The following is a 59633-nucleotide window of genomic DNA, read 5'->3' as shown; positions in this document are numbered from 1 at the left end:
CAAAATAAAGTCTGTCACTGTTTCCACCAGATGCCATGATCTTAGTTTTCTGAATGTTGAGTTTTAAGCCAACTTTTTCACTCTCCTGTTTCACTTTCATCAAGAGGCCCTTTAGTTCTTCTTTGCTTTCTGCCATAAGAGTGTCATCTGCCTATCTGAGGTTATTGATATTTCTCCTGGAAATCTTGATTCCAGCTTGTGCTTCATCCAGCCCAGCGTTTTTCATGATGTACTCTGCATAGAAGTTAAATAAGCCTTGACGTATTCCTTTCCTGATTTGGAACCAATCTGTTCCTTATCCAGTTCTAACTGTTGCTTCCTGACCTGCATACAGATTTCTTACTTTAGTCTACTATGAGCAAAACTTTGTTGCTATAGTTATAGCAGATAGATTTATCTAGATATATTAAATGAGAAATATTAAAGTGTTCAGTAAGTAGATAGGCAGATGCACATTTAATACATTATACAGCTGTGCTTTTCACGTTTTGATGATCTGCAACTAAAAACATGAAAATGTTAGCATTTTCAGCACGTGTGCTCTATTTACACGACCATCAGCTTAGACTGATCATTCAAAGACATAAAATGATTTCAGGACTCTTTTTCCCCCCAGAAATATCTGGTGTATTCTATTTTCATCTCCTAGAAGTCTCTGATTTCACACTATTACAACATTTTCCAGCTCTGAGACCATGTGAAATCCTACTTGGTTCTCTCATACTTCCTTTTACGTGTATGTGCTCAGTCGCTCAGGAGCCTGGCAGGCTCCTCTGTCTGTGAGATTCTGCAGGCAGGAATACTGGAGTGGGTTGCCCCTTCCTTCTCCAGGGGATCTTCCCAAACCAAGAAACAAACCCAGGTCTCCTGCACTGCAAGCAGACTCTTTACCAACTGAGCCACAAGTGAGCTACCATGAGCCATGAGTGAGCTACCATGGTGACCTAAATTATAAAGTTGTTTCACTGCAGTGCTGATTTAATTTAAAAACTAAGTAAGATTTGTTCATAATAGAGAGTCCATCCAAATCGACAAGTATAAGTCACTCTAGTGGCAAAATAATTTATCACTTCCCCTGAATGGGCAATCAGTTTGAAAAAATTTGATTCCTGAGGGGAACAAAGGTCCTCCTCCACCCAGCGGTGTGGGTCTCTTCCCCTTCTATGCTCCTACTGGGCGCTGTTCATACATCCATTGTGGCACTGTGCCTGCTTCTGCCTTATTTCCTATTCATATCTCTTTTTTGTTTAGAAATAGCTGAGGCAGGTGTTTAGGCAGAGAAGGCTTGAGGAGACCACCTACAGGGCGGCCCATGTCAACACGGGCGGGGTGACACCAGCACAGAGGAAATGGCTGCCCAGCCCCGAGGGTTGAAGGGCTCCAGAAGTACCTCCCTGCTCCCAGCGAGGATGTGGAGGGCGCAGGTGGGGCTGAGCGCTGTGTGGATGGCCCTGAGGGTAGCGGTTGTCACTCTATTGTATATCAGAATCACCCTGGAGGGCTTGTTAGCAAATTCAGCTCTTTACTCCGCTCAAGTACCATAGCACTTCAGATCATGGTGTTGATTCCATAAAGCTCATATACAAATAATGTTCCAGTTCAGGTCTTTGGAAGGCAATTTTTTTAAGTCTTAGAAAGATGTGTTTCTTATACAGCCCCCTCAATCTCTTGCCCCACTCCCTAGCAGGTGTTGTGACTTGTTTCAACAGTTTGTTTCTTTTTATAGCTAAGTAGTATTCCCTTGTATGGATATACCACATCCTTTCACCTGTTGATGGCCATTTGGGCTGTTTATCTGTTAGCAATCTCAGATAAAGTTGCTGTGAATATTTGTGTGTAAGTCTTTGTGTGGAAAGATGCTTTTATTTTTCCTGGATAGACTCCGAGTACGGCGTCCTGTGCCTAAAATGATCTCCACCTGGATGGCCATATGGCCTGCCCCCTCAACTGGATTTCACACAGGTTGGTTTCAGCTCAAATGTCACTTCCCAGACCATTCTTCTCATTTACTTTGTGCTGAAGGGCCCACCTGATCACATATCCCTTACCCTACTTTTTCCTCATTGCACTTCATTGCACCCAATATTATTTATTTGTATACTATCTGTCCCTGCCTTGTTCAGTACTGTACCTCCAGCGTCTAGCGTGTGTCTGGAACACAGAAGTTGCTCAGTAAGTATTTGTTGCACAAATAAATGATGAAATCAGAATGCCTTTTTCCAATATCCACACCAGGTATTAGACACCTGTATAATCTTTGCCTACTTAATATGTGGGAAACAACATCTCTGTAACTTGCATTTAATGAGTGACATTGACTACCCTGTTTTTAGCTTGGCCTTTGTATTTTGTTTTTTCAGAAAGCTAGCTTTTCATATCCCTTGTTCAGCTATCTTTTTCCTATTGCTTTGCAAGCACTATTGATATATTAAAGGACTTATCCCTTTGTTCATTGTACACTATAAAGATATTTTCCCAGCTTTTCAGTTGCCTTTGACTTTGTAGTCATATTATTAATCTTTTCCTTCTGCTTTCTGGTTTTGAGACTTCTTATAAAGTCCTTCCCCATTCCAAGATCATCACAGCATTCACAGTTGTTTTCTTCTAAGACTTTATACATGTATATATAAAAGATTATAATGTTTAGATCTTTGATCCATCTGGGATTTACTTTGGGGTGTAAAGAGTAAGTAAGTGATCTAGTTTAAAAAGAAAATTTAGCTTTAAAATACAATGAAGCAACTTCCCTGCTGGTCCAATGGTTAAGACTCTGAGCTTCCAATTCAGGGGCCCAGGTTCCATCCCTGGTTGGGGAACTAGATCCCACATGCCACAACTAAAGATCCCACATGCTGCAACTAAGACCCGGTGCCGCCAAATAAATAAGCAAATATTTTTTAAAAATACAAAGAATACAAATTCCTGGATACCATTTACTTAACATTTTAACAAGAACATTCATAATTTAAAAATAAATTCAAATAAATTTCACCTGTTTTCCAACATACATTTTTGTTTGATATAGGTATTTGTATGTATGTAGCTGTATGCAATAAAACTCTATTTTTCACCATTCTCTAGAATTTTATATTACAATGACATTACTTTCATTAGTAATATATTTTCCCCGGCAAGTTTCCACTTAATTTCTTTCAGCACTTTCTTGTTTTCCTGGATCTCGAAGATTTCTTGTTTGTTTTATTATATTTTGCTTTAAAAAGTCTCTTTTCTATTAAGCTCACTTCTTCATGGAGAAAGGAAGTCTTTATTCTCAGCAAGAAGGAGAAGAGATTTAGTATAAACTGGTAACTCAGAGAAAAATTGGATTCTTCGTAGGTTGTCACATGCTTACAATGGCTAGAAGGGGAAGAAAAAAGACACCATGTTTAAAGGGCCATTTAGAAAGGTATGCACTGGTCCCTTGAATATCCCCCAAATAACCTAAAAACTGTATATGGTTAGGCTTAAGATAGTACTCTGAGCTGGAAGGAAACGAACAATCTGGAAGGAATCCTACATTTTATAAAGGAAAAAAATGTTAGCACTGTCTGTGGCCATCAGGCGTGGGACACAGGTGGTCCATAGCCAGTTCTCACGGCTCCTCCTCCACTCCAGGTGGGCCCCCCCTCTTACCACGGTCAAGGCAAACAAAAGCACACAGGGAGAGATTCTGGACATACTGAAAACACACCAACAAAAGAATCCCCAGCTCCCAACCAAAACAGGTTACCAGGCTTAATACTGTATGCTGCAATTCTGTATGTATTATCGAAGGAAGACTTAACAAAGCAATTTTGCTTATTTTAAAGTAATAAGAACCTGAATCTGATCAAATCTCTAAAACACTAATGAAAACTGCTAAGTAACTCTGCCAATCTCTGCCTATACCAACATGGAAGCAGGGGGAAAGGGGAACACGTTAAAAGGTGTCATGGGCTGTAATCAGCAAAATCTAGACTACAGGAAATTGTACAGGACACATGACCTAGATTACTCAATAAGTAAACTGCAAGGGGGAAATAAAAGAGATAAAGGGGGAATTTATGAACTAAAGCATTTAAGGGCTATCTCTACCACCAGCAATGTAAGGACTTTTTGTGGATTCTGAGTTATTTAAAAATTTACTGTTGACAATCAGGAAAATCTAGATATTCACTGCATGTTTGATGAGATTAAGGAATTACTACTAGTTTTTAATGTCAGATTAATGGTATTCTGGCTTTGTTTAAGAAAATTATGAAGTTTGGGACTTGCTTCCAAATAATCTGGGAGTAGAGGGGTAAAGCGGTGAGCTGGCTAGGGTATGGGGAAAACAAGTCTAGCCATGTGGAAAGTTGTTAATTTGGGGGTGACTATGGGTAGGGGGCATTAATTATATTGTGCCCTCTACCTTTGAATATACTTGAAGTTTTCCATAATAAATAGTTTTAAAAACAAGTGAACGATAGATGGTATAAACATTTAGACAATGATTTATGTAACAAATATGGCCCTAAATTCCTGAAAGAATGTTTGCATTTGCACCATAGAGCTCAGACACCCATCAGTTGTAACTATGGATAACTACTTTTGGTTCTTTCATCTGCAAAACAGAAAAAAAATAACTACCTCATAAGATGGAAAAGAGGATTGAATGAGAATATATATTAAGCACTTATCCAATAGCTGGCACAAAGTAAGGGCTCAAAAATGTTCACTTTGCCCATACTCCTTTAAAACTGATTTTTAAATTTTCACTTAAAATCTTTTAAAGCCTATTTTAATAATATATGAAAAAGCCAATACCCTACTATGTTCACTAGTAGGAAATTTAAAAGCCTCAAATGCTTGTGCATTGATTGGTTTAATGGAAACAGAGTATAAGCCATTTATATGAATTCTCACAAATAAGGTGCCCTCTTTTCTTCTTTTCTAATTTTTAATTTAGGCTCTATGAAGAAAGATTCTTTCAAACAAAATATTATCACAAAAAGGGTAAAAATATTGTTTCCCTTGCCTAGGGACCATAAAGAAAGTTCTACTTCTACAACAAAAAGATAAGAAAAGGTGTACAGTAGGACTTTTATTTCTAAGTTGAATCAACAACAGTATCTTTTAAGGAGGACATGGCAACCCGCTCCAGTACTCTTGCCTGGAGAATCCCATGGAGGGAAGAGCCTGGTAGGCTACAGTCCACAGGGTTGCAAAGAGTCGGACACGACTGAGCTACTTCACTTCACTCACTTCCCTTATCATAAACTTGGAAAACTTTAATTTTCCTAAAGTCTTAAGTGATAAAACCAAATAAAACATATAATCATTTAAATTCATCCAGATTGTTAGCTCCGCCTCAGACAAGAAGGATAAACACCCCATGATCTGAAGGGTTCTCACAGTCTCTCTGCTTAGTTCTCAAGACCTGAGTGTTCTCAAAATTATTTCCCAGTACAATGCTTGTCTCTTCTGAACCCTCAAAACTGAGTCCTCCTGTGTAATAAAATTCTCCATATAGCTGAAGATCTGCTCTCTTAAGCATCAAAAGATTCCATTTTAACCATTTTGGATAGACATCTTTTAAAACTGAGTTATACATTATTTGGTTATTATTAATCAGAGGACATTCAGCCTATTTTCAAAAGCCTTTACAATTATATGGTGACAAGTTGTCCACTTTTATTGTGGAAATACTAGAAAATGCAGGTAGGAAAAACAAACCCAGAGAGAATGCACATTAATCTGGGGACATGCTAAAGCAGAGACATGGTCAAGTTTATTTAGTTCTGTGGAGCTATTGTGTGTCATGAATGAACTTCAGACCACTGTAATTTGACTTCTTTTGTCTGCTTCTGCAGCTGGTTCCTCTACTGTCTGTCAAACGAGTACCACTTATATTTGCTGTCAAGACATTCAGCAGCAGATACCTCTCAGTCTCCCGCCTACTCTGCATCTTCTGATGGCAAGGAATGTGGAAATCAGACAACTCAGCCTGATGGACACACATCTCCCGGCAGAGTGAAGGACTAAAGGGCCTCCTGAGAAGAGTGTATATACGTTAGTTATGGACTCAGTGGCCATTTTATTGGTTAGCTGGACCCTTTTTTGCTTACTATGTGGTTTTAGGCTATGGTCTAAATAGGCAAGGTAATTTGACAGACGATTTTGGTACATAAAACCATGGTGATAACCATACTTGATGCATAGAGTGTATTGCTTAGCCTTATAACTCATGCAGAGAAAAAAAATCTTGGTTGTTTCATCTCTGATTATACCAAGGTCTATTTGTAACTAACTGTCTTATGTTACAGGATTACAACCATTAAGAACATCCAAAAGTGCACTCATCATGCCACGTGAAGAGCACAAAGGTGTAGGTTCCCCACTAACCCCCGCGGACCGACTGCAGGCAGACAAGGCAGATGGTACTAACGAATCAGGTCCTAACTTCCTGTCCCATGTGTGGGTCTTGATTATAAGCTCACCATCTTCTAAAGTCCAACCAATAACCCATCTGCCTCTCATTATGACCAACTCCTTTAAATCATAGGTGGCCCCTTTTTATTTTTTCTAATGAGAAAAGACTACTGCTTCAGGCCAAACTAGAGGTTTCAGGGTGGTTTTTATCCCATGACTTCTAAGAGCATCGCATACCTTTTACAGAACTTCTGAGTACTCAGCCAGTAGAGGGAATTCTTGGTTGTCAGGGACTGGCCTTTCTGCTGCAGGACTCCTTGGAGGCTATGCCCATGGAAACAAGGCCTCTCGCTGTCCTCTTCAGTCCAGTTGAATTGAAAACTTGAAGGCTTTTTTTTTTCAATGTTTGGTGCTGAATCCACCAGCGTGCTAAACTGTTTCTGTAGACTCACCAGCATTTCTGGAAATGAAGGGAAAACAAATGAAATAAAAACACATTAAATGACAAAGTCTGTAGTTTACTTGATTGTAATGCACCAACGGTGGTTTTGTAGTTTTGACAAATGCTCCATGATATAAGGGCATAACTAGGGGAAACTGCCACTGGAAGAGGGACGGCGAGAAACAACTTGAAAAGGCTAAAAAGGTAAATTTTATGTCATGTATATTTTACCACACACAAAAAAACAACAAAAAACCTAAAAAAGCAGTTCTCCAAATAAAGAGTTCTGAGAGTATAGATATATATAGCATTTCAGATTTTGGCGAGAACTTAAGTTCTGTTTGAATATTGCAATGTTCCTGAAATAGATTTCTATGGACATTTCTTATAAAGAAGGACGTTTCTCTGGATGTGCAATGGGACACTTGTTAAACAACTGAGAAAAGGACTTATGCATTCACTTTTCAATTTAAAACACTTAGCTTTTCCACAGCTGGGCTGTTACTTGGTGTCAACGAGAAGAAACCCTACTCACCTCTTCTTTTATACACCACCGGCCTGTCAATGGCTGAGTAGTAGATTGGCTTTTCACCTTTCCACAGAAACCTGAAAAGATAAAGACGCATTTGGAGCAGGATGGAGATGAAATGGGCCTCAACACACTTCAGAGAAGTTTCTCAATAGCAGTATCTGAAATTCCCGATACTCATATAATAGTTCTGGCTTAGAATGACCTGCTGACATGCGTCTCTACAGCACTCATGACCTAGACGTAAGCGAGTGGCACTGCAGGAGGCAGGAAGTCAATGGAAGGATAAGTTCCACCTAAAACCTCCCAGATGCCATAAGAAATGATTGATCATACTGTCATCATAAAATTCCCATGCCTCTTGTTCACATAAAGTGAGGCCACCTAAGAAACAACTGTTCCTCCTTGTCTTTGGCCAAACACCCTTCTGCTGCAGATAAGGTAGTGGTACTTCTGACTCTGATAACTTGTACAAAGTGAACAGTAAGTGCCTGCCTTCTAATGCAGAGGTGTAATCACTGTGAATAGGTTATGGTCTTCCTGAAAATTATATGTGAACTAAATTATACCACATTTAAATATTCAGAGAGCTTGCCATTTGTGATTCTTTCAAATATCTTTTTGTTATTTATTTATCAAATAATAAAAGTGACAATATATTCAAGGTAAAAAATCTCTTAATAATAAAGAAGTCCCCTAAATAGTTTAATCCCACTCCCTAGATAAACCCACTATTAAAAACGCCTTGTGACTTCCTCATCTAGACAGATTTTCTTATGCATTTATAGTAAATGCCCATACAGGTGGCAATTATGTTGCAGTCAAGGAGGTGTTATTATTTCCTTGAGGACATATGCCCAGAAGATGGGAAAGGTGGGCCATCAAAAATAATTAACACTCGTCACACAGTCCTTCTTTAAGCATTTACTTTGCTTACTTCTTTTCAAAACTACAAAAAATAGAGGCCCAGCACGAAGTCTTAATATTTTCTCCAGGAAGCCACGAGGTCCCATATGCTCTGTCTGTCCAGTCTTCCCTCAAGATTTGGTTCTCCACTGCTGTATACTAAGGTATAATTTACATGTAGTAAAACCAATCCTGTTTAGTGCATAGCTGCACTACTTTAGATAAACACATACAGTTGTATAATCACCACCATGAATAGTTCCACACTCTCAAACCTCCCATGCCTCTTGAAGGTCAACTCCTCCCCTGACCCTCAGCTAAACTTGGTCTCAACCACCAATCTGTTTCTCTATTCTTACAGCTTAGCCTTTTCCAGAAAGTCATATAAATGAAATTAGACCATATGTACCCTTTTGAGTCTTTCATTAGCATAATGTATTTATGATTCATTCATATTTCTGGATGTATCAGAAGTTTGTTCCTTTCTAGTACTGAAGAGTGTTTCATTTTACAGATATGCTAGTTTGTTTATCCATTACCACCTGAAAGGCATCTGGGTTGTTGCCAGTTTTGCGCCACAAGATTTCATTCGTTTACTTGTGAATGAAGTATACAGATCTCTATATATTCATATATAGGTTTCTGTGTGAACTTACTCTTGGCCCATTTAAAAAACTGAGTTGTTTTCTTATTATATGAAAATAATTCTGGATACAAACCATATTTTGGATACAACTCATATATTCTGGATACAAACCATGTATCTGGATACAAATTATATATTCTGGATACAAACCTTCTATCAGATATGTGATTTAAACATATTTTCTCCTAGCCTGTAGCTTTTCTTAACAGTGTTTTTAGAAGAGAAGTTCTTTCTTTAAATGAAGTCTAATTTATCTTTTTTTTCTTTTTATGGATCATGGCTTTGGTATCATATCCGAGAAAATTTTTGCCTAACCTAAAAGGCTGCAAAGATCTGCACATGCTTTTAAATTTTCCTCCAGGAAAACTGGCAGTCAAAGCACTCTCTAAAGCTAGTTTTAGGTTTTCAACTATAGTTTACTAGTGTTTCTCACAATCCATGCATAGAGACCTATGCTGAGCTGTAGAAAATACTTTAACAACTTTTACCTGACAATATGGAAGATGATGTCTAGAAGAATAGAGAGAAAAATTAGAAATTTATGTCAATAACAGAGATGGGGAAGGGTAGAACAGGTGATGGGCATACATGGGAGCTCTGTGCCCACAGAGCAGTCAGCAGTGACTTAGAAGTCATCTCAGTCATCCCAAAGCACAGACTCTATGAAGGATCTTGGTAACAGATCCCTTGGACAAGCTCTTCCCAGAGGCCTGGTGTCCGTCTGGAAAATGCCACTTTGAAACTAGACATACATTCATTGGTCATTAAATTCTCCCTTAAAGTAGCTAAAAGTCAGTGAGCCTTTTCATGCACAGCTGACTGAGGCCCTGCAGGAAGAATCTGGGCTCTAACAGGTATGTCTGAAGCGTAAGCTGGTGCCTGGTTTGGGTTCATGAAAGGGCACCTGTCAACCCTGAGATGCCCAAGTGGCATGGCCTCTGAATACCTAGCCTTTCAGTACTGGTCGGGACCACCCCAGCAGCACCAGAAAATAAAGGTCCGATGTCTGGTTCTCCAAGATTACCTAAGAACTCAGGAGAGCCTTCTGTTCTCGCTGCTACTCTTGTGCCTGCTGAGAGCCAATGACTAAAGACATTCCTTCTCCAACAGAAAAGAGGAAGGCCTCCGTTCCCCGGGTGCCCACAGCTGTCAGAAGCTCACCCTCACTATCTGTCCAACCTGAACAGGAAGAAACTGCCCATCTCCTCCCTTCTTCAGCAAGGATCCTCTCTCCCACAGCGCTTTATGCATCCCTGGAAGTCTGTTTCTAGATTTAAAAGCTCTCTTAAATTCAGGGGAGAAATATTCTAATTCTATCTGCAAACACTGAAATTTAGTTCTTGATTAAGAATATCAAGGAGACATTATTAGCCTTACTTTATTGATGAAGAAACTGGAGTTATCATTTTAACTAATTTGGGGAATCTTGATTTTTCTCAGGGGATATAAAATGACTTTATCAAATGAGTACTGTTGCAAAATTACATAAACTACAGAAATGTTAACCTTTTCTTCAAAGTTTCACAGGGACTCAAAGTTCCAAGAACAGATATAAAATCCGTTCAAATCAGAAACCTAGGGCAAGGTACCCTCTACCACATAAGACAGTATCTCTGAAAATTTATGAGCTGACTACATTTCAGAGCACTGAGGCTAAGAAGTTAAGTAACTGGGTCGCAGTTAAACAGCTGGTTTTAAACAATCAGGATTTACCCCAGCACTGTCTCTAATGCTATGCTCTTTCCACTCCGCCACGGTGGACCTGGGTGGGCTTCCCTGTTGCTCGGTGGTAAAGAACCCACCTGCCAATTCAGGAGATGCGGATTTGATCCCTAGGTCGGGAAGATCCCCTGGAGAAGGAAACAGCAACCCACTCCAGTATTCTTGCCTGGGAAACCTATGGATAGAGGAATCTGGCGTGCTGCAGTCCATAGGGGTCACGAAGAGTTGGGCACAACTTAGCAACTAAACGACAACAATGGACCTACATGAGGAGGAGAGCTCAAGGTCAAACAGTGAGACTGCCTGAATTAAACATGCTACTCTCTTTCCGCTTTGCTTTGTTTGGATTTGTATCGGGAACTTTATTTTGGAGGAACAGTCCAGTTATAAATGACACAGGCTGACGTCTGCAGTCTTTTGTAACAGTGGGAAGCACAGATGGGAACTGATCCACTGTGGGAAACGAAAGAGGGAGGAATACCAGAAATGCAGAGAAGAGTCATGCAGATTACGAAAAGACGAGTACTGAGTACAATACAGCTCCCTGGACTGGATTCTGGATCAGGAGGACACTAATATTGCTATTTTTTAAATCTTCTGGCCACACAGTGTGGCATGTGGGATCTTAGTTCCCTGACCACGGATGGACCCCACCTCCCTTGCATTGGCAGTGTGGTGTCTTAACCACTGGACCACCAGGAACGCCCCTAAAAGGACATTATAGGGCTTCCCTGATAGCTCAGTTGGTAAAGAATCTGCCTGCAGTGAAGGAGACCCCGGTTTGATTCCTGGTTTGGGAAGATCCCCTGCAGAAGGGAAAGGTTACCCACTCCAGTATTCTGGCCTGGAGAATTCCATGGACTATAATGGCCCATGGGGTCGCAAAGAGTCGGACATGACTGAGCGACTTTCACTCACTCACTAATAGTTAATAGAAATATTTTAAAATGTCAGTTTAGACAGAGGGGTTAATTCTAGAAAAAAGGGTCATAATGCTGGTGAATCTGAACTGATGAAACTTGAGCTTTCAGACGTAAAGCAATAGACTTGAAAAATAAAGTAGGTGAATCTAAAGCTAGAAGAGGTAACATACTTTGCCCTGGCTTCCTCCCACTTTTGTTTCTTCTCATCAATAGCTTTCTTCATAACTTGGTACCATTTTCTGAAATCAAACCATGGTTTATCTGAAAGAAATGAAATCCATGATTATTAACCAAGTATGTCACATTATTATAACACATGTTGCTCATTTGAGTCTTTACTCACTGATCTGACTGAACATTTATATGCCAGCCCTTGGAAATTATGGAGGGACTGACTATCTTCATGCTCTAATATGACTCCTGAGCAATCTGCTGTCACTCCCTTCTGTTCTGAGCTCTCACCTATACTGTGGCCCTGTATTACACCAAAACTACCTTTAAAAAAAAAAAATGGAATATAGCTGCTTTATACTGTGGTGTCAGTTTCTGCTGTACAGTAAACTGAATCAGCCATACATACACATATATCCCCCTTTTTTGGACTTTCTTCCAATTAAGTCACCACAGAGCACTGAGCAGAGCTCCCGCAGCTCCACAGCAGGTTCTCCGCAGCAGGTTCTCATCAGTGATCTGTCTTATACATAGCAGTGTAGAGATGTCAATCCCCATCTCCCAATTCACCCCACGCCCCTGCCTTTTCCCCTCTGGTAATCATACGTTTCTTCTCCACAGCTCTGTTTCTATTTTTGCTTTGCAAATAAGATCTTTACTATTTTTCTAGATTCCACATATTGAAACCATCTTTTTACATGTCTGTTCTCCTAGATTTGACTATACCTCCTTGAGAATAGAAGATATACTAGATAACTACACATATAAACAGTCTGATACAAGGTACAATTTATATATTTCTCAGCTTCTTCTCTATATTTATTGCATCTTTTAATTCACCTTTTACAATCACTTGATTGATTAAAAAAAAAAGTACCTTCTTTGTTCTTTTCATTATATTTCTTGGCAATATTAGACAAAGACCTGGAGACACAAATAAACAAATCAATTTATTTGGAAATCATTCATTTGAAGACAGTTAAATTTTGAATTCTTCTGAAAGAGAAGGATAGAACAGTACTTGAAACTGATGCCAACTTTTAATGCAGAAGCAAGCACTGAAATAGGGAAGAAGACACTGCCACTCTTTGTTGGCATTTTAAGATTCTTTCACTTTCCAAAATAATCTTTGAAGACACATAGTGCCAGAAACCAAAAGGTACATGGATGAAGTGCTAGTGACTCTTTAGAATTTGTGTATGATTTAAAACTCAGGAGAATGAGACACATGTGCATCTTCCTAAAAATGGAAGAAAACATGATCCAAACAACTTACTAAAGGAGAATGAAATCTCTGACAAATACCTGAGCCAAAACATTAGGTAAGGAGTAACTGCTGCTACTAGTCAGTGTTCTGTAACAACTCAGAGTCTCTACTTTCTACTGAGACATAACATATGGAGCCCTTTACTCTGAATAATTAGGGGAAAATAATAAAATTTTTTTCTCCTAAGACTACATACACTTACCATTCTAAATTGTCATCCAATAAAAAGAGCAGTTTCAATGCCACTACAATGACAGCTACAGCTTGCACATCATATTTAACAGTTTTTGCCTTTTTAGCTATAGGATCAAATCTTAGAAAATCCACTTCTCCTATTCCAGTCGCTTTTACCACTAGGCAGGTTAAATTATGCATTTCATCTGTTGAAGAATAAAACAGAAAAATGTGAAATTAAATTCTTTGGTTAATGAGACCATACTAATGTATACATACATGAGATAAGCTTTATCTTAAAATATGATACTATGCCATAACTCTGAGACATACCATTTTGTGTATACATAAACCAAAAAATGAAATGCGTAGAGAAAAACATATGGTCGAATCCTGGCAAGGTCTATCTTCTCCTATTCTGACTTCCCAAAATGCCTGCTATCTATGGCACATATCTTGGCACCAAATATACAGGTACACATCCATCTTCTATTGCTTCATCCACGCCCCTTGTCTGTGTTTCTACAGCAATCTGCATTTACCTGAAACCAACTTTCCTGTAGGACCAAGGGCTTCTCTAAAAATGTGCACTCACTTGGGAAGCTAGGGAGCCTGGCTAGCAGTGTGCACCTCAGCTGCTGCCCTGCTTTCCCAAAGAAATTACATGCTCAGCACAGACTCATCTATTATTCAAGGCTGAGTAACTTGGGACTTGGAGCCAGAACACCTACAGCCTATATATTTAGGCTTTCTGATCATGAGCTTTGTGACTCCGGACTAGAGCCACTCAACCTCAGTTTCTTCACTTGTAAAATGGGTTATGGTGAGGATAAACACAGGACATAAAAGATAGGACAAGTGAATTATACTTTGAAAACTCTGAATTACTAAGCAAATTTCTTTACTTACTAACTGAAGTACCTATATTGTGATTAAATTCAAGTAGAACAGTTGTTATTTACAAGAGCATAATAAGTTGTATTGCATTTCCTATATACTGTCAGTCATTATGTTCTGTTGATTCTATTCTCTTAATGTAGTATACCATACTTTTATAACAGTCCAAATAACATTACATACAGTATATACATGTCTCTATATAAAGTATTATATACAGAATTTTATTACTATAAAAATGGTATTTCTTGAAGAATGTCTCCCCTATTTATTTAAAATTAATACCTTGAATTGCTTCTCTTATACTAAAAGTACATAGTAATAAAAAGCAAATGAAAAAAATTATGAGGAAGGAAGCCAGGACAGGAGAGAAAAACTAAGATTCTGACCTGGAGTATTATGTGACCTGGAGTATTATATGACGCCTCGGCCATCCGGCAGCCAGGCGTCACTCAACCTGCCTACGTCTCATCTGAGATGAGCACACCCACCTGTCCTCCCTTTCCACCTTCACGATGAGGTAATACAGATGAAGGCACTTTGGAAACTCTACAGGGTTCCCCACAAATTAAACAGACATGATTATGAAAGCTGCCAGGAATTCTCTCTGGCCAGCTCCTCAGTCCCAGGATGAGGGATAAAACTAAGGGATGTATTTGGAATTCAGTCAGAGCCACCAAGGAGGCAGTGCTTACTCAGCAAGGGTGTGTGTGTGTGACATGCTTGCTGGAAGCTGCTTTCTGCCCAGTTCCAAAGACGACACTGTCATACATAAAGGCACTGAGGAGGGGCATTCGTTGCCCTAGCATGCTTAAAACCACCTTTAGCTTTCTGGGAACCCGAAAACCTCTCTTTGAAAAAGGGCCAAGTACACAGATCTCTTCTTTTTGATCAACAGCACAAGAGAACTATAGAGTGCAAACTTTCAGCTTTGAAAATGGCAATATTCTAGAAGCCTTCTTATAATTTCATGGGTAGGAGGCCAATCAATGTCACATTTTAGAATGCAATTTCTAAGGTGAAGGGACCACCACATCTTAGTTAGTAGATCTATTTTGTTTACTCTTTCCTCCCACTATTATGTAATATAAACTCAGTATAGGACATTTATAAGATACATAAAGTGGGAAGAAAGAAAAAATGCATTACTATAACTTAGAAATAGCACTTCAATATTGGGGTAAATTTATTCCCAATATTTTCATGAATATTTTAATTTTATATAGCTATGATTATATTATATATAATTTATAATTTGGCCTATTTCCTTTTCTATTATGACATAAACATTTCCCATGCTTTTATATACTCTTCACAAACATAATTTTAAAAGATGCACATGGTTCTACTGAATATACAAAATATTTACTTAAACATTACCTTTCCATTGGATATTTATTTCTGATTTCTCAGTATTATAAATAGGGTCAATAACATTTGTGTATAGTTTTTTATCTATATTCCAAATTATTTCTATTGAACACTTTGTGAGAAGTAAAATTTTTCTATCCTGGCTCTTTTTAATATGGTCTCTAAAATAGCACTTTACAACATCAGATGATAGCAGTATCTCTCTGTATATTATAGTGGTTTTAATTCTACTTCTTACTCTCAGGAAGAGTTAGGTGAGAAATACTATTAAGTTATACACACTGGTCAGAAAACACTACCACCATCGTTTCTGTCCAATAGCAACTATGTGAGCTAGATATTTGCCATAACCCAGCCCAAGCCAGTTATATTTTGGTAATTCCTTGCATTCTTTCCATATCTTAGTGTTCTTCATTATGAGCTTACGATTTTGGAGTATATAATAGAACAGAGGAACCCGCCATATTTTGAAAGAACCACTCCAAAAGTAACTCAAAAAACCAAAATCCAAAACAATAAACTGATATATGTAACATGCCAAAGTGCAGAAATCAGACTTCCCAAATTCTGGAATCTTAATCAAAGAGCCAGTGACTTCTAAAGTTACAGCAACATTCCTTAGCTTAATAAATGATACCTTTGAGAAGCTTATTTTTTCCTCTTTAAAAAATATTTTATAAGACTTAGATTTATATTTGTATACATATGTTACTCCAATTTATGTTTATTTTTATAGCTAAAATTATATCATACATGCAGTTTTATATATATTTTTTTCATATAACATGTCTTTTCCTTTCCTATTAAAAATATATTCAATCACATTTTTTTATACTGCATAAGCAATAATATAGTCATGCCATGTTTGTATTTTCTGTTAAGAATAGAAACCCTGCAGTTCTCACATTTCTAGTTTAGCAAGAAATTCAGGAGTAGATTCCATCGGCGAATTCCGCTGGGGTGACCTGTGTCTTGGTGTATTGTGAAGAAGGGTAGTGAGGCTGCCTTTGCATCCTACCAGACCTTCATCTCCATTTGTTTCAGGGACTGGAAATAGCAATGTTACTAAATAATAAAAATATCACTGTAGATTAACTTCTGGGATTTTAAAAATTGGAATTCTTTATTTAATAATCATGCTTCATGCAAATGAAGGAGTGCTGCCCTTTTTTGGTAGAGGTTCCTAAGTAATTAATAATACATACTGAATCATGTGTTACTTGTATTCAGCAAAAATTTACTGTAAAAACCAAACATTATCTTTCAAGCTTATCCCTCCCATCCAAAACAGAACTCATTACTTCTGAAAGTGTCCTTTTAACCATTTTAAATGGTCCAAAACATTTTAAGAAAGAATTTTGAAGTTAAGCTTCATGTTACTGTAGACCCTGTCAGGTGACTCTAATAGTCTCTGATTGAGAGGATTCAATACATTTTTCATAATAATTCAATAAGTCAAGGCTTACTCATAATATATACCTCACACTTACCAGGGAGATTGACCTCCATCAAGTATTTCATACACAAGATGTTTGGATGAAGATAGCAGTTTTCAGTTATGTCTGGAAAACGCGGCAAATCTAAGAATGTGGCAACTTCAATTATTTTTTTAAAGATAACTTCATAGTTAGGCCAAGACTGGAATGAAAGAGATAGTCAAAGTAGCAATTTCTGCAACATAAATTATTTTAAAAACTACTTCCTGATTTTAAAAATAACATGTATTCACTGAATAAAACTTGGAGTATAGATTAAAAACATTAAGGAGAAACACCCATAAACCCCAAATATCCTCACTGAGCTGTTTTAAACAGTAATAGTGATAAATTAAAAAGCCACTAAAATTCTATCTGGCTCTAACAATTCTTACTGGCCTTAATGATATAGTGAAGCCATTACTTCTTGCCAATCATGGAAGAATCTGGGATAAAGCTGCAATCCTACTGGAATTATGATGTCATCATAATCCCGGCAAAGCAGGACTTTCTGCTTGCCTTCCCTAACCAGCACCCTCTTGCCAACCTTCAAATTCACAGCTAACAGATTCAGTTCAGTGTTACATAATATTCACATGCTTCTATGTTGGAGATGACACCAGGGCTTAAGTCTAATAGTTAAAAATGTGGGATTCAGCTTTCTATTTTCTCACATTAGCCTCTAAGAAAGAGTATCTTACAGAATTCAGGAAAATGTATGAGCCAATATTAATAAATTAATTCTGTTCATTTTACAGGCACCCTTGTAGTTAATTTGGTATGCTATTTATATTTTTGCAATTTCCAAACATTCTTCTCATTGATACTACATATAATTTTTCCTCATTTACTTATCCATTCACATAAAAATATTAAATTTAGAGTCTATTCTATGTAAGATACTTCAGGAAATATAAAGATGAATAAAGTGATCTCTTCAAGGAATATATACTCTAGAAAAGGAGGTCAGTATTCAAAAATAACTATAGGATAAGATAGCTGTTAAGTGCTACAACCAAGATTTTTTTTTTAAGATCTATGGAATTTCAGAAAGACTAACATTCTGACATGGTTGGACCTCATTAAAATTAGGCTAGAATACAAACATTCTGGAAACCTGTTTGGCAATATTTATTACAGTTGACTGGAGGTATAGAGTTAGATTACTCTCAGGGTGCAGGTGATCATGACTGGAAGTTGGGACTGGATGGAGCTTCTGGGGTACAGAGATCATTGTTTCTTGATCTAGAGGGCTGGTTCAGGTAATGAAAGTTCATCAGGTTGGGTACATTTGTGATATGTTCACTTTTCTGTATGCATGTCTAGCTTAAAAAAACATGGTAAGAGAGAAACTTCAGTAAACTATTTTGTGTAACAATCACTTCATACATCACGCTACAGGAGAAATCATCCAACCAGCAAATTCAGAGTTGGCAAGACCTTTAAAGGTATCTGGTCTAAATTTGCAAAACCCCTAGCAGGTGTATGTCTAGCTCTTTTAAATCCCCAGTGATGGGAACTCAATACCTTTCCTGAAGGTAGTCTATTCAATTTGTAATGCATTTAATCATTACAAAGTTTTTCCTTATTCTAAGTAAAAATCTGTTTCCCAACAATTTGTACCAATAATATTGCTCTGTCATGTCTTGCCCATTTTCTATATGTGTGAAGGTGTGTGGGAACCAAGTGAAGGGACAAATATGTCTCTGTTCAATGTTACTTTGGTACATTCAGCTTACATGCAATTATAAAGCACAAGGGAATACATTATAATGGTACTGGCTCAGATGGTACAGCATCTGCCTGCAATGCTGGAGACCTGGGTTCGATCCATCCTTGGGAGAAGGAAATGGCAACTCACTCCAGTACTCTTGCCTGGAAAATCCCATGAACAGAAGAGCCTGGTGAGCCATAGTCCACAGGGTCGCAAAGAGTCGGACATGACTGAGCGACTTACTTACAGAAAACAAACTGTAAATTTCCAGAATTTATAACTATGTCCAATTTTACTTTGCTTGAGGTTACAACCTTCTTTGTATTGTATTTATTTTGATACTGGTATTTCAGATCTAAACTTTTCATTCCTTATGATTATACAGTGGAAGTGAGAAATAGATTTAAGGGACTAGATCTGATAGATAGAGTGCCTGATGAACTATGGACAGAGGTTCGTGACACTGTACAGGAGACAGGGATCAAGACCATCCCTATGGAAAAGAAATGCAAAAAAGCAAAATGGCTGTCTAGGGAGGCCTTACAAATAGCTGTGAAAAGAAGAGAAGTGAAAAGCAAAGGAGAAAAGGAAAGATATACCCATTTGAATGTAGAATTCTAAAGAATAGCAAGGAGAGATAAGAAAGCCTTCCTCAGCAACCAATGCAAAGAAATAGAGGAAAACAACAGAATGGGAAAGACTAGAGATCTCTTCAAGAAAATTAGGGATACCAAGGGAACATTTCATGCAAAGACGGGCTCGATAAAGGACAGAAATGGTATGGACCTAACAGAAGCAGAAGGTATTAAGAAGAGGTGGCAAGAATACACAGAAGAACTGTACAAAAAAGATCTTCACGACCAAGGTAATTACAATGGTGTGATCACTCACCTAGAGCCAGACATCCTGGAATGTGAAGTCAAGTGGGCCTTAGAAAGCGTCACAATGAACAAAGCTAGTGGACGTGATGGAATTCCAGTTGAGCTATTTCACATCCTGGAAGATGATGCTATGAAAGTGCTGCACTCAGTATGCCAGCAAATTTGGAAAACTGGGCAGTGGCCATAGGACTGGAAAAGGTCCATTTTCATTCCAATCCCGAAGAAAGGCAATGCCAAAGAATGCTCAAACTACCGCACAATTGCACTCATCTCACATGCTAGTAAAGTAATGCTCAAAATTCTCCAAGCCAGGCTTCAGCAATACGTGAAGCATGAACTTCCTGATGTTCAAGCTGGTTTTAGAAAAGGTAGAGAAACCAGAGATCAAACTGCCAACATCCGCTGGATCATCGAAAATGCAAGAGGGTTCCAGAAAAACATCTATTTCTGCTTAATTGACTATGCCAAAGCCTTTGACTGTGTGGATCACAATAAACTGTGGAAAATTCTTCAAGAGATGGGAATACCAGACCACCTAACCTGCCTCTTGAGAAACCTATATGCAGGTCAGGAAGCAACAGTTAGAACTGGGCATGGAACAATAGACTGGTTCCAAATAGGAAAAGCAGTACATCAAGGCTATATATTGTCACCCTGCTTATTTAACTTATATGCAGAGTACATCATGAGAAACGCTGGGCTGGAAGAAGCACAAGCTGGAATCAAGATTGCTGGGAGAAATACTAATAACCTCAGATATGCAGATGACACCATCCTTATGGCAGAAAGTGAAGAGGAACTAAAAAGCCTCTTGATGAAAGTGAAAAAGGAGAGTGAAAAAGTTGGCTCAAAGCTCAACATTCAGAAAACGAAGATCATGGCATCTGGTCCCATTACTTCATGGCAAGTAGATGGGGAAACAGTGGAAACAGTGTCAGACTTCATTTTGGGGGGCTCCAAAATCTCTGCAGATGGTGACTGCAGCCATGAAATTAGAAGACGCTTACTCCTTGGAAGGAAAGTTATGACCAACCTAGATAGCACATTCAAAAGCAGAGACATTACTTTGCCAACAAAGGTCCATCTAGTCAAGGCTATGGTTTTATGTGAAAGTTGGACTGTGAAGAAAGCTGAGCACCGAAGAATTGATGCTTTTGAACTGTGGTGTTGGAGAAGACTCTTGAGAATCCCTTGGACTGCAAGGAGATCCAACCAGTCTATCCTAAAGGAGACCAGTCCTGGGTGTTCATTGGAAGGACTGATGCTGAAGCTGAAACTCTAATACTTTGGCCACCTCATGCGAAGAGTTGACTCATTGGAAAAGCCTCTGATGCTGGGAGGGATTGGGGGCAGGAGGAGAAGGGGACGACAGAGGGTGAGATGGCTGGATGGCATCACCGACTCGGAGTTTGGGTGAATTCCGGGAGTTGGTGATGGATAGGGAGGCCTGGCGTGCTGCGATTCGTAGGGTCGCAAAGAGTCAGACATGATTGAGCGACTGAACTGAACTGAAACTTTTGAGTTTTATTAGGGAAAAAAGACTTTCAGTTTATGCTATATTATTAACATATGATCAACATGTAGCTGAAGAATACAAAGTAAATTTCTGTCTAACAAAATAGCAATGTGGCCTTTTAAGGCTGTTTCTAAATGCTTAGGTACAGTAATTCTACTTGTATATGAAAATACTAGTAACAATTGTATTTTAATCTGTAAATTTAAAAAGGAAAAAATGATCCAGTCACTGAGCTGCCGCCAGGGACTCAGTGCCCCCCCCCCCGCAGCCCCCCCACCCTCTGCCTCCCGATGGAGGCTCTGTCCCCCTGCCCGCTTTCTCTCGCCACCACCTTCCGCAGGCCATTTCCATTGAGGAAAAGGAATCATATTGTCTGTCCCCTATCCAGAACCTCCACTCTTTCGATCCTTTGTTGATGTAAGTGAGGGTGATGATCTGCTTCCTGCTGGCGCTGAGGATTATATCCATGTAAGAATTCAACAGAGAAATGGCAGAAAGACCCTTACTACTGTCCAAGAGATCAATGATGATTACGATAAAAAGAAACTAGTGAAGACATTTAAGAAGAAATTTGCCTGCAATGGTACTGTAATTGAGCATCCAGAATATGGAGAAGGAATTAAGCTACAGGGTGACCAGCACAAGAACATATGCCAGTTCCCGGTGGAGACTGGACTGGCTAAGGACGACCAGCTGCAGGTTCACAGGTTTTAAGTGCTTTTGGCTTACTGAAGCTTTAAGTGAGGATTTCCTTGCAATGAGTAAATTTCCCTTCTGTCCTTAGTCACAAGTTTAAAAACCTCACAGCCTGTGTAATATAACCATAATTTGGGGTTTGCTTTTAACTTGGGACTAGTGTAACTCCTACATGCAATAAACTGAAAAGAGCCCCCCCCCCAAAAAAAAAAAGTTAAAAATGAAAACATATACTCTCAGTGACCTTTTGGAAAAGCTGTCTTTTTATCTTTATAAAATCAACTCATTTAGACATCTGCTCCATTTTGCCCAGAATTTGAAGTATCTTCTCAAGTTAACAATTAACGTTACTGACAAGATTTACGGTAACCCTAATCCTGCTTCCCTGATGGCTTAAGCTGCAATGCAGGAGACTGGGGTTCAATCCCTGGATCGGGAAGATCCCCTGGAGAAGGAAATGGCAACCCACTCCAGTATTCTTGCCTGGAGAATTCCATGGACACAGGAATTCTAGTCATGGAGCTACAAAGAGTAGGACATGACTAAAGCTTCTTAGCACACAATCCTTTTAAATAATGCAGGTAGGAGATGAAATTAAGTACTTTAATCTGCAAACAAACACTAGAGCAGTGAATGTTCCTCTTTGAAAAATAATCATCTCAGAAAACCAACTTAATGGATAATAAGTTTATGACAAGTAATTGTAAGATCATTAATGAAAAGGAATCTAATAAGCAAAAAAGAATTGATGCTTTCAAACTGTGGTGTTGGATAAGACTCTTGAGAGTCCCTTGGACTGCAAGGAGATCCAACCAGCCCATCCTAAAGGAAATCAGTCCTGAATATTCCTTGGAAGGACTGATGTTGATGCTGAAGCTCCAATACTTTGGCCACCTGATGCAAAGACCTGACTCATTGGAAAAGACCCTGATGTTGGCAAAGACTGAAGGCAAAAGGAGAAGAGGGCAGCAGAGGATGAGATGGTTAGATGGCATCACTGACTCAATGGAAATGAATTTGAGCAAACTCCAGGAAATAGTGAAGGACAGAGGAGCCTGGTGTGCTGCAGTCCATGGGGTTGCAAAGAGTCGGACATGACTTAGCGACTGAACACACACACAAAATATCCACACTGACATCTGCTACCTTCTGCCTCCAACATCACGTGAAATGGTAGCCCAACTGGCTCTACAGGGCTTGCTACAGACTAACCTCCCCACACATCTGTTCCTATTCCAACCAAGCCAGGCCACTCTAGGGGGCTGCACCACCAGCTCAGCAAAGCATCCAACCTGGGGCAGGAGACCAGCAGGACTATGATACAGTGCTGTTGTAGAGAATGTGATCACAGGATCACATTTTTGTTTCCGTGCCATTGTCCTTAGCCTGGAGAGCGGAAGCAGGCTCTAATTTTGACAAGATTCCAAAACATGGATATAAAATAATTACAGTAAACATTTAATGACTGTGTTAGAATAGTCTTATTTTGACTTTCAGAAAAATGTACGCATGTATAGAACACACCTAAAGGAAGGATGTCATAAAAGTTGCTGGACATTTGTGTTATATTTCATTTGGAATCTATGATGTGTTAAGTAGAATAAGAGGACTACTAGAATACTATTTAAAACTTTGCAGGTTTCGGTTCAGTTCAGTTCAGTTCAGTTACTCAATCGTGTCCGACTCTTTGCAACCCCATGAATCGCAGGACGCCAGGCCTCCCTGTCCATCACCAACTCCCAGAATTCACCCAAACTCATGTGCAGAGAGTCAGTGATGCCATCCAGCCATCTCATCCTCTGTCGTCCTCTTCTCCTGCCCTCAACCCCTCCCGGCACCAGAGTCTTTTCCAATGAGTCAACTCTTCGCATGAGGTGGCCAAAGTACTGGAGTTTCAGCTTCAGCATCAGTCCCTCCAACGAACACCCAGGACTGGTCTCCTTTAGGATGGACTGGTTGGATCTCCTTGCAGTCCAAGGGACTCTCAAGAGTCTTCTCCAACACCACAGTTCAAAAGCATCAATTCTTCGGTGCTCAGCTTTCTTCACAGTCCAACTCTCACATCCATACATGACCACTGGAAAAACCATAGCCTTGACTAGATGGACCTTTGTTGGCAAAGTAATGTCTCTGCTTTTGAATATGCTATCTAGGTTGCTCATAACTTTCCTTCCAAGGAGTAAGTCTTCTAATTTCATGGCTGCAGTCACCATCTGCAGTGATTTTGGAGCCCAGGAAAACAAAGGAGTTTAGGTATAATAGTACTTTGTTTTATACTGGTCTTTGGTTATCCCCTAATTAGTCTACTTTACCTCTAATTTTTTTTTTTGTGGAACAAGATGCAATAACATAAGACAGACAGAGCCAGAGATGAAGACTAGTCCGTATTGCTCAGAGCACATTTCTATCAGAACCACTTACAAGACGCTGATTTAAAAGTCCTCAATCCCACACTAGACTTCATAAATCCATCCCTAACACTAGGTCTAAGAACCTATAGTTTAAACAAACTGTCCACAATATTCTTGTGCAAAATAATAATAAAATAAAATGAAGTGGCTCTCCACTCCTTCTTCCTGGAGCCTGGAAGAGACCCTCAGATGGTTTTAGTTCACAAGCCTGATGAGAGAAGTGCACCCACACATTCCAGCGATGGCTAAGATGCTGCAGAAAGCCAGGAACAAAAGAGCACGTCAGCTGGTTTCTATTCACGCTGCCTAGCAGTAGTAATCCTGGAAGGGAGTGGGAGTGAGGGAACCTGAGAACACCTGTTATCATTAAGCTCGTCTCAGTTTCCCTCAGGTACATTTCAAACCTGCTAGATGATTACTCTAACAGAGGTTGCACAAACAATCCCAAGAGCGACATGCTGCCTACAGAGGAAGATGGTGAAAAAAATCTGGAGTAAAGTTTGAAGACTCAGAGTGTATTAAAGCTTGATCCAGCGAGACAGTCATCTGGAGGGGCTCAGACAGTGACTGACGGCTCTGGAGGAGTCTTTTTCTTCCTTAAACCATCAGGGACCTAGTTTCACAAAGGGCGTAAGATTGCTCCGAGGCAAAATGAATCATCATGGCAAAGTGCCACTCAGTGGGTTTGGCTGAACCAGCATTGCATCTTTTCTTTTCACTCATTCAGAGAGGAGATCAGAATGTTGTTGATCAACATTCACAAAGCTGGAGATGTACTTCAGAATGGATTTCCAGGTTCCTCTTTATTGCTTCTTGATGAGTCTAGTGAGGGATGACGAAATGACTAATTCTTGAGAGGCCTTAGAATCACTGTTGAGGACCATGGTAGAATAATATGTATGTTACATACTAACTGTTTAGAAATTGGTCTGTGGGTTTAAAACACATAAAGATTAAAAAAAAAATGCTGAAAATATACAAGTATTTCCACTATCTGCTAAGTCATTGGCAGAATAAATTCTACCTGTAAGAGAAAAGTCTGTTTAGGCCCAACTTTGGCTTAAGCAGCAATTTGCTTATCTGGTACTCTATACAGAGATGGTGTCTCTGAAAAAAAAAAATAGATTTTTAGTTTATTCTACCAGATGAGCTGAAAGATTTTTGCTAGAAATAAATGAAGCTTCAGATTAGCACTACACTTCAGAAATTTGACTCAAAAAGAAAGCAACAGAAGAGAGACAGAGGGCAGAAAGAAAGAGGAGGAGGTTATCTTCAAATTAAAAAATAAAGAAAATGAAACAGTTTACCTCCCAGGAGTTGGGAATCACAACTTAGAAAAAGGAGATGGTTGGAAATTCTGAAACTTAATTTTCACACCTGTTTCCTCTTCTGAACTCAACACAAGTCAGAGTAATGGCAGAAAGACAAACCCATGGCCCGCCTGGAAGAAGAAACAAACCACATCAATACTCTCTATCTGGATTCCACTCCCCTATGTTGTAAAGTGAGTTTTGTCAGATTTGTTGTTATGGAGGCCCACTTGAATATTAACAGAACAACTTAATGGAAAGAAATAGTTCACACAGGATAAAGGTTCAAGGGTCTTTAAAGCCTTTTTTTCCCTCCTCCCTTTGGTTTCTTTTTTTTTAAGGTGTGCTCAACTTTCTGGAATAACAAAAACAAAACAAAACCAAACACAGAAGAAAAACAGTCCCAAGCAGCCCACACACACAAAACTCCACTGGCATTATCTTCATCACCATCTCCTAGAACAATCGCACCTTTTGTCATTTCTGGTGGAGGTACAGCTGCTGAAGAAGCCAAGACTTAGTAGAGAAAGCTAAGACATGAAGGGAGGGAAGAAAATGCTTCCTTTGTTAACGAAAAGCTGTTTCCATTTAAAAGTTTCAACATACTATGGAATAGTGAATGCACTTTTGTGAGCAAACACGAAGTGTACAATGAAGAAAAGCTGCCTGTCAACTAAGTAAACAGTCATCTGAAGGCATCCCAAACCTTCCCCACTTTTCTTGAAAAATGAAGGGGAGAGGGGGAGGGAGTATGTATTATTAGCAGCCACAGTGGAGGATGTGTCTAAAACGTATAGTAAATATGACACACAGGGCTTCTAGAGGGCTACCGATTCATTTAATTATAATATTAAGAAATCCCAAGGCAAATGTGTTTTTTAAAAGACCACAAGGCTATAATCAATTGTTCTAGCATGCATTAAAAATGGCGTGCTTGGGAAAGCATTTTATTGAATTTCACAAATATTCCACTGAGTTTATTTTCCTTCATGAAGCAATGCCTGAAGACAGGTAAGGACAAGCTAGAGTTTCTGTTACACAACAGCAGGCTCTTGTGATAAACCTGATTACAATACCCTGTCAGAGGTGAACTTCCTGCTTTGCTATTAAAAAAAAGCACAGTGCCGCACCCTTACTTATTGTTGTTTCAAAGCAAAAATTCAGCTGAGAAAAAGCTAATGCTACATGCACCTGTTAACCCAAACCTAAAATAAGACTTTCTATGGCAAAGGGAAATTAATAAAGAATAAAACTATGTCAGAAGAGATGACAAAGCACTGTAATATATTACTTATGGAGGAAGGATAAAATGAATTCCACATGCATTATGATTCATAAAACAGTTCAATTCGCATTTCTGGTCTGCTAGAATTAACTTAATTGTTGTAAATCTATTAGAAGTAACAAGAAATATACTTTTTATATTCAAAATCTAGTCTTCTGAAAGCCTATAGTGAATACATTACTTTATGTGAAATATAGTCTTAGTCCTGGGGATAAGACCATTTCAGACACATGCTGTCAACTTGCCCAGACCGAGATAAACCTTATGAACAAATACAAATTTATGAACCGATGACCAACTCAAAAGGAGACGGTCATTTGGTTTGGCCTCAGGATCAGAGTTGGGAAAAACCTACTGAAGTTCTCCTTCTTAAGATGCGTCTGTCCTCCAAACATTCTGCTTATTGCAGAATACCTACATTTAAATTCAGTTATCTGTACTGAAGCATATTAGAAGGTGGTATCCAGAAGAGCACACAATCCCCAAATAATTTCCACTTGATCTTGGCAGGGTTACATGATTATTTTTGCAGCAGGCTAACATTTGTCACGGCGTTTCCCCGGTGGTTCAGTTGGTAAAGAATCCACCTGCAATGCAGGAGAGCTGGGTTCGATCCCTGGGTTGGGAAGATCTCCTGGAGGAGGGCATGGCAACCCACTCCAGTGTTCTTGCCTGGAGAATCCCAGGGACAGAGGAGCCTGGCGGGCTGCAGCCCACAGGGTCGCAAAGAGTCAGGCACAACCGAGCGACCGAGCACAGCACAACCTTTGTCATTACTCACTTTTCCTTAGGCAAGTACAAAACTTGGTTCTCATTCCTTCTCCTGGGAGGCAGAGTTTGTGGGAGGCCTGGGCTGAGCATGCTGGGTACCAGGGGTGGGTACTGACACAGGATCAAACTAAGTCACAGACACTTCACATGAAATCACTGGTTTCACTCTGCAAACATCAGGTATTATTTTTCTAAAAAAAAGTCATCCATGTAGCCTCAAACTTACATTTTCTGACTAGGGTAATTTACTATTGGTTTCAGTACATGGGTGAGCAGTACGAAGAACTGATAAGATTATTAATCTCACAAGCTGGTTTTCATGAGTGATACTGACACACCCATAAATTGAGTTTGCAAATGTCCTTACTTATAAGCAGAAATTACATCCCTTATGCATTTACCACTACAATATCAGTGGAATGCTTTTTTATTTTGTCAGCCAAATGCCACTATTTAGTAGCCTCCTGATACATAATAAATACAAAAGAAGCAGACTGGAAGCTTACTACTTAGGTAGAAAAAAATCCCCAGCAAATCTATATGAACTCTGTCTAAATAAAGTATTTAATTCTGTTTTTCAGCTATTTCAAATCATTTAATCAACAAACACAGAGTCCTTTTCCATGTATACAGAATTGTATTATATATGAGGTTTTATGTGTGTGTGTGTGTGTGTGCGTGCCTGCTCAGTCATGTCTGACTTTGTGACCCCATGAACTAAAGCTCTCCAGGCTCCTCTGTCCATGGAATTCTCCAGGCAAGAATCCTGGAGTGGGTAGCCATTTCCTACTCCAGGGGATCTTCCCGACTCAGGGATCAAACTTGCATCTCTTGCATCTCCTGCATTACCAGGCGGATTCTTTATCACTGAGCCACCATGGAAGCCCATGAAGTCCTATGGATGACAAATACAAGTATAGACTTTATTTTTCTGGGCTCCAAAATCACTGCAGATGGTGACTGCAGCCATGAAATTAAAAGACGCTTACTCCTCGGAAGAAAAGTTATGAGCAACCTAGATAGCATATTCAAAAGCAGAGACATTACTTTGCCAACTAAGGTCCACCTAGTCAAGGCTATGGTTTTTCCAGTAGTCATGTATGGATGTGAGAGTTGGACTGTGAAGAAAGCTGAGCGCTAATGCTTTTGAACTGTGGTGTTGGAGAAGACTCTTGAGAGTCCCTTGGACTGCAAGGAGATCCAACCAGTCCATTCGAAAGGAGATCAGCCCTGGGATTTCTTTGGAAGGAATGATGCTGAAGCTGAAACTCCAGTACTTTGGCCACCTCATGCGAAGAGTTGACTCATTAGAAAAAACTCTAATGCTGGGAGGGATTGGGGGCAAGAGGAGAAGGGGACGACAGAGGATGAGATGGCTGGATGGCATCACTGACTCTCTGCACATGAGTTTGGGTGAATTCTGGGAGTTGGTGATGGACAGGGAGGCCTGGCGTGCTGCAATTCATGGGGTCGCAAAGAGTCGGACACGACTGAGCGACTGAACTGAACTGACGTGATTCCTACTGTCAAAGAGGAGCTAGGGATGCAAAGAATATACAAACAAAGCAACTGCTGCATCTGCCCCTGGACGACTCCTTTAGTACTCCCACTGTGGTTCTCCCTCCAGAGGCAACTAATATCCTGAATTTTGCTTACCATGAACTTTAAAAAAAAAATAGTTTTATCATACATATAAATATGCCTATATATTTAGTTTACCTTCTTTTCTGAGCTTAACAAAATAGCATCATACTGTACATAGTTTTCTAAGACTTGCCTGTCACACTCGAGAGAATGTTAGATTCATTCCTGCTGCTTGTATCTAATGTTGTTTAATACACCATGTCTGACTATGTCACATTTTATCCTTTTTTCTGGTGACAGACATTTAGATTGTTTCCAGTTCTATTTGTTTGTTTTCTATTCATCACCTAGCTGCCTTCTTTAGCCTTTTAGCTTTGTATCCTTAAACACTAATCTCCATCAATAGACAACTAGTGAGGTAATTGTGGCATATTTATTCTGTGCAGCTTCCAGAAAAATAAAAAGTTAAAGTTAGTAAGTTAATTGCAGTTATACAAGAGATTAAAAGAAAACTAAATCATGGCATCTGGTCCCATCACTTCTTAGCAAATAGATGGGGAAACAGTGGAAACAGTGGCAGACTTTATCTTTTTGGGCTCCAAAATCACTGCAGATGGTGACTTCAGTCATGAAACTAAAAGATAATTGCTCCTTGGAAGGAAAGTTATGATCAACCTAGATAGCATATTAAAAAGCAGAGACATTACTTTGCCAACAAAGGTCTGCCTAGTCAATACTATGGTTTTTCCAGTAGTCATGTATAGATGTGAGAGTTGGACTATAAAGTAAGCTAAGTGCTGAAGAATTGATGCTTCTGAACTGTGGTGTGGGAGAAGACGCTTGAGAGTCCCTTGGATTGAAAGGAGATCCAACCAGTCCATCCTAAAGGAAATCAGTCCTGAATATTCACTGGAAGGACTGATGCTGAAGCTGAAGCTCCAGTACTCTGGCCACCTGATGTGAAGAACTGACTCATTTGAAAAAAAAACCTGATGCTGGGAAAGATTGAGGGCAGGAGGAGAAGGGGATGACAGAGGATGAGATGGTTGGATGGCATCACCGACTCAATGGACATAAGTTTGAGTAAATTCCAGGAGCTGGTGATGGACAGGGAGGCCTGGCGTGATGCAGTCCACGGAGTCACAAAGAGTCAGACATGACTGAGTGACTGAACTCAACTGAACTGAAGAGATTATCCCTATTCTTAGAAAATATACACTAAAATATTTAGGGATGATGTGCCATATAAATATAACTTACCCTCAATGATTCAGAAATAGATTTGCAGAGATAGATAGAGTGATAGAACAGTACAAAGGATAAAACTGTAGGATAAAATAGTAATAGTACTTGAATCTGGGTAAAGGATATATTTTTATTTTTTGCAGCTTTTTTATAAATCTAAAACTATTCCCAAATAAAAGTTTATTTAAAAAAAAAAAGCTCTCTAAAGATATACCATGTTCCTGGACTGGAAGAATCAATATTGTTAAAATGACTATACTACCTAAAGCAATCTACAAATTCAATACAGTCCCTATCAAATTACCAATGTAATTTTTCACAAAACTAGAACAAAAAATCTGATAATTTGTACGGAAACACAAAAGACTCTGAACAGCCAAAGCAATCTTGAGAAAATAAAATGGAGCTGAAGGAATCAACCAATTAGAATACTTCCTTGTTAGAAAAATAAACTATACATAAAATAAAACTAAATACACAAAAATAAACTAAAAATGGATTAAAGACCTAAATGTAATCATCAGAGACTATAAAACTCTTAGAGGAAAACATAGGCAGAACACTCTTTGATATAAATCGCAACAAGATCTTCTATGACCCACCTCCTAGAGTAACGGAAGTAAAAACAAATGGAACCTAATTAAACTCTAAAGCTTTCACACAGCAAAAGAAACCTTAAACAAAATGAAAAGACAACCCTCAGAATGGGAAAAATAATTGCAAATGAGGCAATGGACAAAGGATTAATCTCCAAAATATATAAGCAGCTCAATATCAGAAGAACAAACAACCCAATTAAAAAATGGACATAAGACCTAAACAGACATTTCTCCAAAGAAGACATTTAGATGACCAATAAATGCATGAAAAGGTGCTTGACATCTCTCATTATTAGAGAAATGCAAATCAAAACTACAATGAGGTATCTCCTCACACTGGTCAGAATGGCCATAATCAAAAATCTACAAACAATGAATGCTGGACAGGACGTGCAGAAAAGGGAAGCCTCCTGCACTGTTGGTAGGAATGTAAATTGATACAGCCACTATGGAGAACAGTATGGAGATTCCATCAAAAACTAGGAATAAAACTACCATGAAACTGAAAGTGAAGTCGCTCAGTTGTGTCCGACTCTTTGCGACCCCATGGACTGTAGCCTACCAGGCTCCTCCCTCCATGGGATTCTCCAGGCAAGAGCACTGGAGTGGGTTGCCATTTCCTTCTCCAGGGGATCTTCCCGACGCAGGGATCAAACCTGGGTCTCCCGCATTCCAGGCAGAGGCTTTAACTTCAATTCCACTACTGGGTATATACTCTGAGAAAACCGTAATTGAAAAAGATAACGTGTACCACAATGTTCGCTGCAGCGCTGTTTACAATAGCTAGGACACCTAGATATCCATCAAAAGATGAATGGATAAAGAAGTTGTGGTACATATACAATGGAATATTACTCAGTCATAAAAACGAACACATTTGAGTCAGTTCTAGTGAGGTGAATGAACCTAGAGCCTTTTAACAAGAGTGAAGTAAGTCAGAAAGCGAAAAAAAAATATTGTATATTAATGAATATATATGGAATCTAGAGCAATGGTACTGATGAACCTCTTTGCAGGGCAGGAATAGAGATGCAGAGGCAGAGAACAGACTTGTGGACACAGTGGGGGAAGGAGAAGCCGGGACAAATTGAGACAATAACACTGAAACATATATGTTGCTGTATGTAAAACAGATAGCTAGTGGGAAGTTGCTGTTTAACACAGGGAGCTCAACCCAGTGCTCTGTTACAACCTAGAGGAGTGGGATGGGGGTGGGAAGGAGGTTCAAGAGAGAAGGGACACATGTATACTTACGGCTGATTCACACTGTTGAATGGCAAAAACCAACACAACATTGTAAAGCAATTATCCTCCAATTAAAAATTATATATATATAAAGGCTAATTCCTCCAAAAAAAAGCTCTCTAAGATACAAGTGAAAAAGGCAAATTGCAATAGTTATTGTTATCCAGATATAGTCTCATATTATTTTAAGCTTATACTTTCTATCAAAATCTCTATAAGAAATCATTCCCCTCTTTTACTCCTGTCCCCTCAGTCAAGATTAATTTAAAACTAGTCAACAAAAGAGATTGTTATTAGGGTGAGAATTTTGTATAAACAAAAGTTTATAACCATGATCCTCAAATAACATGGTCCAGTTGGTAGAAAACTCAGAAGCAAAGATTAGACAATATTTGTGAATAGAGATTATAACTTTCAAAAAAATCCAGGAATAAATGAGCAGTTGGATACTTTCAGGCATTCAAGAAAGAACTGTTTAGGTAACAATCAGCTAAAAAGCATCTGAATATTGACTCTATTTCTAAAATGTCTAAAAAGTAGTATTTGGAACACTTCTATTTCTGCCCTTAAAGCACTAACTACTATGGGAATTGACTTCCCATGATAAACAGAGACTTGGAAAAAATATATAAGGGGACTTCCCCCTGGTGGCCCAGTGGTTAAGAATCTGCCTTGCAATGTAGGGATGCAGGTTTGATTCCTATTTGGGGGACTAAGATCTCACATGCCCCGAGCGCTGCAACTACCGAAGCCAGCACCACTGCAGGGCCCACGTGCCGCAGCGACAGAGACCGTGCGCTCTGGGGCCTTGCCCCAGAACTAGAGAGCCTGCACGCCACTACTGAGCCCATATGCCCCAACCAGAGTTCATGTACTGCACCAAAAGACCCCACAAGATGCAACGAAGATCCTGCCTACTGCAACTAAGACCCGATAAAGTAAATAAATGATATTTTTTTTTTAAGAAAAAATATATGAAACAATTTCAGACGTTAGAAAACAGGAAGCACAGGATGATGTGTCCTGAAAGAAGAGAAACAAACGGCTGAAGGATGCTGCCTGGAGGCAGTCTGCAACCTGCAGTGCAGGGAGCAGGGAGTGAAACAAGAGCCCCATGGTCTTGCTGAGTTAGATAGAGATTAGAGTTCCTGGAAGCTAGGGTGGCTGTAATTTGCAGACAGAATATGAGTGAGGACGCAGATACACAGAGAACTCTGGAGGTCTGCAAAGGGGTCCTCTCAAGTCTTTGGCTGAGTACCAAACTGTGCATGCTTAAAAACAAAAAACCTGAGGCCAGGGGAGAAAAAAAATCACTGGATCTTTCCTCCCAATGAATCCAGACAATTCTCAGGGCTCACAAAAGGCACCAGCTGGAGTGGAGAGGCTTCATAATAGTGGGGGCACTAGGTGAAGTCTTTCAGAGGGACATCATTTAGTAGGAGGAGCTAAGTTAGTCCAAGAATAAAGGCTCTGGAACAGCCATAAAAAGCTTGAAAACAAGCTTCTAAATGATCAAACTGATATCCAAGCTACCTAATCATACACCAGAACAAAAATCCAGTATCCATCAACACAAAATTCACACTGTCTGCATCCAATCAAAACCACCAGGCATGGAAAGCAGAAAAACGTGGCACACAATCAGGAGAGAAACCAGTCAACAGCCTCAGAGGTAACAGAATCAGCGGATGAGAACCTTAAAACATCTACTGTAAATACTGTCAATAAACTGGAGGATGAAAAAGAAAACATAAACATAGTGAGAGAAATAAAAATAGGACTAAAATGGAATTTCTAGAAGTGAAACACATGGAATCTGAAATGAAAAAAATAGTGGGAAAAAAGCCAGCAGATTACAAATACAAGAAGTAAAGATCAGTGAATTTGAAGACATCACCATAGAAACTATACAATACAAAACATTATGAGGGGGAAAAAAAAAGAACAGAAGGCTGTACTTCGAGTTTGAGACTACTATGTACAATGACCTTGGCAAATGATTCTACCTTCTGAAGGGTTTGAGCTTCCCTGGTGGCTCAGACAGTAAAGAGCCTGCCTGCAATGCAGGAGACCCGGGTTCGATCCCTGGGTCAGGAAGATCCCCTGGAGAAGGAAATGACAGCCTGGAGAGCCCCATGGACAGAAGAGTCTGGCGAATCCCAGTCCACGGGGTCATAAAGGGTTGGACACGACTGAGCGACTAACACTTCACTTCACTCTGAGGTGTTTACTCACACGTATAATTGGGAAGATGGTGAACCATATTCATGCAGAGGTTCAGCAAGGATCATAAATGTCTCTTGAAATAAACTGAAAACAACGTGAAGGCTGTGAAGGTTAAGAAAGCCTATGAAAAGAATTCCTAAAGTGGGCAAATGCAGGATAATATTTAATATTAATATTTAGTACCCTGAAAACCTGATGAAGAGCAAAGGGAATATAACCTTTGAGTACTATAAATAGTGATAAAGACTCATAATTAAAAGAACAGAAGCTCTTCCACTGGAGACATGAAAAGAGAGCTAGAGAAGGACTAATGTAAACAAAGGACTTAGTGCCTCCCAAAACAAAAGTGCTCAGTCGTAGTGGACTACAGCCCGCCAGCTCCTCTGTCCATGGGATTCTCCAGGCAAGAATACTCGAGTGGTTTGCCATTCTCTTCTCCAGGAGACCTTCCTGACCCAGGGATTGAACTTGGGTCTTCCACACTGCAGGCAGATTCTTTACCATCAGAGCCACCAGGGCAGCCCTAACATAGTAACTTTCAGTTCATTCCTCCAAAGCAACATAGTGAGCAAATAACAACAAAACACATCGTTTTTTAAAATTTGAGATTAGTTCAAGTTCTCTATATAAAACTTCTGAAATTTAGTCTCAACAGTACACTTATTTGCAGTGCACATATCTCACACTAAAGCTGTATTCTGAGAACAGCCTAAACAATGAAGAAACCACAAAAAGAAAATACAAATAATAGTTCTACTCTTTATTAAGATATGATTACTGTTCCATATTCGAATGGAACAAAAAGTAGATGACTTTTTTAAACTTCAACATGAATTAGTAAATCAGGAGATGAATATAAATCACCAAATTGCTCTAATGTCTCATAAGTGACTACAAAGTAAGAAAGAAAATAATTTACCTCTATGGCAAAGATTCCTTTGTCACGTCCATATAATTTCATCTCTTCCGGAAAATGCTGAAAAGCATGTATGTAAGGAATATGTTCCTCTTCAACAAATCTGTATTTTTGAAAAACTTTCAATATAAGATATGTACTGATTTGGCAAAGTAAGCAAAAGAGGGGAAAATATTATATTTCAAAGACAAAGTTAAGAAGCTGTTGAGAATATTGTATATCTCAAATAGATTTAAGAATAGTTAACCTGAAAATATCTATATTTCTGTTCCCTTGTGCAGAGACAAGATTTAGTTGATTATCTAATAATCTCTTCTGTTTCTGCCCAAATAGATAAAATATTTCTGAAAGGCATGTTTATCTTATTTGCCAATTTACCAGGCTTGTAGATATGGCATTCCTTCTATCTATCCCTATTTTCTCTGATGTGATTAGTTTCTACTCATCTTTTAAATCACTTCCTCAAGGAGACCTTTTTGATCTCTGTTTTCCTTGTTAGAATATCTCCTTGCCCACCATTTGCCTATGACAGTACACGGTAGGTACCCATCACTGGAAGAACAATTAAAGAAACACTTGTTTACCACTCTGTCTCAATGTCTGGTACACAGAAACCGGTCAACTATTCTGAGTAAATTACTGAGGCTGAAGAACTTAGCACATAAATACAAATAAGTATTCATGCATACTTACCTACAATTCATTCATTCATTTGACAGAAATTTATCAAGTACTATATACCCAGCACTATTCGAGGCTGGGAGACACAGCAGTGAACAAAACAATAAACGATTCTTGTTACCATGGAGTTTACATTGCACTGAGAAGACAAAGATGACAAAACAAGTGAAATACACAGTATGTTAGGTAGGAGGAAATGGTAAAAAGAAAAACAGAGACAAAAAAAGAGCAGTGGGGTAGACTGACAGCGTCTCATTCGCCCCTCCTGACCAAGAAACCAATACTCCAGTCATGACCCCTGGAGATACTATCTCTACTCGTACTCCTATCGTACTTTCCAAAAGCTTCGATCTGTGACAGACTGCCATTTAACAAACTAGTTATTCATTACAGGTAGTTTAAGCAGCACTGCATTAGAGTTAAGCTGTGTCCACCCACAAAACACATTCTGAACCCCTTCAACTTCATTCTGGTTCTATCACCACCACGCTAATCCAAGCCACTGCCTCTTGCTCTAAGTATAGAAAAGGCCACCCAGTCTCTCTGCTTCCACTCGTGTCTACCGAGAATCCACTTTCCTCACAGTTGCCTGAACAATCTTGAAAACATAAACCAGATCAGATCATGTCTCTCCGTTAAACTCTTTGGTGGCTTACTATCACACTTAGAGGCAAACTTCTGATGGGTATGGGGTTTTCTCTTGGAGTGATGAATACATCCAGGAAATAGACGTGATGGCTGCACACCGCGTGAATATACTGAAAACCACTGACTTGTATACTTTAAAAAGGTGAATTGTATATAAACTATACTTAAAAAAAAAAAATCCAAACTCCTAACTTGGTTTACAAAGACCTATGTCTGGTCCTGTTTATTATCTCCTTGCCCTCATCTTCCTCCTACTCCTTCAAATTCACATTCCCATCACATCAGCCTCCTCTGCTCCTGGATCATACAGAGCTTGCAACTGCTTTAGGGCCTGGCACTAGCAACCTCTCTTTACCTGGAATGCTAGTACTTCTGATACTCAACAGCTGGTTTTATTTTCATTCAGAGTGCAGTTTAAATCCCACCTTCTCACTGAGGCCTTCCCTAATAACCCATCTAAAGCAGCCATCCGGTCATTCTCTATCATATCACACTATTTCAATCTTCCGAACAGCATTCTCTTGTCTGATTTACTTATTTATGTATTTCCTTATCTGTCCTCTCCTCTAGTCTTAAACTTTAGGAGAGCAGGGACTTTATCTATATCGTTCACAAATGTATTTCAAGGGTCTGGACCCTAGAGCAACACCTGCAAATAGTAGATATTCACTGAATATTTGTGGAATGAATATGTGTTGGCTGTTTTTACTTATTATAATTGTTAAGTACAGGGTCCTTTAAAGGCTCCTCAAGGGTTATGAATTTATCCTAAGGAGGATGCTGCTGAAGGATTTAACAGAGAAGTGATATACAGGATCAGTTAAGATACACGGGTATTGTGGAAAGGCTAATAATGTAGGCCCTTCAAATCAATGTTCTTTAAATAGTTTATTCAGGGTGTAGCAATAGTAGTTCTCAAACTTTAGCATCCCTTAGAATCCCCAGAGGGCTTATTAAAACAGAGATTGATTACCAGGCCCTGTTCCCAGACTTTCTGACTCAGAGAGTTAGAATGGGTCCAAGAATTTGCCTTTCTAACAAATTCCCAGAAGCTGCTGATGCTGCTGGTCAGGACCACAAACTTTGAGAACCTGTGACTTAGAGCTCTTTTCCAAGAAAAGCCAGAGAGAGGACCAGTGATAAAGTCTTTTCTTCTACTCCTTCAAGCAATTAAACCAGGTCTCAAATTTATGTGTCCCACAGAGCAAAATAAAAGCCCTCCAGCTAACTAGATCTAATCTTCTTGAAGGCAGTTTACAATTCCCCTTGGAGGGGGAAGCAAGGAAAAAAGGAGGGAGACAGAGGGGTATGGAGAGAGGCAGAAGAGGGGGAGAGAGACAGACAAACGTGTAGGATCTTATCCCATCCCTCCAACCACATAAAATATTCTCCCTGAGCAGAATTTTTGGGCAAATAATTTTCTCTATTATTTATGGGCAACTATTATTTCTTCCTTGTTAGATTTCTAGGGGAGTTTTGTTACCCCCTTACAGACTGCCTTGTGTAGAACAGCTAGCCCTTTCATCCAGCTCCAGTGACACGATCCTTCCTATAAGATCCTTCAGGTTACCAGGAAGAAATGGACAGGAGAGGCACAAGATTCACCTGAGAGGTGGCTAAGTAACCCAGGTGAAGACAGAGACAGAAGGAATGGGGGAAACATGGTTCTCAGAATTATTTTGGAAGTATAATTGAGAAGACATACTGATTAAACTATATGCAGAGAGAGGAAAGAGTCAAGGATGGGTCTCAGATGCCTGTATGAGATGAAACAGGGTATTTATGAAGAAGGGAATCAGTGGAGGGAGAGATGGACTGAGGAGAAAGATGATGAAAGAGTATCCAGCAGGCAGCTGAATATGTGAATATATGGGTCTGGCCCTCACTAGACAAGTCTGGGCTGGAAATCCAGATCTGGGAGTCGTCATCATACAGATGGTAATTAGAGCCTTGGGGAAGGGTGAGATCACCCAATGAGGGCGGACAGAACAAGATGAGGTTTTAACGTAACAGTAAAATTCACTGAATCATGGACTATCTGCATGTCAAGTTAATCACATCTGAGAAAAGCCTTGTTATTTGGTTGATGTGGCCACATTCAAAGGCACTATTCTCATTTACTGGAGGCACTTTATTTAATCAAAGGGCCTAGTGCCAATGATGATGATGATGATAAAGAAAACATAAACAATAACTAGAACTGAGTTCTTCTTATGTACCAGGTGCTATGTGCTTTTCATGTAGTACTAAGTATTGAAAGTAGTCTCAACTCTCTGAGGTAGATATTATTAGTAACCTCATTTTACCAATGAGGAAACAGAGGTGGAAAGAAATTAAATAACTTACTCAAGGTCCTATAGGACATAAGTGATAGAACCAGGATTCAAACCCAGGGTTCTGGTTCCAAATCTACGCTCTGAAAATCAGTCCACACACTTAGAACACATAATGAGCAAGGAAAAATGAACACATTAATGCTTGTGGTCCATCTTTTATTTAATGAGAAATTCTTACATACCATACCATAATTTATTCATTACCTATAAAACCCTGCAGATAATCTTGAAAACTATACATGCTGACTATCCACATAACAGGTTCTTCTAATAGCTTTGTTTTCCATTTTAGCTTATAAACACAGACAACCTATCTTTTAGCTCTTAACAACAGCAAGGTATGCTTTTGCATAACTACTACTAATATTTGCCATGTGAAGGTCATCTGTTCATCTTCTCTCTTAAAAATACTTAATACTGTATAGGTACTTAAATGTCACTTTTCACCTTCAAAGCATTTTATTCACATTGGATGGTAAATTCTCTAATACCCCATGTAAGATAAATAGTATTATTTCTATTATATAAATAAGAAAACCCAGGAGATGAATTCTTAGCCCAGGGAGAATTACATTTCAGAGTAAGAATTCAGACTACCTAATCTTTCCCTTCCTTAATTGAAGCCTCCTGGTAAAATCCAAAATATCCACAGGCTGTCACACAGATAATCAGCAAAAGCATCACCGTAAGAGGCCCAGCTTACCTTAAAAGATCTGAAAGAGTAATTGTCTCTCTCTGCCAAAGTAATGACAGATAGCAGAAGGCTAGCGTCCGTGGTACACTCATCTTCATGATCCCCTTTTCCTTCCGCAGCGAATATTCCACTCCATCAAGAGACCCAGAACAGACAGAGGTCGTTTCTTAAGGGACAAATGGAGATTTTTTTTTTTAAGTGTAAGCAACTATTTTGGACAAGAAAAGAAGAAAAACAGCAAAATCCAAAGAGGTATCTTAAAATTATCGATAGATCCTTTACACAGAGCAACTTGGCAATAAAGGGCAGTAATGATTTGGAAGAAAACTGGCCAAAACGTTAAGTGCTGGTTCTCTGTGGGAGTGGGGTGCATGGAGAGTCTCAGGAGCGATCTGTCTTTCCTGGATTTTTTGTAGTGAACGGGAGCAAGTTTTCAAATAAATAAAAGGACAAACAATTACTAAGCAAAGCAAAAATGTGTCATTCCTTTGAGTCACGCCTCAACTCCCGTGTCCCCTTCTCCGACAGGCTCTCCAAACAATAGCTAAGGCAGCACCTCTCCCACTCCCATGCTCCGGGCGTCCTCCCCCGTGGCATTATTTCATCCTGGGTGCATTCCTTCCACAAATACTTGTCCATCTTACTCTGTGCCTCTCTTCCAGGTCCGGGGAAATGATTGTACAGTATCTCATCTCTCCTTAAACTTACATACTAGTAGTGAGGGACAGTAAATGACCAAAAAAAAACACAAAACCTGACAGACAGTGGTTAAGTACAACATGGAAAAGAGCAATGTAGGGGCATACAGAGCAATGGGAAGGGAAGAGACCTGTGCTTTTTCACAAGGGTGGTCCCAGAAGCCCTGTGGGGAGTGTGACACCTGAGCAGAGAGCTGGATGAAATCAGAGAGGAAGGCTGAAGGATCTGGGGAGGAACACCGAGTCTATCAGCAGAGTCAACCTGAAGGAACAGCAAGGAAGCCAGTGTGGCTAGAGCACCACGGGTGAGGGGGAGAGTGGCAGGAGATGACCAGAGAGAACTGTTAGATGACAAGAAACCAAACTGTTAAAGGGCTTTGTTGGCCATGATCTGTCCTTCAAATTTTCAACTAAGTATAATAAGAGTTTTCCGGAAACTTTTAAACAGAAGAGCAACATAATCTCATTTCTGATTTTTCAAAGGTTACTCTGGCTGCTATGAAGAATGGAATTAGGGGATGGCACACAGGAGACCATGATGCCAGGTCTGCAGCAATGGGTCCTTATCCTGTAGATGGTGAGGGGCAGCTGGACCCTGGACATATTCTGAAGGCAGAGTCAGAAAGATATGCTGATGGACTGGATGTGAAGTATGAGAAAACAAGGGGAAACGAGCAGAAGTCTAAGGTTTGGGGGCCTGAGCAACAAGAAGAATGGAGATGTCCCTTACTGAGACAAGGAAGGTGGCAGATCAGGCCTGACCAAAGAAATCAAGATATCAGACCCGCACATGTTAAGTGTAAGACTTTATTAAACATGCAAACGGAAATGCTGAGTAGGCAGCTGAATATAAAATTCTAGAGTTGAGAGGATAGGAATTTTAGAGTTGTTGAATATAGGTGGTGTTTAAAGCCAGGAATGAGGGTAGATGGAAAACCAGGACTAGGAATAACCCTGAGAGACTCCAAGTTTTCTTGGGCAAAAACTCTCCAATTTATCCTTCAAAATCCCCTTTTCTAAATCCTGAAGATCCTTTCTTCATAGCATTTATCAGGAACTGCCCTATTCTTTTTCACATGTGCATTTATTGTCCAGCTCCTCCCAGGACACTCTAGGCAGCTTGAAGACAGACAGTATTGCTCACCATGGCATCCACAGAGCTCAGAACAGGCTCCAGGTAGAGAAGGAACCCAATAAATATTTGGTGACCAATGGTCTAGCAGCTCTACTTCAAAGATTTCATCTTAGTGAAATGATTTTTTAAAAATGCAAAGGTTCAGGGTCAAGGCATGTTATGGCAAGACTGTTTATAATAAGGAAATAATTTAAAACAACCTAAGTGACTAGAATAGAAATTTAATTAACTAACTCCATGCAATGAAAACAGTGCATAACAATTTACACAATGCTTTGTGTAAACACATTGGACGGTTGTCCAGGTACAGCTGTTGGACCAGGTATGTTAGCATCACCTGAGAACATGGTAGGGATGCAAATTATTGAGCTCACCGGCCCTCCATCCCTACCATCCCTCCGATGGATGCTAAAAGCCAATGACTACAATTTTAAAAGAATATACAGGGACACAGATTTTTATAAAATATCATTTTAAAAACTTCTCTATATATTACATATATAAAAACAAGTAGGAACTTCCAGTTAAGATGGCAGATTGAAAACAACACATTAGCTTCTGTTTTGTCCTACTTTAATTATAAAGAAATTTTTAAAATATATACATATAAGAACAAATAACGTGGAAAAAGAGATAACAGCAATAAAATGTTAAAAGCCGAAAAGCAAATGGACAGGTGATTATTGCCTTAGCAGTGCTGAGAAGGCTGGATTCACAGCCAGCAGTAGGGAAGGCAGAATTCAATGTAATTTTCCCTGGGGACCTCTAAGGAAGGCTCAGGAGGTGGTTAAACCAGGTAGCCCTGGAAAATGCATGAGGTAAGACCAACACCAGGAGGACTGCTTGGAAGCCTAATCAAAAAGTTATACACCCAGATTCCTTCCCAAGCTCCACGCAGCCAAATGACTCCTCCTCCCCAGTCTTGCCCAAAAATTAGTTCCCAGGACAGTCGGGGTTATACCCTCCAAAAAAAAAGACTCAGAGATGTTTCTGGAAAATCTGGTCAGCTGAGGGGTAAAAGATTTAAAGATGACAATGCTGGAGGTTTACCAAGAAAATAAACCAGAGCAGAAGTGACAAGACTTACTGTGGGTAGAAAGCTTTCAATCAACTTTTCAATCTCCATTCTTAAACAGGACTAGCCTTCTTAGGCTTGCTAAGCACTTAAAGAAACCCTCTAGTATAAAAAGGCAAAGAAAGAAAGAAAGTAAAGTCGCTCAGTCGTGTCCGATTCTTTGTGACCCCATGGACTGTAGCCTACTAGGCTCCTCCATCCATGGGATTTTCCAGGCAAGCATACTGGAGTGGGTTGCCATTTCCTTCTCTAGGAGATGTTCCTGACCCAGGGATTGAACCTGGGTCTCCTGCATTGTAGGAAGACGCTTTACCGTCAAATCTTCAAATCAGTGGGAAATAACATTAATATCCTCAGCAAAATAAGAAAAGATGCTCCACAAATTGAGGGTGTGAACCAAGAAAGAAGATGAAGTGAGATAAAGAAATCAGAAATTTAACCACAGACAGGTGGCAGACTTCTCGGGATGGTGGTAAAGAGATCCCCAAGACAGAGGTCTGGAGATACATCATTCTAGATCAAAGCAGCTCAGAAGTTCCAGGATCTATTATGGAAGACGAAATTGACAGCTAAGGAATTGAAAGATTGTCAGAACTGAGGGGAAGTGTGGAGATACATTAGTAATAGATTATAGATTCATGGATTATAGATTCATAGTTTCACTAAGTTGTATTTGACTCTTTTGTGACCCCATGGACTGTAGCCTGCCAGGCTCCTCTGTCCATGGGGTTCTCCAGGCAACAATAGTGGATTGGATTGCCATTTCCTTCTCGAGGGAATCTTCCCAACCCAGGGATCAAATCTGTGTCTTCTGCACTGGCAGGCAGATTCTTACCACTGAGCCACCTGGGAAGCCCAGATTATAGATTAGTGATAAATAAATAGAAAGCTTGCCTGGAAAAAAATTTAAAGAATCAAGAAATAGTTCACATTTTTGGAAAACAAAACTCGTGCTTTCTCTCTCTATATATATATATGAATAAAAAACCTTCTAGAATGTAGAAGAATACAGTGACAGTGGTTATTTTGGGGTGGTACAATAACTCATGAGTTTACTTTCTTTATGAACATGTGTTTTTGTTTGTTTGTTTGTTTGTTTTCGGCCAGGCCACACAGCTTGCAGGATCTTAATTCCCTAATGAGGGATTAAACCTGGGCCCCAACAGTGGAAGGACCGAGTTCTAACCACTGGACTGCCAGGGAATTCCCATGAATATCTGAATTTTATAGTTTTACATTAATAATGAGTTGTTTTAATAGTTATATTTAATAGAAAAATGAAAATAAAGCTCTAAGGATCATCATTTACTAAGAAACAAACATGCAAACAAAAATCCCTAACACAGGTAAACAATCACGATGTCTTACTAAAAAGGCTCGGATGGCTTCAGAGTCCTGGTTCTCTGAGATTTTTTGAGTCCGGTGGCCTGAGGCACGGAAAAGGAAGCCCCACATGCCAGGCTGCCCGATTATCCTAAGACCTAACTTCTTTGGACACAAAATGTAACTTATTTGATAACTGTGTCATTGTGCAGCCCATGAAGAAATGCAGTTATGCTGAAGGAAAAAAAGGAAACGACAAAAAATAAAAAGAAACATGGATATGCTGATAAAAGGAATTTTTAATCTCTGGAGGGTGAGGGGCTTGCAAAGAAGCAGTCCATACTAGAAATGTTTTGTTGAAAATTTTACCCAACCACATGTAATGCAGACTTCAGCAATTCCTAACACCAGGAAGTTTGTACGCTATCTCCCAAACAACTCTGGTAGTACACATCAAGACCTTCACAATCTATAATAAAATTTTTCTCCGTTTTCCACGTTTCTTTGTTTTTGTTTCTAAAAGTAATGTAGAAAACAACTAAAATCATGAATAAATGCTCTGAGGAGAAAGTCTGAATCTGTAACCTTAAATACACTCCTTATCTATTTTAAATTATGGAATTAAATCAGAAAGTAAGACATACATGGACATGAACACATGCGCACGCACACAGACACACACAGACACACACACACACACAATATGGTGATCTGATTCGGCCTGCATTAGTCTACGCAGAGAAACTGGGCAGCTTATCTTTGACTCCTGTCTATCTTACCACATGGCTAAGTTCTATTCGTTCTCTGCTACAACTTTTCTCTAATATTCTGAGCCCACGGCTATCTTACTTGAGCTAGCCTCCTTTTTGGATCTACCTATTGCTTGAAAAGTGAAAGCGTTAGTCATTCAGTCATGTCTGACTCTTTACACCCCATGGACTGTAGCCCGCCAGGCTCCTCCGCCCATGGGATTCTCAAGAACAGCTCCTGGAGTGGGGAGAAATTCCCTTCTTCAAGGGATCTTCCCGACCAGCAGAGATGGAACCTTGGTCTTCTGCAGGTAGATTCTTTCCCATCTAAACCACCCAGGAAGCCTTACTGTTTAGTTCCCTGTAAAAATCACACCTAAAAGCTCATGCGGAAACAATGTACCTTTTTAAAAACTGCCCTAACATTTCATTTAGTTTACCTTTCTCCTTGCCATATGATTCAACAAATCATTCTTCCTTGCTAGGCCAAGTTCCCTTCCTTGGAATATGAAGAGACAGGACTACATTATTTCTAAGATGCACTGCCAGAGCATTAGTTTGTCATCTTTACCTGAGTGTGATGCTTTGATGATGGGGAAAGGCTTTGGGGTGCGGACATCAGGCTGAGACTCTGCTCCACTTTCAGCAAAAGACGGACAGCTCACGTCACTCAGCAGCTCAGGCTCACTCTCCCAGTCTGAATGGCTTGAATTATCTTCTAATACCTATTTTGTAAAAGAATATAAATTATGATTATATTGGAATTACAACATAATTCATTTCCACAAACTGTAAACAATGCTTGAGCATCACAAACACCAGAGAAGGAACCACTCTAGAGACCTGCAGCCATCTGCCTGGTCCCTGAGACAAAGAGAGCCGGACTTCTGCACGTGCTCCTCAGCAGCTCCGGGCCATGTTTCTCAGATAAGGATGCCAAACAAGCACGAGCAGAGAAACAGGCAGACACAACAGGCCTAGTTCTCTCTGTAACTAACACCTCTCCTATAGCTCTAGCATCAACACCAATAAAAACATCAAGTGTCAACAATGACTCCAGACACACTGAGGCTTGACAATCATACATTATCTCTTACCATGATTTAATTTTTCACAAGTGTATCGCTGAAACAGCGGTCAGAGTGTCCCTTAGAAAGGTCAGCTGGCCAGCTACCTAAAGGCCTCATTAACTGACATGACCTTGTGGAGCTGATTACAGTCAAAAAGCCACACTCTCAGTCATGTAGGCCAGAAACTTGATCTCACTGTGAGGAGATAAAGCTCATATTAAAGAAACTCACAGAGAATGAGACGGAAAAAATAACCCAGGGACAGGATAATGCTTGTTTCTTCTGTCAAGCAAATCCCCTCTGGTAGGTGAGCCCATGAGGGGCCAGGCAACCATAAAGCTGGCTGATACATGGAGATCACTGAGAAAACTGAAGCAATCCTAAGGAAACTCCCACAGCACACGCTCAGCCCTCTGTCAGCCTCTGCGCCCTTCCCTGCTCCCATCTACAACAACGTCTCCCTCTGTGCACTTGACTCCACCTTTCACTGTTGTTGTTCAGTCGCTAAGTCGTGTCCAACTCTCTGCAACCCCATGGACGGCAGCATGCCAAGCTTCCTGGTCCTTCACCATCTCCTGGAGTTTGCTCAGACTCATGTCCATTGAGTCACTGATGCTATCCAACCACTTCAAGCTCTGTTGGCCCCTTCTCCTTTTGCTCTCAACCTTTCCCAGCATCAGGGTCCTTCCAATGAATATTCAGAGCTCAGTTCTTGGTCCTCTTCTCTGTCTTTACTCCTCAGGGATGTCATCTGGTCTTGTAGTTTTAAATACCATCTACTATGTATACTGTTTTCAATTCTAATGTGCACTCCCCCATCTCCATATTTTAACATCCCTGAAATCAGGACTATCTTACAGTCAGCATCATGGCACAATTTAATTTGCAGCATTTTCTTTTTTCTTGGGGGTACTTAAAAATAATGGTGCATCTTATAAACAGTGGTATTTTAGATTTGATTATAGTGTGAGCTGACAACTTCCAAATTTCTATCTCCAGTCCAGATCTCTCCCCTGGAACTGAAGTGTATCTGAGGACTCCACATTTCCTCCTGGATGTCCAATAGCTGTCTCAAACTTACTGCCTAAAACTGAACTATCATTATTCCTGCTCCATCTGCTATTTGATTTCTCATTCCTGCAATTTCTAAATGTCTCATTTCTTTCACTAAACTCTGCGTGTGGAACCTATGAGACCCTAACCAAACAAGGAAACACTGGGCCAAGTTTCCAAGCTCTTAACAAATGTGTCAAACAGAGTCAGAATCCCTTGACAGTCCTAGAGAGTAAGAACCACACATAAAACACGTCAAAGCTTATCAAACTTGCATTTCCCAGCAGTGGAATCCTCCCCTTTTCCAAACAAAATGATCCATGGCACATTTAATAAGCAGTGAAAAACAAACTGCTAAAAATATAACTGCTTTGATGGATGGGGGTGGGGTGGTAAAGCATCCAGATGACAACTGAGCTGAATCTTGAAATGCCAGGTAAAGTAAGCAGGTGTTCCAAGCAAAAAGAGTAACATCTGTGAAACAGTTTTTAATAGTACAATGGTAGAAACTCCTTTAAACTTCTATTTAGAAACTTAACCACAATTTTCTTTATGTTTCAACTGGTCAAATAAGAAATCAAAATTAATTTCAATGCCTACATCACTGACCCTTTCCTTCTAGACTATAAATGAAACCTCTTCAATGGAACTCTTCTGAAAACCATAATTCAGGTAAGGTTGAACTTCATCTTCATTTCTATCTCTCACCAGATATGTCTTTTGGTCCCACTTGTCAGACATGTGACTTACCGTAGTTTTCCTTCTGCTGGTATGAACTGGGTTTTTACAATATGCCTGCTTGCTCTTCTGAAGGTAGCGCTTCCAAAAATTATGCAAAACTTCATTCTAATGTGGAAGAGAAACAAGAATGCTTCAGGTTATGATGAAAATATACTGGCACATCCAGACCACAGAACCTCTATTCTCTTGTACTTCACATACTGCTTCCATCTAAATGTATTCTTACCTTTCTTACTTAAATTTCCTTGAAAGAATTATCATTTCAGTATCAGGTATATGAGAAGCACTGAATATAGTCTTCCTAATCTTAGATTTTAGGCAAGGAAGGAAAAAGTTCCTTAAAATCACCTAGTTGAATCCCTTCTTTTTACAAGTTAAATAAATTAAGATCCAGAGAAAGAAAGTCACTTACATGTGACTACACTTCTAGTTAGGAGCAAAGTTGCTACTGCATTTAGTGACCTACTGACACCCACTTCCTTCTCCCACCCTCTGTCCAAGTGAAAATAAAACAAAACAAAGCAGCTTTTCCATTTATTCATCACCTACTGGGCACAAGGCATCCATAAGCTTTAACACAATCCTGCAAAACAGTTATTAGCTCATATTTTACCACTGAAGACACTGAGTAACATGGCCAAAATGACCCATAAATAGGATCTAAAGTCAGTTCTGACTCTGGAGCCTGGGTTATCATAACACCATTCCTGCAGCATTTAGCTGGTCAGGTCTAAACAGTCATACTTATCAGTTTATTTTAGAGAAACTGTTTTTAGGATAATCTCGCTGAAGTAGGTATCAGCAGAAAGCTATACAGGTGTAAACCCTACTGAAGCTATTTGGTGGAACTACCTGAAACCATTTATTAAAAACTCTCATACATCGGATACCTATGTCAGGAGAAACCAGATTCACAAACCTGCAGGCTACCAGCAATCTTACCTAAGCAATGACTCTCAAGGTTAAGGCTCACCACTTGGGCTATGCACTGGCCTACGAGTGACTCTGCCTGCCTGCTGCAGACATTCATTGCTTTGAATAGGAAAGGCTGCTTTACCAATCTTTTCTTGGTGACTTCAGTAGATGATCTTTCTTCCTTCACTTTTTGCTCTTGTTTTCATTTATGAGCATAGTGCTATATAATGTCCTATTCACTCATTCCACATACACATGGAAACTTCTCTCCAACTAAGCTGACTCCAGCAGCATCAGTGTTACCTGGAAACTTATTAGAAACGCAGATTCTTGGGCCCTACTCCGGACCTGCTTATCAGAAACTCTGGAATGGGGTCAAGCAATCTGTGTTTTAACAAGCCGTCCAAGTTGATTCTGATACACACTCAAGTTTGAAAACCACTGATTTAATGTACCACTGCACAAAGTGCATTTTCTGGAAGTCCTGATGGATGCTACTCCCCCCATCCCACCCACTCACATACACCAGAGGATTTTTACCCTCAAATTGTGAATACTGCACATTGCATCCCCTAGGAAATGAAACAGCACATTAACACATAAAAGGCACCAATAAGTGGACAAAGTTATTTGTTTTACTTTAACCTAATGTTTCCTAATTATCTGAAGACTAAAACCTTTCTTACTTTCTTTTGGATGTACTGCTTATTTACACCCTAGAGAACACATTTCGGAGATTGCTGGTCTTGCAAAAGGATTAAAGAAAAATCATCAGAAAAATGATTGTTTCTAATAGGCCAAGTGCTATTACTGATAACCCTACTACTCTTAATTCCACTCTAAGTCTACTGTTCTTCAAACAACAAAATAAAAGGCTAACATCTGAACTCAAACGGACTTACCTTTAACTCTGGGCCTACTCCAAGGCTCTGTAAGGCTTCTGCTTGTTGATAAAGTATGTGCTGAAAACCTTCACACACATACCAATCCCAGCCTTTCTCTAAATGACAAATGACAGACTTCAGACATCTGAGTTTCTTATTTACTAAATGTAATGCTACTGCACAGTTACAATTGTGTTTCACACACTTCAACTGGAATTTTTTCATATCCCCGAGTAGAGTTTCCATTCTTATACTCTCGCTTCCAATCTGGCAAATCTGTACACAAATGCTAAAGTAAATTTAATTTTTCTGAAATATCAATATAAGGGCAGCAAAATGGTTAGTCACCACATTAAAAAAAGAAAACAAGTTTTATAAATGTACTGAACAATGCCCAGCAGAAGCCTAAATGAAAGGATACTCAACACTCAGCCACTGTTTCTCCTCCGACTCCTCTGTTCCACCTCAAACAGAAAGGGAACAATGAGTATTTGGAGAATGAATGAACCAAAGCAAAGAAGGGAAGCTCCAAGATGGCAGGAAAGGGCATACAACAAGAACACACAAAGAAAATGAACTGCTCACCAGCTTTCTCTTTTCATCAGGAAGGTTCCAGGTACGAGTGTGAAACCGAAAGCAAGGAAACTAAGATTTATTGAACTCGGTCCAGTCACCATGTATTTTAAGGTTATTTTCTTGCAACCTCAAAACAGTCTTAAGAGATTCTGAAGGAATGGACAAAGCTACATGTTTAAATAAAACTACCAGTTAAAAGAAAATGCTCAAATCTGTTAAGACTCATGTTTTACCCCTCCCAGGTTGACAAATACTGCAACTCTGAAAAAATAAGCTTCTGAAGTCTGCTGCTATGACTCCAAGATGCCCTCTTCCCCACAGAAAGTCACAGGGTTCCTGTGCCCCTCCCTAACCTCAGTGTCACAAGGTCTCCCCACCTCTGCTGCCTAACTCACTTTCTGAAAAGGGTTTTAGTTTGCATAGGAGACTGCAGCCATGAAATTAAAAGATGCTTACTCCTTGGAAGAAAAGTTATGAGCAACCTAGATAGCATATTCAAAAGCAGAGACATTACTTTGCCGACTAAGGTCCGGCTAGTCAAGGCTATGGTTTTTCCAGTGGTCATGTATGGATGTGAGAGTTGGACTGTGAAGAAGGCTGAGCGCCGAAGAATTGATGCTTTTGAACTGTGGTGTTAGAGAAGACTCTTGAGAGTCCCTTGGGCTGCAAGGAGATACAACCAGTCCATTCTGAAGGAGATCAACCCTGGGATTTCTTTGGAAGGAATGATGCTAAAGCTGAAGCTCCAGTACTTTGGACATCTCATGCGAAGAGTTGACTCATTGGAAAAGACTGATGCTGGGGGGGGGTTGGGGGCAGGAGGAGAAGGGGATGACCGAGGATGAGATGGCTGGATGGCATCACTGACTTGATGGACGTGAGTCTGAGTGAACTCCAGGAGATGGTGATGGACAGGGAGGCCTGGAGTGCTGCGATTCATGGGGTCGCAAAGAGTCGGACACGACTGAGCGACTGAACTGAACTGAAAATAAGAAGCCTGCAAAGGTGAGGGGGTTTAAACTCCCCAAGCTATAGCCAGCCACGTGTGCTCTCTCTTTCCTGCACCCTGTTCTGACACATTAATACAGTCGTATCTCAAATTCTGAGTCTGGGTTCCTACTCTCTATAATAAATGGTATTACCCTCTTACTTTACACATGAAGAAAGTAAGGAAAAAGAGGTTGAATATAAGACTTTCAACATTTAATTTGAAACACCTGATGTTCTTTCAGCAATTTAAGCTTAAACTATACAATTTTTATTACCTAGATGCCAAGTCCAAATTAATCAGGTTTTACTCTAATTAAATTTAATTAAGATTAATCAGGTTTTAGCCTAATAAAAACTGTCACTACTAAAGTTTAAATAGGAACATGAGTTGGCATCTAGGCATTCTCTGTTATTCATCTAAGAACAGCAATGTATTTCATGCAGTTATTTCACAAACATTTATATATATTATATATTTCATGTGTGTATCCTTAAAGCTACCTCATGTAGAAGAGTCCGCCATTATCATTAGCCTAATTTCAAACCTGAGCATCTGGCTCTAGGCAATCAGTCACAAAAATAAAAAGCATCAACTAAACTTCACCTTAGATTCTTCTCAATAATGGTTAATTATATGTACTCCCTGGATTAATGAAATAGATTGCCTTTCAAAGTACACCCATGCTGAGGTTATTTTAAAGGAAATTAATTTTCCCTATTATAAAAGGGTGTGTTCAAAATCACTGTGAGAAATGGATTTCTGAAAGCTGAGTATCATACTTAACTTGCCTAACCTGACAACTCCATAGTTGAAACATGTCAGAAAAGAAGCAGTTTTCTTTAAAAGCACAGAAAATCATGAGAGATTACAGACACAGAATAGAGAAACATATGCCAACAGAAACAAAGAAATACACTCCCTTGACTAGTAGTATTTTTTGCATAGTAGTTGCACCACTGAAAAATTAAATCATCTACAATAAACAGAATAAAAAATGGGTATGCTTTAAGAAGTTGCTTCCAATTTTACCAAAAATAATTATCAAATTTAATTCAATTTTGGCTTAAAATTCTGGCAACTTCATTAGAATCTATTTAAAATTCCAATTGCACACCCCCAAATTATGAAAATGAAAACATGATTGAAAAATACTAAGCACATATGAAGAAAGAGCTTACCAAGTTTTCGTTTTCTTTTAAGTCCCCGGTTGATGGCTTGTATTTTAGTATTAGGAATAGCCCCAGTGTCTATAACTTCCCTAGATCTCTGCAGGAAACAGAAGCAGACCATTAAAAAGGGCCATACACAGGTAGCTTCACTTCTCCTCGACCGTGTTTCCAAGCATGCTCTGGGGCGTGCAATGAACCAGACCATGGATGCCGGGACTAGTGACCATAGCATTTTGGGAAAATTAGATAAAGTGGAACACTCTGGTTAGCCTTTATGTTATTTTCTGATTCAGAACTTCTTAGTACCTAAAACTGTGTGGAGAATAGTTATACCAGATAAATGACTGTCAAATGAATAACCTTTTATCTTCAATCAGTTTTTAACTGTTTGACACCTAAAGTCAAATTTATTCACCCTTTTTTCTCCACCCCAAACCACTTTGAAACTAAAATAATTTCTGTATTTATTATAGTTAGCAATGCCTAAGCTACACACAGATTATTTCATTCTACTTTTCTATGTGTTTGAATCATACTCTAAAACAGTTTTATGAAATTATAAAAATACTACTTTCATTCTTAATCAGACCTATAGGATTTTAGAATGACTTATTGCTGAGTACAGTTCACCCCAAAGTCTTCAATTCCAAGTGCTCTCAAGGGCTGGGACCTAAGATTCCGGTTCTCTCACAACCAAAATATGTTAATAAAAGCATCAGCCCTACGTGATGGGGGAAAGGTGAAGATTTTTAACCAAAAACGAACACTACCTATGTATTTGTCTAAATCTAGAGATTTGGAATGAAATTTACCTTCAACTTTCATTAAGAATAAAAGAAATGTCTCTAACAACAGGATTTTTGGAATACATTCTCTCTGTACTCCACAGAAACCACATTCAAAGCTGTTCTGGTGGATGGGGTTGGCCACACTGAGAACATAAGACACTTCAGAACACACACCAGAGCAATTACCCAACAAAAAAAGGTAAAACCTATAAAGAGTGGGGGTGGGGGGGATAGCGGGGGAAGGCTTAAAATAAGAATTAGACAAAATGCAAAATAACTAAAAGCTAAAAAAAGCTAAATACCCAGACTGAAGCTGTAACTACAGAATGGTTTTACTGTGGACTATTTATACAGTTAATTAACACATACACACAAGATTGGGGGTACTCACCCATATCCCCTTGCCCCTCTCATATACAGACAGTCTCTCATATAAAAGACTAAATGGAAGCTACTGAAATGTATGTTGAGCTCACTGGTGATTGTAGCTTTCACCTTCATCATTTCTACATTTTCTACAGTAAATCTGTTCTTATGATCATATAAATCTGTTAAACTCACATGATCTTCGCTTATACCTTTATTAAATACCCATAAAATACTTGCAAGAATGTCTATACATAGACCAGATTTAAGACCTGAAAATATTTTTCCTGTATAAAGTCAATCAAGATAACATTCTAATTCCTTTATCAATTCAGAAGGCCTTCCTTCAGATGATGGGTATCTAGAAAATGAAAATTACATACAAGAGTAAGTTGAGGGGCAATGAAAGGAGCAGAAAAACACGGAAAGCTGTACCACAACCTCCACTCTCCATAGGTGTAACCACAGCTCACCGGCCATTTCCCACCAGGTGGATTTAAACATTGGCACACCAAGCCCACACCAGTCATGTCCTTTTCTATCTAAATAACGTGCCATAAAGCCAAGAGAACCACTGAGGTTGTGCAACACACAGCTCTGTCTATCACACAGGAGGCACTGAGATAGGTTCTGGGCCTACAGGAAGATGGTGCCCACCGTCCAGAAGGCTCCACTCTTGACAGGTTATTCCATACAAAGCTGGTACCTTTCAAATGTGGAAATACTGGTATTAGGACCTTTCAAGTTAAAAACTGACTGCAGCAGATTTTATCAGACAGAAATAAATAGAAATACTATCAAAGACAAATAAAAGAAAGCAATTAGTTAATGTATTAATAGTTTAATTTCTCCAAAGAAAGTATACGCTGTCTTCATCTGCTAATGACAGTCCATTATACACATCTTGCTTCACCATGTTTACATTTGCACTGCTGGTACAAAACCAAAAACTATTAATGCCTCAACAAACATCAAAGCAAAGGACCAAACTGTGCATATTTAAAGTGTATGATCTGATGTGTGTGTATGTATATCCGTGAAACCATCACCACAAACGAAGTAATGAACATATCATCACCCCAACAATTTCATCCAGTGAGTTCATATCTTATGAATACTGTGAGTGAGCAAATGGGAAGCAGAATGAAGAACAATGACTGTCTCAATGATAGTTGCAAGCTAAATTAACCACTTTTCTCAAAAATCCCAGAGGACTACAGGGCAAAGATAATAAACATATCTGCTCTTCCTGGCTCTGTAGAGTTTGAGCAAATCCTCTTCCGGAGAGAAAAGTCCTGGTGTGTTTAGCCCACCCAACAGCAGGCTGTCCACACTCTGGATTATTTGGTTATGTTGTTCTGTCCTGAGGGTTGTGGTGACGAGAAGAGGACCTAGCATTTCCTGTGTGAATGCAGTCCCATTTACCAAGGACCCACAGGACAGGATGTCAGCCTCTGTCCTAAGAGGCAGATGTGGTAAAATAAAATGAACACTGGAGTCAGAAGCCTCAGGTTCAAATCCTGCCTCAACACTATCTAGCCATGAGACTTTGGCAAACTCACCTGATGAGGCCCACTTGCCCTACCTGTAGGCATAATAGTGTATCTCACACATTGTAAAGAGGAGGAAATGAATGAATGGATAAGAAAACACTCACGATGTGTAAGGCATTGTGCAAAGACATAAAGATAACAATGTATATTTCCAGTACTCACGATAGTCCTCTAACATTGTATATTCCAAACCTCCATGCTATCATGGCACATTAAAAACTCTTAAATAAGTACTAACTAATGAAAAGAAATTTATCATCGTCCAAGTGCAAGTTTAATTATTTCCCCTTATAAATATACCATACAGTCTGAATCAGGAAAACACTTATATTTATGGCCCAAGATAGTTTCAGAAGCTCATCCTAAATCTAATTCAAAGTCTTTAACCCTTGTGTCAGTACTTGAGGACGACTTATATTCTTGGTATTTGGGCACTGCTTAGTGGGGGGGCGGGGGGGGCGGTACTATGCCATACATTAGGCTGACATTGCAATTTTTAAAGCACAAGCAAATTCATAAATGAGACTTGTTACTTACTTCTGTAACATTGTGGCAAGAAGTGCAATAATATTTGCCTTCATCAGTAAGACCCCAAGAAACAGCGGCACACTGAGAACAGCGCTCTCTGAACTCTCTCTGTGGGAGAAAAGGAACGTCATATTTAACACACTGCACCTAAACCCTGCCGTTCTACCTAAAGGTTTCCCTGCAATTTTACTCTATCAGTAAAGAATCACTGAAAATAGAAAACATACCAGAGACTATTATCTACAAACAAGGAGAACAGCAGTTCAGTCTGAGCAGTTTGAAACAGAATTAAACTAAAACACGCAGTGTGTGGGAAGGGGAAGAAAAAAGATGGTAGCGGTAAAGTGGGGGGTGGGGGAAGATGAGTAAATAAAACTTGAAAATGCTGTGAGGAAAAAAGATGAGATTTAAGTATAGAGAAGACATAAACAGCATACCATTTGGAACTTCCTCCAGGACACTAAGAACACATAACCCAACACAAAGGAACCAGAGTTTTATTACAGTTATTTCAAGTTTCCATTTGTTCATTCAGCAATCCAAGGAGTACCTACTATGTATACACTTAACTAAGTGCTGGAGATGTGACGTTGAGCAAAACAGACAAGAGCCCCACTCCTAACTCTACAGGCTCATGGTAAGTTCGAGTTGTTCATTTCATTAACCAAGTATCTACACACCGTTAACCATCATTCAAGAGACATTTATCGAGCACCTACAATGAGAAAAGCCTTCTATCACCATGATGCTTCTGTACATACATAGACTGGCAGTGAATAATTAATTCTCAGCTCTTTGGTGTGTGAAATCTTATTATCATTGATCTAATTACCCAATATTCCTCTAACACCATCAGTTCAGTTCAGTTCAGTCCCTCAGTCTGACTTTGCAACCCCATGGACTGCAGCATGCCAGGCCTCCCTGTCCATCACCAACTCTTGGAGTTTACTCAAATTCATGTCCATTGAGTCGGTGATGCCATCCAACCATCTCATCCTCTGTCCTCCACTTCTCCTCCCGCCTTGGATCTTTCCCAGCATCAGGGTCTTTTCAAATGAGTCAGTTCTTTGCATCAGGTGGCCAAAGTATTGGAGTTTCAGCTTCAGCATCAGTCCTTCCAATGAATATTCAGGACTGATTTCCTTTAGGATGGACTGGTTGGATCTCCGCGCAGTCCAAAGGACTCTCATCAAAGACTGGCAAAACGCACGGCTAATTGATTTAAAAAGCAGGTCAAGTTTTCAGGGACCCTATACTGGTAACTAGTGAAATCTTGGCCGTGCCCTCACACCCGAATTTGGCCCTCCCTACGCAAGGCTGAGACGAGGATTCCCAAAGACTAGGTGCTGGGAGATGTGACGTTACTTGGGGCTACAGGGGTTACTTGGGGGGCATTCGGGTTCCAGCCCCAGGCCTCCCTCGCCCAACCTCCAGCATCAAAGGGAACTTGCGGGTGGTCCAGTCTAGAGGAGGTGAGCCACGAGGGCGGCCACCTCACAAAACCCACAAGTTCATCCTCCCTCTAAAACACACCCCCTTCGATCAACACCTCACCCCGTCTCCTCTCACAACCTCAGCCAGCCAGGGGCTCCAGCCTGTCTCCCCCACCACGCCGGTACCCGCGGCCCGCCAGCTCCATCCCTTTCTGACCCGCCCCACTTCGAGATCAGAGGGCCTCCACGGCCGGCAGGCGTCCTTCAGCGCCTTCTCCTCAGCCTCACGGCCCTCCCGCCCCGTCGCCTGCTCGCGCGGCAGCCGGACTTCTCACCGTCTCCTCCAGGTCCATAACGCCGCTTCAGCCGCTTCAGCCGCTTCAGCCGCCGGGACCCGTTACCCGGGCAGCGAGCGCAGCTTCCGGGAGCGGCGGGAAGAGCCCTCCGGGCGGAAACCCAGACTCTTGACTCTGGATTTCCGTCTCCTACAGCCGCAGGGAAGCCTCCGCGAGCGGTGGGAGGAAGCTCCGCTAATCCGGCATCCCTCCCAGAAAGCATCCCGTTCCTACTCTAGGAACCCGAGCCAATCAGTAAAAAAAAAAAAAAGGTGGGCGGCGCCTACTGCTGAGCGGATTCAGTCTTTTCCGACAGCCAGTGAGAAATGCGAAAAATGAAATGCAAAAAGGCGAAATGGTTGTCTGAGGAGGCCTTCCTTACAAATAGCTGAGAAAAGAAGAGAAGCTAAAGGCAAAGGAGAAAAGGAGAGTTATACCCACCTGAATGCAGAGTTCCGAAGAATAGCAAGGAGACGTAAGAAAGCCTTCCTCAGTGGTCAGTGCAAACAAATCCAGGAAAACAACAGAATGGGAAAGACTAGAGATCTCTGCAAGAAAATTAGAGATACCAAGGGAAATTTTCATGCGAAGATGGACACAATAAAAGACAGAAATAGTATGGAGCTAACAGAGGCAGAATATATTAAGAAGAGGTGGCAAGAATACACAGAACTATACAAAAAAGATCTTCATGACCCAGATAATCACGATGGTATGATCACTCACCTAGAGCCAAACATCCTGGAATGTGAAGTCAAGTGGGCCTTAGGGAAGCATTACAAACAAAGCTAGTGAAGGTGATGGAATTCCAGTTGAGCTATTTCAAATCCTAAATGATGACACTGTGAAAGTGCTGCACTCAGTATGCCAGCAAATTTGGAAAACTCAGCAGTGGCCACAGGACTGGAAAAGCTCAGTTCATTCCAATCCCAAAGAAAGGCAATGCCAAAGAATGTTCAAACTACCACACAATTGCACTCATCTCACATGCTAGCAAACTAATGCTCAAAATTCTCCAGGCCAGGCTTCAGCAATACGTGAACCGTCAACTTCCAGATATTCAAGCTGGTTTTAGAAAAGGTAGAGGAACCAGAGATCAAATTGCCAACATCCGCTGGATCATGGAAAAAGCAAGAGAGTTCCAGAAAAACATCTGCTTCTGCTTTATTGACTATGCCAAGGCCTTTGACTGTGTGGATCACAACAAACTGTGGAAAATTCTGAAAGAGATGGGAATACCAGACCACCTGACCTGCCTCTTGAGAAATCTGTATGCAGGTCAAGAAGCAACAGTTAGAACTGGACATGGAACAACAAACTGGTTCCAAATTGGGAAAGGAGTACGTCAAGGCTGTATATTGTCACCCTGCTTATTTAACTTATGTTCAGAGAACATCATGCAAAATGCCAGGCTGGAAGAAGGACAAGCTGGAATCAAGATTGCAGGGAGAAATATCACTAACCTCAGATATGTAGATGACACCACCTTTATGGCAGAAAGTGAAGAACTAAAAAGCCTCTTGATGAAAGTGAAAGAGGAGAGTGAAAAAGTTGACTTTAAAACTCAGCATTCAGAAAACTAGGATCATGGCATCCAGTTCAATCACTTCATGGCAAATAGATGGGGAAACAATGGAAACAGTGAGAGACTTTATTTTGGGGGTCTCTAAAACCACTGCACATGGTGACTGCAACCTTAAAATTAAAAGATGCTTGCTCCTTGGAAGAAAAGCATTAACCAATCTAGATAACATATTAAAAAGTAGAGACATTACTTTGCCAACAAAGGTCCATATCATCAAAGCTGTGGTTTTTCCAGTAGTCATGTATGGATGTGAGAGTTGGACTATAAAGAAAGCTAAGGGCCAAAGAATGGATGCTTTTGAACTGTGGTGTTAGAGAAGACTCTTGAGAGTCGCTTGGACTGCAAGGAGATCCAACCAATCAATCCTAAAGGAAATCAGTCCGAATATTCATTAGAAAGACTGGTGTTGAAGCGGAAACTCCAGTATTTTGGCCACCTGATGTGAAGAGCTGACTTATTGGAAAAGACCCTGATGCTGGGAAAGATAGAAGGCAGGAGGAGAAGGGGACGACAGAGGATGAGATGGTTGGATGGCATCACCAACTCATGGACGTGAGTTTGAGTAAGCTCTGGGAGCTGGTGATGGACAGGGAAGCCTGGTGTGCTGCAGTCCATGGGCTCACAAGGAGCTGGACACGACTGAGCGACTGAACTGAACTGAACTGACAGCTGATCTCTCCTGGCTATACTCTAAGTATGTGGGCTGCGAGGGGTGCCACGGCTTGTACCCTGAACCCTCTGGATTCTCCACCTACTTGCGGCTTTTCACAGCACAGGAGAGGTGCCAGGTTCTGGAGGAAAGAACACATTGTTGAATTACACCTGGGTTTCTTATCACAGCTTTTCTGTGCCTCCCCTGTAAAAATTAGCTACTATCCATGAGTCCCTTGCAAGGGATCCTCGCATGGTAAATACTTATTAAATTTAGTTTCATTGTTGTCCCTTCATTGAACACATTCATTTCACTAAACAGGTGCTGTTTTAGGTCTTGAGGA

At 39.9% G+C, this 59633-nt stretch overlaps 1 protein-coding gene and 1 pseudogene across 2 annotated transcripts; one reads left to right on the top strand and one right to left on the bottom strand.

Moving 5' to 3' along the window:
* Window positions 1–2919: 2919 nt before the first annotated feature.
* TAF1B (TATA-box binding protein associated factor, RNA polymerase I subunit B) lies at window positions 2920–57310 on the bottom strand. 2 transcript variants are annotated; one of them, XM_069580187.1, is made up of 15 exons: window positions 57054–57310; window positions 55295–55393; window positions 52060–52147; window positions 49333–49430; window positions 47525–47620; window positions 45223–45376; window positions 39681–39837; window positions 35316–35415; window positions 16929–17076; window positions 13199–13376; window positions 12607–12653; window positions 11729–11819; window positions 7368–7438; window positions 6628–6850; window positions 2920–3357 (listed from the first exon to the last, which is right to left on the bottom strand). In XM_069580187.1, exons 1-15 carry the CDS (start codon window positions 57069–57071, stop codon window positions 3153–3155), a joined length of 1773 nt encoding a protein of 590 aa, XP_069436288.1. In that variant the 5' UTR covers window positions 57072–57310; the 3' UTR covers window positions 2920–3152. The 2 variants fall into 2 exon arrangements, with proteins under 2 accessions (XP_069436288.1, XP_069436289.1); XM_069580188.1 differs by lacking the exons at window positions 52060–52147; window positions 55295–55393; window positions 57054–57310 and adding an exon at window positions 49900–50184 and having other exon boundaries at window positions 49333–49778.
* Window positions 18686–21738, top strand: LOC138435144 (eukaryotic translation initiation factor 1 pseudogene; annotated as a pseudogene).
* Window positions 57311–59633: the final 2323 nt, after the last annotated feature.

This window comes from Ovis canadensis, chromosome 3 (genome assembly GCF_042477335.2).
Source record: "Ovis canadensis isolate MfBH-ARS-UI-01 breed Bighorn chromosome 3, ARS-UI_OviCan_v2, whole genome shotgun sequence".
Taxonomy (NCBI): Eukaryota; Metazoa; Chordata; class Mammalia; order Artiodactyla; family Bovidae; genus Ovis; species Ovis canadensis.
Note: the sequence above shows the minus strand (reverse complement) of the source record. Positions and strands in the feature narration are given on the sequence as shown.

What these genes read in the sequence shown, in the direction of transcription:
- TAF1B (XM_069580187.1), bottom strand. An exon ending in TAAAAGAAAACGAAAACTTG is followed by an intron (nt 49,431 to 52,059) that starts GTAAGCTCTTTC and finishes TTTGTCATTTAG; the next exon opens with AGAAAGGCTGGGATTGGTAT. An exon ending in TTGGATGACAATTTAGAATG is followed by an intron (nt 12,654 to 13,198) that starts GTAAGTGTATGT and finishes TTGTGTCTCCAG; the next exon opens with GTCTTTGTCTAATATTGCCA.